At 35.1% G+C, this 72,089-nt stretch overlaps 2 protein-coding genes across 4 annotated transcripts in view; both read right to left on the bottom strand.

The window, feature by feature from the left end:
* Positions 1 to 1,547, bottom strand: part of LOC139876253 (uncharacterized) — a 9,443-nt gene extending 7,896 nt beyond the window's left edge. Inside the window, exons 1-2 of one of the 3 annotated variants that reach the window (XM_071863550.1) lie at positions 1,388 to 1,547; positions 1 to 1,047 (exon numbers count right to left, since the gene is read on the bottom strand). The exon at positions 1 to 1,047 is cut by the window's left edge and continues 1,560 nt beyond it. In XM_071863550.1, the coding sequence (XP_071719651.1) occupies positions 1 to 990 (990 nt within the window). In that variant the 5' untranslated portion in view covers positions 991 to 1,047; positions 1,388 to 1,547. The remainder of the gene's footprint in view (positions 1,048 to 1,387) is intronic. The other 2 variants (XM_071863551.1, XM_071863553.1) reach the window with 2 other exon arrangements.
* Positions 1,548 to 34,849: 33,302 nt separating this feature from the next.
* Positions 34,850 to 36,933, bottom strand: LOC139876948 (uncharacterized). The gene is made up of 2 exons (XM_071864347.1): positions 36,158 to 36,933; positions 34,850 to 34,984 (listed from the first exon to the last, which is right to left on the bottom strand). The coding sequence occupies exons 1-2, from the start codon at positions 36,385 to 36,387 to the stop codon at positions 34,927 to 34,929; spliced, it is 288 nt and encodes a 95-aa protein (XP_071720448.1). The 5' UTR covers positions 36,388 to 36,933; the 3' UTR covers positions 34,850 to 34,926.
* Positions 36,934 to 72,089: the final 35,156 nt, after the last annotated feature.

Raw genomic sequence — 72,089 nt, 5'->3', positions numbered from 1 at the left:
ACCGCCGCCACCACCTTCCCTGTGTCTGTGCTTATCATATTCAACACGACCAGAGATAGCTACCTCTGAAACAACTCGCTGATCTTTAAAACTTCCAGACTCCTTTTGACCACCGCCGCCACCACCTTCCCTGTGTCTGTGCTTATCAGATTCAACACGACCAGAGACAGCTACCTCCGAAACAACTCGCTGATCTTTAAAACTTCCAGACTCCTTTTCACCACCGCCGCCACCACCTTCCTTGTGCCTTTGCTTATCAGATTCAACACGAGCAGAGACAGCTACCTCTGAAACAACTCGCTGATCTTTAACACATCCAGACTCCTTTATACCACCACCACCTTCCCTGTGTCTATGCTTATCAGATTCAACGCGACCAGAGACAGTTACGTCCGAAACAACTCGCTGATCTTTAACACTTCCAGACTCCTTTATACCACCACCACCACCACCTTCCCTGTGTCTGTGCTTATCAGATTCAAAGCGACCAGAGACAGTTACCACCGAAACAACTCGCTGATCTTTAACACTTCCAGACTCCTTTTTACCACCACCACCTTCCATGTGTCTGTGCTTATCAGAATCAACACGGCCAGAGAAAGTTACCTCTGAAACAACTCGCTGATCTTTAACACTTCCGGACTCCTTTTTACCACCACCGCATTCCCTGTGTCCGTACTTATCAGATTCAACACGACCAGAAGCAACTGCCCCCGAAACAACTCGCTGATCTTTAACACTTTCAGACTCCTTTCTACCACCACCACCTTCCCTGCGTACGTGCTTATCAGATTCAACACAATCAGAAACACCTACCTTCAAAACAACTGGCTGATCAATATTTTCAGTCTCCTTTTTCTTTTTCCTTCGAAGCATTATCTCCTCATAACTAAACGGCCTTGTCCGTGCCGCAGTACCATCGTCATCATAAGTCCGTGAGATTTCAGATTTAACTGAATACTTCTCCATATGCCCTGTAGGCTTCCTCATTATGCTGCAATCAAAGCAGCATATACTACAAAACTTCAGTAAATCCTATCCCTGCAACTAAAATGGTATCATCAATCAAAACAGATACCATAAATTGTAACCAAATTGATCATACATCATATTAAATTTATAAAATGAACGAAAAACTTAACAAATCAGATTTATACACACCGATTCACATCTTCAAAATATATAACCTAGAAACTATGTCAATCGCTAAACCATGTATCTAGTGATTTATGTGCATATATACATACATACACAGCTATATATTATGAATTAAAGAAGTAAAAGTATCGTTGTATATACACATATAATAATAATATATGATAATCACATATCACAGATACTATTATACTATATAATATGAAATGATTGAAGAAAATGGAGAGGCTACCTGTAGACGTGGACAGCTAAGTTACGGAGGAGCTCCGCCGTGTACGTCGTTCCGGCTTCCGCAGATAGAGGTTGTACGGTTGCGTTAGGGTTTTAATTTACGTCGTTTTGATTGAAAAAAGGGCTTATCCCTGTGCTGGTCTGTGTTGGCCGCAATCGCTAGGTTCCTCTTTTCTCATATATTACAATTCAGGTCCTTGTAATTTATCAGGTTGCTAACTTATGTTTTATAGAACTTGGTAGTAGTAGTTTAAACTCAAAGGCACTAGTGTGAGGTATGTGAAGTGCTTTCTAGATGCAATCTGGTCTTTCGCTCACTATTCGAATGTCTAGACCAGTAAAAATAAAATGTAGGAGATGTGGTATTGTCCATTTCCTTACAACTAGTAGCTATGATATCGTTCATTTTTTATTTTTTTTAAAGTTAAGGACTTAAAGTGTAGATAATCATTTATTGAAAGTCGTTTATATACTCAAAGGTAGAAAAAACTACTTTCAGAAGAACGTCATGTTTTATGATTTAACATTTATAAATATGACATGGGTAAGACAACTCCCAACGCCAATGCATTATTATCGATATATAGGAGCGTCTTTAGCCTCTCTATATAAACCACTGTTGCAAAACACCCCGTCTCGAGCCGTCTCGACGCCCGTCTCGACGGTTTGGTGACTAGTCCGTCCCGTCTCATAGAAAACCGTCTAATATGACAGTCAACGATCAAAATTCTGGTTAAAGTTGAAAAAAATCGAGTCAAAGTCGGTCAACATTCAGAAAAGGGAGAAAATCGATAAAATCGGTAAAATATATCGTATTTTAGTTTGAATTTTTTGTATTAAATTAACGATTATAGCAATTATCGGTATAAATTAATTAATTAAAGTTTTTAGCTTTAAAATATGTATACATATAAGCATTTTTATACTTATATATTTAAAAGTCAACTTTGGTCAACGTCCGTCTCGACCCCCGTCTCGACCCCGTCTCGACCCCCGTCTCGACCCCGTCTCGACCCCGTCTCGACCCCCGTCTCGACCCCGTCTCGAACGTCTCGACCTTTTTAGGACCCGACCGTCTCGACCCCGTCTCACGTATTTTGCAACCTTGAATTATAAACATTAACAATAGCACCGAGCTTCTATGAAGCGTCTTTGTGGTGGTAAAGTCTAGGAAAGACGGTTGGAGACTAAGAGAGTGAGTCCGAGCTACTTTCATACATGATGTTGGGTACATAATAAAGTTACTCATGGTAAATATGGACTCAACATTTTCGTAAGCTATACATTTCGTTGTAGGGATTAAATTTTCTTTTGAATTAGACTAGACTAGTAAGCTTTATATTCCTTGATAGTAAACATTGGCAGTGAATTGTTACTTTTATGGTACATTTGGGTTTATATGAGTTCGTCTATCAAACATTGGCACTCGATTGTTACTCTTAGGGATTGTATGAGATTATAAATTTTAATTACAATTGTTGTTGTTATTATTATTATTATTATTATTATTATTATTATTATTATTATTATTATTATTATTGTTTACTATAATTTATAATTATAATGAGCTATTATAGATTTGCCCACAACGGTGCTTGAATAACTCAGCTGACAATTTTTTACGCTCACCCACAGTACGCGAATGGAGCGTCAGTCACAAACAAAACGGAGAAAGGGGCATTGGATTTTTATACACAATCATAGTTTGACTCGTAAATATATCTATATCATTAACTAACTTTTTTTACGCATAACTTTTAATCATATTTTACTACATCACTCGAAATATTTTCGCAAAAATTTGACATACAAATTTAATATTAACCATTATTGTTGAAGTATGATACAAATTCAAAGCGAGCGGAAGCATTTTTAAAACTTTACAAAATCATACTCTTCCACGGATCATTGTACAAAACTTTAGCAAACAAAAAAAAATTAACGAAATTAAACAAGAGAAGATTAGAATACAACCTTTGTAGCCTTTTGAAGATCGAATCTGAAAAACCCAAAAAAGAGTTCCTCTAAACGGTAGACACTCAAAGTTCCAACCTTGTTTCAATCTATACCTTCTACTTAACGGATCTTTTCTTTTTCCTTATTTCCACCAAAACCGAACCCAATTATAGATCTCAAGTATTTTGGTTACTTGAAAAAGAGAAAGAGAAATATCATTTTGTATGTGTGTTTTTGTATCTCAAGTTTCTATATCTATTCAATACCAAGATTTGGTATTATATAGAATTAAAATTGATACAGTAATACATATAATATAAATATAAAGATTTGGAAAGATTTTGAAAGATTTGCAAAATCAAATCTTTATATAAAATAAGATTTACAAATCAAATCAAATCTTATTTATATCAAATCAAATCATATATATTGTATAAAATATGATTATAGTACAAATCTTTATATAAAATAAGATTTACAAATCAAATCAAATCTTATTTATATCAAATCAAATCTTATATATTATATAAAATATGATTTGCAAAATCTAATCAAATCTCTACATATTTAGATTTGTAAGTATATGTACACACATAAAAAAAAACTTACTTAATTTATTAAACCATTAACTAATGATTAATAAATTAATTTCCGATTAGAAGGTATATCAAACAATTTACGATTGGCCTTTGTGTGTGACCGAATAGGATAAATGGACTTTTATTATTTAATTTCATGGGCATATCTTCGGAATATATGTACCACGGTCAAACCACGGTCGAACCATAGCCAACCCGAGAACATATTTTCAACAGACTCCCACTTGCACTGACATTAATAATATTAGCTAGTCTTAAAGACACGCCATGTGTAACAACTAGTCTGCTATGTTACACTCCTATATTTTGATTTATATCAATCATCCTTTTGTTCTAGATATCTTTATGAACGTGTGACATGGTTAAGTGTCAATCATCATCGTTCAAGATTATATTTCCCGATAGAGATTTGTGGTGATCAAATAGACTGCTATTGCATCAATTCAGTCATAGCATGGCCATGCATTTAATGCAGCACAAATCAACGAGGGACCCAGAGATATCGCTTCAACTTGCTATGAGAAGAAGGAACAAATTGCTTCAACTGTATAGACATCCACCACATCCCATATTGTACCTGATCTGCACCCTTATGACTGGCATTTACGCACAGCGTTAAATACAGGTCAAAGTAGAATATAGTTTGTGTCAGGATTCCTCATACATATCCACTCTAGGATAAATGATATTGCCATCTTAGAGCTTACTTGTGACTTAAAACCATGAAGTAGCATCTAAGTGTGGTCATTCCAGAACCTTGAATCAACTATCAAGTTCCTCATGAATGTAGTTTCATATAAGCCTATATTACTACACTTCATAGCAGCCTTAATTCAATTTTCTCTTCCTTAGAGAATGACCGACTGTGGAAGTTTATGAAATAATATTCGTTGGAAGTTAAAACATGCAAAATGAAACATGGCAATATACAATGAAATGATCGCATCGTGCGTATAATATAATCTCAATATATTAATCATCAGATCAATTGCAACATATATTATTGCCCAATGTTTAAAGTTTCAAACTTAACATAATAAATACAATCAAACTTTATCATCAATGACACGAATGCCAATAGATATGCTATGAGCATCATGCTTAGTCTGTGGCAAAGGCTTGGTGAAAGGATCAGCCAAGTTCTTAGTCGTGTCTACTCTACTTAATAATATGTCATTTTCTGCTACAAGTTGACGGATGTAATGGTACTTTCTGAGTATATGCCGTGTGCGCTTTTGTGACCTCGGTTCTTGAGCCAAGACAACCGCACTCACATTGTCGCAGAAAATCTCAACAGGATCATGGATTGTAGGAACCACTCCTAGATCCCCGATGAATTTCTTTATCCACATGGCCTCTTTAGCAGCTTCATTTACCGCTATATACTCGGCTTCTGTCGTAGAATCAGCAATAGTACTTTGCTTGCCACTTCTCCATGTGACAGCTCCACCGTTCAACATAAATACAAATCCTGATTGTGAAGAGCAATCATCTCTATCTGATTGGAAACTAGCGTCTGAGTATCCTTTGACGCTCAGCTCGTCATTCCCACCATAGACCAAGAACATCTCTTTGGTCCTCCTAAGATACTTTAGAATGTTCTTGACTGCTATCCAATGAGCTTCACCAGGATTGGCCTGATAACGACTAGTCATGCTTAGTGCATACGACACGTCAGGCCTAGTGCATATCATCGCATACATGATCGATCCTATAGCTGAAGCATATGGAGTACGACTCATGGTAGCTGACTCCAAGTCAGAATTAGGACATTGAGACTTGCTCAATATCATTCCAGGGTTCATAGGAACGCACCCTTTCTTAAAGTTATGCATACCGAATTTCTTCAGTATCTTATCTATATATTCACTTTGGTTTAGCCCAATTAATCTCCTTGACCTATCTCGATAGATCTTTATTCCCAAAATATATGATGCAACTCCTATGTCTTTCATGGAGAAACATTTCCCTAGCCAAGCTTTGACATCTTTCAGTGTCGGGATATCGTTTCCCATGAGTAATATGTCATCGACATATAGTACAAGGAAGACTACAACACTCCCACTAGACCTAACATAGACACATGGCTCATCTTCGCCTCTAATAAAACCAAATTCTTTGATCTTCTCATTAAAGCAAAGATTCCAGGTACGAGAAGCTTGTTTAAGTCCATAAATGGACCTTTGAAGCTTGCACACACTATTAGGATACTTAGGATGTACATAACCCTCAGGTTGTGTCATAAACACATCCTCTGTTAGTTTACCATTAAGGAAAGCTGTTTTTACATCCATTTGACATATCTCATAGTCATAAAATGCAGCTATGGCAAGAAGTATTCTAATGGATTTCAACATAGCTACTGGTGAAAAAGTTTCATCATAGTCTACACCATATTGTTGCGTGTAACCCTTAGCCACCAGTCTGGCTTTGAATGTGTGTACATTTCCATCCATATCGGTCTTCTTCTTTAAGACCCACTTACACCCAATAGTTTTAATACCTGGTATATGATCAATCAAGATCCAGACTTGATTATCATGCATGGATTGGATCTCGTTTTCCATAGCCTCCTTCCATTTGGCAGACTCGGGGCCTGTCATCGCTTCCTGATAGGTAATAGGTTCATCAGAATCTATATTTTCGTCATCACCCTCAAATATGTGTAAACTATATTTCTTTGGTGTTCGACACACTCTATCAGATCTACGTATGGGTGGTGGATGTAGGTCAGTTTCTCTTTCAATTGCAGGCTCGTCGACCTCTTGAGGAGAATCGGTTCCAATATCGGTTTCCATGTCGGTTGATTCTTGAATTTCTTCAAGGTCAATTTTGCTCCCACTGGTTCCTTTCGATATGAGATCCTTTTCAAGGAAGACTCCCCTTCGAGACACAAAGACTTTGTTCTCAGTAGGGTTGTAAAACAAATATCCAAAAGAATCAGTCGGGTAACCAACAAATAAACACTTTTCAGATCTGGGTTCAAGTTTATCTTGAGCTTCACGACGAACGTAAGCCTCACAACCCCAGATTCTTAGATATGAGAGAGACATAGTTTTACCATGCCATATCTCATAAGGTGTTTTGGAAACTTTCTTGGTTGGGATGAGGTTAAGGATCCTTGCGGCAGTTTGTAGGGCGTAACCCCAAAAACTGATTGGAAGCATTGTGCGGCTCATCATGGATCGAACCATATCAAGTAATGTTCGATTCCTCCTTTCAGCCACACCATTATGTTGTGGTGTTCTAGGAGGAGCTAATTGTGAGATTATCCCACAACCCCGTAGATGATCACGAAATTCATCATTAAGATATTCACCACCTCTATCAGATCGGAGAATCTTAATTCTTTTATTCTTTTCTACTTCGTTTTGGTATGCCTTGAACACTCCAAAAGTTTCAGACTTTTGTTTAATTAAATAAACATAGCCATATCTACTGAAGTCATCAGTAAATGTAACGAAGTATCGTTCCTTGTGTCTAGTAGGCGACCTGAACGGACCGCACACATTAGTGTGTACCAACCCCAACAGATCCTTTGCCCGTTCACAGCTTCCTGTGAAAGGTGCCTTTGTCATTTTTCCTGATAAGCAAGATTCGCATTCATCATACGATATTATATCAAATGATTCTAGAATTTCATCTGACTGGAGTTTGGCTATGCGTTTCTTGTTTATGTGGCCTAAACGACAATGCCATAGATACGTTTTATCCAAAACATCTTTGGATGAATCAACATTGTAGATTGAACTATCATTTAGCTTTGCTGTGGTTTCTAAGATGCCTTTACAAGGACTAGCCTTGAAATAAAACATCCCATTTTTGTAAACAAGTATTGATCCATTATCAAAACTAAAATTAAAATCATCATTAAATAAAGCATCAAAAGATATAATGTTTCTTGCCATTTCAGCACTGTAGCAAACATTAGATAAAACAATACATAAACCAGAATCAAAAGAAAGCTTGTATTCTCCAATCATGTCAACAGAGGCAACATTCTTATTCCCCATGATTAGATTAAGCTCCCCGGTCTTCAGCTTCCTACTTCTTGTGAGTCCCTGCACATTTGTACAAATGTGAGTACCACATCCCGTGTCCAATACCCAGGAATTAGAAATAGTAGTATTGTTTAGTTCAATCATGAACAAACCTGAAGGTACGGCGACTCCCTTAGCCCGTAGTTCATTAAGTTCCTTGAAGTACTTAGTACAATTGCGCCTCCAATGTCCTTTATTCCCACAATGAAAGCATATTGCTTCTTCAGGGGACTTGGTTTGCGGGATCTTTGAAGTAGAAGAGTTAGCAATGCCCTTAGGTTTAGGTTTAAAGTTGGACGTGCCAACCTTACCCTTGCCCTTGTTCTTGCCCTTTGCTTTGTTTTTCTTCTTCTTAATCCCACCTTCACGAATGGCTAGAATGGTAGTTGCGGGTTTAGCTTTGGCCATGTTAGCCTCAGCAGTTTTTAACATGCCATGGAGCTCCATGATTGTTTTCTCCATATTATTCATATTATAGTTCATAATGAATCCTTCATATGCACTAGTCAGCGAGTTCAGGATAAAATCCGTTGCAAGCTCCTGACTTATGGAAAAACCAAGGCGCTCCAACCGGTCTATGTACCCTTTCATTTATAGTACATGGACACTAACACTACTTCCCATTGCCATTTTGCAAGATACGAGAGCTTTCACGGTGTCAAACCTTTCTTGCTTTACTTGTTGTTGGAACATGTCCTTGAGTTGGTTAAGCATGTCATATGACCCTAAGCTCTCCATGCCCTTTTGGAGCTCTGGAGACATGGTCGCCAACATCAAGCATGCTACCTCATTAGACTCGGAACGCCGTTTTTCAAACTCGTCCCTAGCCGCTTGAGTAGCTCTCGATCTGGGTTCTGCCGGTAAGGGTTCTTCAATAGCCCTGATCTTTCCTTCCATCATAAGAGCAATTCTTAGGTTGCGAAGCCAGTCCATGTAGTTCAAACCCGTAAGCTTGTCATTTTCGAGGAGCCCTTTAAGGTAGAAATTAGTGATTGATGACGGAGTAGGATTTGTGTTTGTTGCAGATATCTGTCATATTTTTATTTTTAAAGTAAGTTGTATTAGTTAGTTTGATATGTTTAAACCTTGTTAAGATAATTACCCAAGTGTGTTTAATATTCAAACAATTATAATTAACAAGGCTAAGATCCATATTTCATTTATGTTAACGACGGGTTCGCCGCGGATCGCCAACCATAAGCTATTTAGGTAGGTAACTATATTACCAATTTCATCCATTATGAAATTCTTAGGTTCTGCGAGATTTAGTGATAATCAATTATTTCACTTGGCATGTTTAATCCCTTCTACGCTAATCCTTCCTCGTGACGGGTTTGCCGCAAACCACGATTTCAGATTGTAAACCGTCCGTGATAGATACACGTGAAATCCGGCCCAAGACTCTCGGGTATCGCGAAATTCACCTCACCCTTCCCAACACCCAATTAAAGTCCGGCCCAAGACTCTCGGGTATCGCGAACTCTAACAGGTAGAAGGTTCGGATGTGTGTACTACTCATGGATAGCGTAAAGTTTACATTTAAAACGAGTTTTTGTTTTCTTTTAGCAAAAGCAGTTTACACCATTTTAAAACATTTGCTAATTATGTATTGCGTGTTGCGTTTGTTAAACTAATTTTAACCAAACCGTTTTATATGATTATTGTCCCTTTTGTTTTTTTTTTTAAACATTTTCTAGCTAGCATGGCATAGACAAATAATAAAACAATAATAATCATGACATGCAATTATCGGTAGTATGCCTCGAGTCCTATGCGTTTTTTCGGTGAGCCAACACACGAAAAAACATGGTCAACTAGGGACATAACCTTGTGTGAGAATTGGCTCCCACTAAAACCGCCATCTCCATTATATGCTCGGATGGGCCGCCTTGTGAACATCGTCTTCTTGATTTCAATCTTGGTTGCACTATCTTACAAAATAACTATTCTATTTTCTATACTATTACAAATACAATATAAATAGAAAGACGACATGCAAGTCGTTTAATAAATTATTACATTCATCCCGAATAAATAATAAATTAAATCATACAACCAAACATCCACACAAGGGTCTTATTGAGGCAAATACTACCGATTTCATACAACAATCACATACATAACAAATGGAGTGCCAACCGTCCATTTTCATATAACATGTTTCGATAAGGATTGATTTAAACAACACTTAATGGCACTTATAATATTCAATCCTTGTTTACATAACATATGTATGTAAACCCACTTCATATTTTGTAAGTATGGTTTTCATGCCAAAACCATCCAAATAAACATATTAAGTGAATCAAAACATGTTGGAGATTTATTCACCTTACCAAAGCATAAAGTCTAAAATTAATAATTTTAATTTTCTCATTTCATGTAAAACATGAAAAGAATTCATGTACTTTATTTTCCTAAACATTGAATCTTTAATAGTCAACTTGCAAGTTACCATTAAAATTTTCGGATTTTGACAGATTCATACATGTAACTTTAAATGGTCATATCTTATTCATTTCTAATCCGTTTTCGATGAATTTTTTTTCTTTCAAATTTAAGTTCTTTCAGTTAGCTTTCAAATGCAATTGGTCTCATACAATAATATTGAGTTTAAAGCCCCGAAACAGTCCATAAAATACGGACTGTTCAGGCTGAAAAAAATTTCTTAAATGAAAAAAAATGAATTTAACCCATTTTACATTTTGCCAAAATCTAAGATTCAAATTAGTATTTAGGAAACATGAAACATAAATCATGATATTTGTTTTGCATGTTTGTTATGCATGATCATCTCCAAGAATCATGCACAACGCATCCATCAAAACTAAATATCATAAGAAAAGTTTGCTAAAACTTGTACAAGATGGCTCGGATACCACTGTTGAAGTATGATACAAATTCAAAGCGAGCGGAAGCATTTTTAAAACTTTACAAAATCATACTCTTCCACGGATCATTGTACAAAACTTTAGCAAACAAAACAAAATTAACGAAATTAAACAAGAGAAGATTAGAATACAACCTTTGTAGCCTTTTGAAGATCGAATCTGAAAAACCCAAAGAAGAGTTCCTCTAAACGGTAGACACTCAAAGTTCCAACCTTGTTTCAATCTATACCTTCTACTTAACGGATCTTTTCTTTTTCCTTATTTCCACCAAAACCGAACCCAATTATAGATCTCAAGTATTTTGGTTACTTGAAAAAGAGAAAGAGAAATATCATTTTGTATGCGTGTTTTTGTATCTCAAGTTTCTATATCTATTCAATACCAAGATTTGGTATTATATAGAATTAAAATTGATACAATAATACATATAATACAAATATAAAGATTTGGAAAGATTTTGAAAGATTTGCAAAATCAAATCTTTATATAAAATAAGATTTACAAATCAAATCAAATCTTATTTATATCAAATCAAATCATATATATTGTATAAAATATGATTATAGTACAAATCTTTATATAAAATAAGATTTACAAATCAAATCAAATCTTATTTATATCAAATCAAATCTTATATATTATATAAAATATGATTTGGAAAATCTAATCAAATCTCTACATATTTAGATTTGTAAGTATATGTACACACATAAAAAAACTTACTTAATTTATTAAACCATTAACTAATGATTAATAAATTAATTTTCGATTAGAAGGTATATCAAACAATTTACGATTGGCCTTTGTGTGTGACCGAATAGGATAAATGGACTTTTATTATTTAATGTCATGGGCATATCTTCGGAATATATGTACCACGGTCAAACCACGGTCGAACCATAGCCAACCCGAGAACATATTTCCAACAATTATTACCCTCAAAATTTGACATACAATCAAAATTCCATTTTTTCTAAATAAGTACTAAATTTATTTTCACGTTACAGTCACTGTAACTGGTGGTCTAAGTAACCAGAATATAAGAGTATATAACTTTTCTTTTTGCATATTTTTTTGGAAGTTACACTTGTATTGTAGGTGACTTCATTATTTAATACAATTTGTTGTAAATTTAGTAGTTAAATATGGATGGTAATTAGTCAAATATGGATAGTAAAATTTGTACTATATATATGTGCATAATGTAAGTTACAAAAACATACATATACATTAAATACATCACACCTCTTCAACCTCTTTCTCTCATATATCTTCTACAACACATCTCTCTTTTATTGGTTCTTTCAATTTGTATATATTGAACCAGGCCACTAAAGGTAGTTATAAGCCTACTGAAATATAACACGTTATCAGCACGAAGTGCTCCGTATAATCAAGGTTTATCTAAGCAAACACACGGCACTAATCAAGGTAAGAAATTATCTAACTTTTATTAACTTCACTAACATTTATATTTATGTTATTTAAGTTATATATGGTCGGTTATACCGCCTGAATTATATTTCTGTAATCTAACTTTTATTAACTTCACTAACATTTATATTTATGTTATTTAAGTTATATATGGTCGGTTATACCGCCTGAATTATATTTCTGTAATCTAACTTTTATTAACTTCACTAACATTTATATTTATGTTATTTAAGTTATATATGGTCGGTTATACCGCCTGAATTATATTTCTGTAATCTAACTTTTATTAACTTCATTAACATTTATATTTATGTTATTTAAGTTATATATGGTCGGTTATACCGCCTGAATTATATTTCTGTAATCTAACTTTTATTAACTTCACTAACATTTATATTTATGTTATTTAAGTTATATATGGTCGGTTATACCGCCTGAATTATATTTTCTGTAATCTAACTCTTATTAACTTCACTAACATTTATATTTATGTTAATAAGACCTCATGATTGTACGCAACACGTCATTTGACAACACCGTACTTTATGTACGCAACACGTCATTTGACAACACGGTACCATGGGTCGAGATTAATTCCGATAAATACGAATACGATGGGGTCTTTATATGTTATCTAACATTTATGATTACTTATGCAATTAATCATTATTTATTTCATGCATACTAATGTTTATTCTTAAAAGTAAATCTTAAAATTTAAAATAAGAAAAAAATAGTTTGTATTTTTATTAAAAGTAAATCTTAAAAGTTAAAATAAGAAAAAAGTAGTTTGTATTTTTATTAAAAGTAAATCTTAAAAGTTAAAATAAAGTAAATCTTAAAAGTTAAAATAAGAAAAAGTAGTTTGTATTTTTATTAAAAGTAAATCTTAAAAGTTAAAATAAGAAAAAGTAGTTTGTATTTTTATTAAAAGTAAATCTTAAAAGTTAAAATAAGAAAAAAAAATCTTGTCCTTTATATTACTCATACGCGTTTTGATATAGTGACTTTATTCGTTAACGTCAACTAACGACGTTACAACGGTCATATATACATAACGGTTGTTAACGTCAACTGACGACGTTACAACAACTATATTTTTCAAATATAAAATAAACATCTCCGTTTTCACATTTTCACATATCAATCTTCATTTTTCAGATTACTACTCTCAAAAAGTTTTTGTAAAAATGATTCACACAAGGATGATTTTTCCTATTGTATTGGTCATATTAACTATCATCATTGTTGCTAATATACCACCGGGTGAACCTATATTCTATCCTGCCCTTGTGGTTTTATTATTTGTAATCATACCATTATTCTGTTGTTTGCTACTTATGAATTTAAAATGATTCTAATTTCATTTTATTATTTGTCTATGAATAGAAGTTGATTATGATTATGATTTATGTTATTCATCTTTTTGATAATAGAAAATGTCGAATTTGAAAAGGCTTAAATTTGCTCATTTAGAACAAGTGGGAACAACTACTTAACATGGGTTATGAATGTAGAAAAACATCTCGAATCAAACGGTATTTTAGAAACCCTGAATGAAAATAACAATTATTCCGAACAAGAGAAAGCAATAGTAAGTATTTTTCTTAGCAAACATATTGACGAGTCCTTAGAATCTACATATTATATGATCGAAAATCCAAGTGTATTATGGAAAATACTCAAAGATAGATACGATATTAATTATCAAAAAAAAATAATAATAATAATAACGGTGATCCATGAAAGAATAAAATTAAAGATATTAGTAGACGCTCTTATAAGAATTCCGGAGATTCTTATTAATGATCTGGTAACGTGGATCATCAGTCTAGTATTTCTTGAATACATGAACATCTTGTTTAGCTCTACAAATAAGTCCCAAAAGAAAAGAAAACGAGAGTGAATCTGTTGACAAATCTTGATTAAATTAACCCTGAGCTACCTTGAGACTTGAATGGTTTGAATTTTCTAAGATGCCTAGTTTTTTTTATGTATCACTCATAAATAAATGGTTTTAGACCATAACACATATGTTTTATTAAGTGTTATCTTTTATGTACTTCAGATTATAACTTGTTTGCAGGTAATATAATTTAATTATCTTGCTGAAATATAACTCATTATTTGCTTATCTTATTTGAAGTTTTAGTATGAATCCTGCTGAAATACAACATCAATTAAATGGTAAAGACCTATGTATTGCAGATAGTAGTAACATACACACTATGATCAAATCTAAGAAATATTTCATTGATTTAAATCAAATGAAGGAATTATAAATACTATATCAGCTCTTGCAAACTTGATATAAGGAACGAAAAAGGCAAAATTTCATATTACCAAACGGTACGATTTTTTGGTAAACAATGTCTTGTTTTCTCCCAAATCAAAGAGAAATTTGTTAAGTTTCTCTGATATATATCATAATGGATATGATTATCAGTCAATGATAATCGAAAATGAGAAATATCTATGTAGCACCGAAAAGCGCATATGATAAAAAGCGCATATGATGAAACGCGCAGCGCATAGGATTAAAAGCGCATATGATAAAAAGCGCATATGATGAAAAGCGCAGCGCATATGATTAAAAGCGCATATGATAAAAAACGCATATGATGAAAAGCGCAGCGCATATGATGAAAAGCGCAGCGCATATAATTAAAAGCGCATATAATGAAAAGTGCATATGACGAAAAGCGCAGCACATATGATTAAAAGCGCATATGGTGAAAATGATATATGATGAAAAGCACATATGGTGATTAATGAAAATCACATATGGTGATTAATGAAAAGCACATATAGTGATTAATGAAAAGCACATATAGTGATTAACGAAAAACACATATGGTGATTAATGAAAAGCATATATGACGATTAATGAAAAGCACATTGAGAAATAATCACCAATGTTTCTTGAAAGAATTCAAGGGTATATATATGGACCAATTCATCCATCATGTGGACCATTTTTCTAATAGACGCATCTAACGCATGGTCTCATGTTTGTGTGTTATCAAGCCGTAATATGGCATTTGCAAAATTTTCTTGCACAAATTATTAAATTAAGAACACATTATTCTGATTACACCATTAAAAGGATGAGACTTGATAATGCTGGTGAGTTAACATCTCAAGCTTTTAATGATTATTATATGTCTACAAGGATTGTTGTTGAACATCCAGTTGCTCATGTGCATACACAAAATTGGTTTAGCTGAATCAATAGATAAACGCTTACAGCTAATAACTAGACAATTAGAAATGAGTACAAAACTCTCAATATTTATATGGGGACATGTAAATTTACATGATGTGACATTAATTCGCATTAAATCAAGTGCAAGTTATAAATATTCTCCATTACCAACTTAATTTTGGTGGAGACCGAATATTTTTCATCTTAGAACATTTGGTTGTGCAGTGTATTTTTAATTGAACCATCACAACAAATGGTTCCTCAAAGAAGGATTGAAATATATGTTAGATATGAAACATCTTCAATCATAAGATATATTGAACCCATTGAAATGTCCCGTTCTTATTGATTAAAAACGTTCCATATTAATTGATTTCGTTGCGAGGTTTTGACCTCTATATGAGACGTTTTTCAAAGACTGCATTCATTTTTAAAACAAACCATAACCTTTATTTCATAAATAAAGGTTTAAAAAGCTTTACGTAGATTATCAAATAATGATAATCTAAAATATCCTGTTTACACACGACCATTACATAATGGTTTACAATACAAATATGTTACATCGAAATCAGTTTCTTGAATGCAGTTTTTACACAATATCATACAAACATGGACTCCAAATCTTGTCCTTATTTTAGTATGCAACAGCGGAAGCTCTTAATATTCACCTGAGAATAAACATGCTTTAAACGTCAACAAAAATGTTGGTGAGTTATAGGTTTAACCTATATATATCAAATCGTAACAATAGACCACAAGATTTCATATTTCAATACACATCCCATACATAGAGATAAAAATCATTCATATGGTGAACACCTGGTAACCGACAATAACAAGATGCATATATAAGAATATCCCCATCATTCCGGGACACCCTTCGGATATGATATAAATTTCGAAGTACTAAAGCATCCGGTACTTTGGATGGGGTTTGTTAGGCCCAATAGATCTATCTTTAGGATTCGCGTCAATTAGGGTGTCTGTTCCCTAATTCTTAGATTACCAGACTTAATAAAAAGGGGCATATTCGATTTCGATAATTCAACCATAGAATGTAGTTTCACGTACTTGTGTCTATTTTGTAAATCATTTATAAAACCTGCATGTATTCTCATCCCAAAAATATTAGATTTTAAAAGTGGGACTATAACTCACTTTCACAGATTTTTACTTCGTCGGGAAGTAAGACTTGGCCACTGGTTGATTCACGAACCTATAACAATATATACATATATATCAAAGTATGTTCAAAATATATTTACAACACTTTTAATATATTTTGATGTTTTAAGTTTATTAAGTCAGCTGTCCTCGTTAGTAACCTACAACTAGTTGTCCACAGTTAGATGTACAGAAATAAATCGATAAATATTATCTTGAATCAATCTACGACCCAGTGTATACGTATCTCAGTATTGATCACAACTCAAACTATATATATTTTGGAATCAACCTCAACCCTGTATAGCTAACTCCAACATTCACATATAGAGTGTCTATGGTTGTTCCGAAATATATATAGATGTGTCGACATGATAGGTCGAAACATTGTATACGTGTCTATGGTATCTCAAGATTACATAATATACAATACAAGTTGATTAAGTTATGGTTGGAATAGATTTGTTACCAATTTTCACGTAGCTAAAATGAGAAAAATTATCCAATCTTGTTTTACCCATAACTTCTTCATTTTAAATCCGTTTTGAGTGAATCAAATTGCTATGGTTTCATTTTGAACTCTATTTTATGAATCTAAACAGAAAAAGTATAGGTTTATAGTCGGAAAAATAAGTTACAAGTCGTTTTTGTAAAGGTAGTCATTTCAGTCGAAAGAACGACGTCTAGATGACCATTTTAGAAAACATACTTCCACTTTGAGTTTAACCATAATTTTTGGATATAGTTTCATGTTCATAATAAAAATCATTTTCTCAGAATAACAACTTTTAAATCAAAGTTTATCATAGTTTTTAATTAACTAACCCAAAACAGCCCGCGGTGTTACTACGACGGCGTAAATCCGGTTTTACGGTGTTTTTCGTGTTTCCAGGTTTTAAATCATTAAGTTAGCATATCATATAGATATAGAACATGTGTTTAGTTGATTTTAAAAGTCAAGTTAGAAGGATTAACTTTTGTTTGCGAACAAGTTTAGAATTAACTAAACTATGTTCTAGTGATTACAAGTTTAAACCTTCGAATAAGATAGCTTTATATGTATGAATCGAATGATGTTATGAACATCATTACTACCTTAAGTTCCTTGGATAAACCTACTGGAAAAGAGAAAAATGGATCTAGCTTCAACGGATCCTTGGATGGCTCGAAGTTCTTGAAGCAGAATCATGACACGAAAACAAGTTCAAGTAAGATCATCACTTGAAATAAGATTGTTATAGTTATAGAAATTGAACCAAAGTTTGAATATGATTATTACCTTGTATTAGAATGATAACCTACTGTAAGAAACAAAGATTTCTTGAGGTTGGATGATCACCTTACAAGATTGGAAGTGAGCTAGCAAACTTGAAAGTATTCTTGATTTTATGTAAGTAGAACTTGTAGAATATATGAAGAACACTTAGAACTTGAAGATAGAACTTGAGAGAGATCAATTAGATGAAGAAAATTGAAGAATTAAAGTGTTTGTAGGTGTTTTTGGTCGTTGGTTTATGGATTAGATATAAAGGATATGTAATTTTGTTTTCATGTAAATAAGTCATGAATGATTACTCATATTTTTGTAATTTTATGAGATATTTCATGCTAGTTGCCAAATGATGGTTCTCACATGTGTTAGGTGACTCACATGGGCTGCTAAGAGCTGATCATTGGAGTGTATATACCAATAGTACATACATCTAAAAGCTGTGTATTGTACGAGTACGAATACGGGTGCATACGAGTAGAATTGTTGATGAAACTGAACGAGGATGTAATTGTAAGCATTTTTGTTAAGTAGAAGTATTTTGATAAGTGTATTGAAGTCTTTCAAAAGTGTATAAATACATATTAAAACACTACATGTATATACATTTTAACTGAGTCGTTAAGTCATCGTTAGTCGTTACATGTAAGTGTTGTTTTTAAACCTTTAGGTTAACGGTCTTGTTAAATGTTGTTAACCCAATGTTTATAATATCAAATGAGATTTTAAATTATTATATTATCATGATATTATCATGTATGAATATCTCTTAATATGATATATATACATTAAATGTCTTTACAACGATAATCGTTACATATATGTCTCGTTTAAAAATCATTAAGTTAGTAGTCTTGTTTTTACATATGTAGTTCATTGTTAATATAATTAATGATATGTTTACTTATCATAGTATCATGTTAACTATATATATATCCATATATATGTCATCATATAGTTTTTACAAGTTTTAACGTTCGTGAATCACCGGTCAACTTGGGTGGTCAATTGTCTATATGAAACATATTTCAATTAATCAAGTCTTAACAAGTTTGATTGCTTAACATGTTGGAAACATTTAATCATGTAAATATCAATCTCAATTAATATATATAAACATGGAAAAGTTCGGGTCACTACAGTACCTACCCGTTAAATAAATTTCGTCCCGAAATTTTAAGCTGTTGAAGGTGTTGACGAATCTTCTGGAAATAGATGCGGGTATTTCTTCTTCATCTGATCTTCATGCTCCCAGGTGAACTCGGGTCCTCTACGAGCATTCCATCGAACCTTAACAATTGGTATCTTGTTTTGCTTAAGTCTTTTAACCTCACGATCCATTATTTCGACGGGTTCTTCGATGAATTGAAGTTTTTCGTTGATTTGGATTTCATCTAACGGAATAGTGAGATCTTCTTTAGCAAAACATTTCTTTAAATTCGAGACGTGGAAAGTGTTATGTACAGCTGCGAGTTGTTGAGGTAACTCTAGTCGGTAAGCTACTGGTCCGACACGATCAATAATCTTGAATGGTCCAATATACCTTGGATTTAATTTCCCTCGTTTACCAAATCGAACAACGCCTTTCCAAGGTGCAACTTTAAGCATGACCATCTCTCCAATTTCAAATTCTATATCTTTTCTTTTAATGTCAGCGTAGCTCTTTTGTCGACTTTGGGCGGTTTTCAACCGTTGTTGAATTTGGATGATCTTCTCGGTAGTTTCTTGTATAATCTCCGGACCCGTAATCTGTCTATCCCCCACTTCACTCCAACAAATCGGAGACCTGCACTTTCTACCATAAAGTGCTTCAAACGGCGCCATCTCAATGCTTGAATGGTAGCTGTTGTTGTAGGGAAATTCTGCTAATGGTAGATGTCGATCCCAACTTTTTCCAAAATCAATAACACATGCTCGTAGCATGTCTTCAAGCGTTTGTATCGTTCTTTCGCTCTGCCCATCAGTTTGTAGATGATAGGCAGTACTCATGTCTAGACGAGTTCCTAATGCTTGCTGTAATGTCTGCCAAAATCTTGAAATAAATCTGCCATCCCTATCAGAGATAATAGAGATTGGTATTCCATGTCTGGAGACGACTTCCTTCAAATACAGTCGTGCTAACTTCTCCATCTTGTCATCTTCTCTTATTGGCAGGAAGTATGCTGATTTGGTGAGACGATCAACTATTACCCAAATAGTATCAAAACCACTTGCAGTCCTTGGCAATTTAGTGATGAAATCCATGGTAATGTTTTCCCATTTCCATTCTGGGATTTCGGGTTGTTGAAGTAGACCTGATGGTTTTTGATGCTCAGCTTTGACCTTAGAGCAAGTCAAACATTCTCCTACGTATTTAGCAACATCGGCTTTCATACCTGGCCACCAAAAATGTTTCTTGAGATCCTTGTACATCTTCCCCGTTCCAGGATGTATTGAGTATCTGGTTTTATGAGCTTCTCTAAGTACCATTTCTCTCATATCTCCAAATTTTGGTACCCAAATCCTTTCAGCCCTATACCGGGTTCCGTCTTCCCGAATATTAAGATGCTTCTCCGATCCTTTGGGTATTTCATCCTTTAAATTTCCCTCTTTTAAAACTCCTTGTTGCGCCTCCTTTATTTGAGTAGTAAGGTTATTATGAATCATTATATTCATAGATTTTACTCGAATGGGTTCTCTGTCCTTCCTGCTCAAGGCATCGGCTACCACATTTGCCTTCCTCGGGTGGTAACGAATCTCAAAGTCGTAATCATTCAATAATTCAATCCACCTACGCTGCCTCATATTCAGTTGTTTCTGATTAAATATGTGTTGAAGACTTTTGTGGTAGGTATATATAATACTTTTGACCCCATATAAGTAGTGCCTCCAAGTCTTTAATGCAAAAACAACCGCGCCTAATTCCAAATCATGCGTCGTATAATTTTGTTCGTGAATCTTCAATTGTCTAGACGCATAAGCAATCACCTTCGTTCGTTGCATTAATACACAACCGAGACCTTGCTTTGATGCATCACAATAAATCACAAAATCATCATTCCCTTCAGGCAATGACAATATAGGTGCCGTAGTTAGCTTTTTCTTCAATTACTGAAACGCTTTCTCTTGTTCATCATTCCATTCAAATTTCTTCCCTTTATGCGTTAATGCAGTCAAGGGTTTTGCTATTCTGGAAAAGTCTTGGATGAACCTTCTGTAGTAACCAGCTAGTCCTAAAAACTGGCGTATGTGTTTCGGAGTTTTCGGGGTTTCCCACTTTTCAACAGTTTCTATCTTTGCCGGATCCACCTTAATACCTTCTTTGTTCACTATGTGACCGAGGAATTGAACTTCTTCCAACCAAAATGCACACTTTGAAAACTTAGCGTACAATTCTTCCTTCCTCAATACTTCTAACACCTTTCTCAAATGTTCACCGTGTTCTTGGTCATTCTTTGAGTAAATAAGTATGTCATCAATGAAAACAATGACAAACTTGTCAAGGTATGGTCCACACACTCGGTTCATAAGGTCCATGAACACAGCTGGTGCATTAGTTAAACCAAACGGCATGACCATAAACTCGTAATGACCGTAACGTGTTCTGAAAGCAGTCTTTGGAATATCATCTTCTTTCACCCGCATTTGATGATACCCGGAACGTAAGTCAATCTTTGAATAAACAGACGAGCCTTGTAGTTGATCAAATAAGTCGTCGATTCTCGGTAGTGGGTAGCGGTTCTTGATGGTAAGTTTGTTCAACTCTCGGTAGTCGATACACAACCTGAATGTACCATCTTTCTTCTTGACAAACAAAACAGGAGCTCCCCACGGTGATGTGCTTGGTCGAATGAAACCACGCTCTAAAAGTTTTTGTAATTGGCTTTGCAGTTCTTTCATCTCGCTGGGTGCGAGTCTGTAAGGAGCACGAGCTATTGGTGCAGCTCCTGGTACAAGATCTATTTGAAATTCAACGGATCGATGTGGGGGTAATCCCGGTAATTCTTTCGGAAATACATCGGGAAATTCTTTTGCAATGGGAACATTATTGATGCTCTTTTCTTCAGTTTGTACTTTCTCGACGTGTGCTAGAACAGCATAGCAACCTTTTCTTATTAGTTTTTGTGCCTTCAAATTACTAATAAGATGTAGCTTCGTGTTGCCCTTTTCTCCGTACACCATTAAGGGTTTTCCTTTTTCTCGTATAATGCGAATTGCATTTTTGTAACAAACGATCTCTGCTTTCACTTCTTTCAACCAGTCCATACCAATTATCACATCAAAACTCCCTAACTCTACTGGTATCAAGTCAATCTTAAATGTTTCGCTAACCAGTTTAATTTCTTGATTCCGACATATATTATCTGCTGAAATTAATTTACCATTTGCTAATTCGAGTAAAAATTTACTATCCAAAGGCGTCAATGGACAACTTAATTTAGCACAAAAATCTCTACTCATATAGCTTCTATCCGCACCCGAATCAAATAAAACGTAAGCAGATTTATTGTCAATAAGAAACGTACCCGTAACAAGCTCCGGGTCTTCCTGTGCCTCTACCGCATTAATATTGAAAACTCTTCCACGGCCTTGTCCATTCGTGTTCTCCTGGTTCGGGCAATTTCTAATAATGTGGCCTGGTTTTCCACATTTATAACAAACTACATTGGCATAACTTGCTCCGACACTACTTGCTCCGCCATTACTCGTTCCGACACCATTTGTTCCTTTCGTTCTATTAACCCCTGGTCCGTAGACCTCACACTTCGCCGCGCTATGACCATTTCTTTTACACTTGTTGCAAAATTTGGTGCAGAACCCCGAGTGATTCTTTTCACACCTTTGGCATAGCTGCTTCTGATTGTTGTTGTTGTTGCGGTTATTATTGTTGTTGGGATGATTGTTGTAGTTGCTGTTGTTGTTGTTGTTGTTGTTGTTGTTGTTGGGCCGTTTGTTGTAGTTGCGATTGATGTTGCGATTGTTGGGATAATTGTTGCGATTATTGTTGTAATTGCTGTTGTTGTTGTATTGGTGATTCTTATCACCGTTTTCCTCCCACTTTCTTTTGACTTGCTTCACATTGGCCTCTTCAGCAGTCTGTTCTTTAATTCTTTTTTCAATCTGGTTCACTAGTTTGTGAGCCATTCTACATGCCTGTTGTATGGAGGCGGGCTCGTGTGAACTTATATCTTCTTGGATTCTTTCCGGTAATCCTTTCACAAACGCGTCGATCTTCTCTTCCTCATCTTCGAATGCTCCCGGACACAATAGGCACAATTCTGTGAATCGTCTTTCGAACGTGGTAATATCAAATCCTTGGGTTCGTAACCCTCTAAGTTCTGTCTTGAGCTTATTGACCTCGGTTCTGGGACGGTACTTCTCGTTCATCAAGTGCTTGAATGCTGACCACGGTAGTGCGTACGCATCATCTTGTCCCACTTGCTCTAGATAGGTATTCCACCATGTTAACGCAGAACCTGTGAAGGTATGCGTAGCGTACTTCACTTTGTCCTCTTCAGTACACTTACTTATGGCAAACACCGATTCAACCTTCTCGGTCCACCGTTTCAATCCGATCGGTCCTTCGGTTCCATCAAATTCCAAAGGTTTGCAGGCAGTGAATTCTTTGTAGGTGCATCCTACACGATTTCCTGTACTACTAGATCCAAGGTTATTGTTGGTATGTAGCGCAGCCTGTACTGCGGCTATGTTTGAAGCTAGAAAAGTACGGAATTCCTCTTCATTCATATTCACGGTGTGTCGAGTAGTCGGTGCCATTTCCTTCAAAATAGTTAAATGGAACAAGTTAATCATACAGAATATTAAGAGTAGTTAATAGTATTTCGTAGCATAATATGAACTCATTTATAAAAGCTTTTTCTTCATATTAGCGTTTTATAAGTTTAAATTCGGGTAGTACCTACCCGTTAAGTTCATACTTAGTAGCTAATATACAATTCAACTACTACAATTCTATATGAAAAACTGATTGTAATAATATTTCGCGTTCAAACTTTTATACAATATTTTACAAACTTACAATACCGCTTATTTTACATAAAGCATGAAATATAGCACACAATAACTTTGATACAAGATAGTTGTGAAGACAATTCTAGCTAGTACACAAGTCGTTCAGCAAAGGCAATAAAGACACGTAATTCATACGTCCAGAAACAAGTCATGCATTCTGGTTTTACTAGGACTACTTCCCATCCTTGGTCTTGTGCAACATAACCGTTATGGCCGTTGATAAGACAGCGTGTTGTAACGTCATCAAAGGGACGAGGGTTACGTAATGTCCAACAGTCCCGTAATAATCTAAAAACCTCATTTCTTACCCCAATTACCGACTCCGTCACTTGTGGGAACGTTTTGTTTAATAGCTGTAGCCCGATGTTCTTTTTCTCACTTTGGTGAGAAGCGAACATTACTAACCCGTAAGCATAACATGCTTCTTTATGTTGCATGTTAGCCGCTTTTTCTAAATCACGAAGTCCAATATTCGGATATATTGAGTCAAAATAATTTCTTAACCCGTTGCGTAAAATAGCATTTGGGTTCCCCGCAATATATGCGTCAAAGTAAACACATCGTAACTTATGGGTTTCCCAATGTGATATCCCCCATCTTTCAAACGAAAGTCTCTTATAAACCAAGACATTCTTGGAACGTTCTTCGAATGTCTTACAAACTGATCTCGCCTTAAATAGTTGTGCCGAGGAATTCTGACCGACTCTAGACAAGATTTCATCAATCATGTCTCCGGGTAGGTCTCTTAAAATATTGGGTTGTCTATCCATTTTGTGTTTTTAAACTGTAAAATAGACAAGAGTTAGATTCATAAAAAAATACTTATTAATACAAGCAATTTTTACATATATCATAAAGCATAAGCACACTATATTACATATATTACACCACACGAATACAACTATCTTATTCCGACTCGCTCGTTTCTTCTTGTTCGGTTTTGGTTCGTTTTGCCAAGTTTCTAGGGATATATGATGTTCCCCTAATACGAGCCGTCATTGTCCACATTGGTTTAGAAAAACTTGGTGGTTTAGAGGTTCCCGGGTCATTGTTACAACCTAAGGACTTCGGGGGTTGACGATACATATAAAGTTCATCGGGGTTGGAATTAGATTTCTCTATTTTTATGCCCTTTCCCTTATTATTTTCTTTTGCCTTTTTAAATTCAGTTGGGGTAATTTCTATAACATCATCGGAATTCTCGTCGGAATCCGATTCATCGGAGAATTGGTAATCCTCCCAATATTTTGCTTCCTTGGCGGAAACACCATTGACCATAATTAACTTTGGTCGGTTGGTTGAGGATTTTCTTTTACTTAACCGTTTTATTATTTCCCCCACCGGTTCTATTTCTTCATCCGGTTCTGATTCTTCTTCCGGTTCCGATTCTTCTTCCGGTTCCGACTCTTCTTCCGGTTCCTCTTCGGGAACTTGTGAATCAGTCCACAAATCATTCCAATTTACATTTGACTCTTCATTATTATTAGGTGAGTCAATGGGACTTGTTCTAGAGGTAGACATCTATCACATAATATCAAACACGTTAAGAGATTAATATATCACATAATATTCATATGTTAAAAATATATAGTTTCCAACAAAAATGTTAAGCAATCATTTTTAAAGAAAACACGGTCGAAGTCCAGACTCACTAATGCATCCTAACAAACTCGATAAGACACACTAATGCAAATTTTCTGGTTCTCTAAGACCAACGCTCAGATACCAACTGAAATGTCCCGTTCTTATTGATTAAAAACGTTCCATATTAATTGATTTCGTTGCAAGGTTTTGACCTCTATATGAGACGTTTTTCAAAGACTGCATTCATTTTTAAAACAAACCATAACCTTTATTTCATAAATAAAGGTTTAAAAAGCTTTACGTAGATTATCAAATAATGATAATCTAAAATATCCTGTTTACACACGACCATTACATAATGGTTTACAATACAAATATGTTACATCGAAATCAGTTTCTTGAATGCAGTTTTTACACAATATCATACAAACATGGACTCCAAATCTTGTCCTTATTTTAGTATGCAACAGCGGAAGCTCTTAATATTCACCTGAGAATAAACATGCTTTAAACGTCAACAAAAATGTTGGTGAGTTATAGGTTTAACCTATATATATCAAATCGTAACAATAGACCACAAGATTTCATATTTCAATACACATCCCATACATAGAGATAAAAATCATTCATATGGTGTACACCTGGTAACCGACAATAACAAGATGCATATATAAGAATATCCCCATCATTCCGGGACACCCTTCGGATATGATATAAATTTCGAAGTACTAAAGCATCCGGTACTTTGGATGGGGTTTGTTAGGCCCAATAGATCTATCTTTAGGATTCGCGTCAATTAGGGTGTCTGTTCCCTAATTCTTAGATTACCAGACTTAATAAAAAGGGGCATATTCGATTTCGATAATTCAACCATAGAATGTAGTTTCACGTACTTGTGTCTATTTTGTAAATCATTTATAAAACCTGCATGTATTCTCATCCCAAAAATATTAGATTTTAAAAGTGGGACTATAACTCACTTTTACAGATTTTTACTTCGTCGGGAAGTAAGACTTGGCCACTGGTTGATTCACGAACCTATAACAATATATACATATATATCAAAGTATGTTCAAAATATATCTACAACACTTTTAATATATTTTGATGTTTTAAGTTTATTAAGTCAGCTGTCCTCGTTAGTAACCTACAACTAGTTGTCCACAGTTAGATGTACAGAAATAAATCGATAAATATTATCTTGAATCAATCCACGACCCAGTGTATACGTATCTCAGTATTGATCACAACTCAAACTATATATATTTTGGAATCAACCTCAACCCTGTATAGCTAACTCCAACATTCACATATAGAGTGTCTATGGTTGTTCCGAAATATATATAGATGTGTCGACATGATAGGTCGAAACATTGTATACGTGTCTATGGTATCTCAAGATTACATAATATACAATACAAGTTGATTAAGTTATGGTTGGAATAGATTTGTTACCAATTTTCACGTAGCTAAAATGAGAAAAATTATCCAATCTTGTTTTACCCATAACTTCTTCATTTTAAATCCGTTTTGAGTGAATCAAATTGCTATGGTTTCATATTGAACTTTATTTTATGAATCTAAACAGAAAAAGTATAGGTTTATAGTCGGAAAAATAAGTTACAAGTCGTTTTTGTAAAGGTAGTCATTTCAGTCGAAAGAACGACGTCTAGATGACCATTTTAGAAAACATACTTCCACTTTGAGTTTAACCATAATTTTTGGATATAGTTTCATGTTCATAATAAAAATCATTTTCTCAGAATAACAACTTTTAAATCAAAGTTTATCATAGTTTTTAATTAACTAACCCAAAACAGCCCGCGGTGTTACTACGACGGCGTAAATCCGGTTTTACGGTGTTTTTCGTGTTTCCAGGTTTTAAATCATTAAGTTAGCATATCATATAGATATAGAACATGTGTTTAGTTGATTTTAAAAGTCAAGTTAGAAGGATTAACTTTTGTTTGCGAACAAGTTTAGAATTAACTAAACTATGTTCTAGTGATTACAAGTTTAAACCTTCGAATAAGATAGCTTTATATGTATGAATCGAATGATGTTATGAACATCATTACTACCTTAAGTTCCTTGGATAAACCTACTGGAAAAGAGAAAAATGGATCTAGCTTCAACGGATCCTTGGATGGCTCGAAGTTCTTGAAGCAGAATCATGACACGAAAACAAGTTCAAGTAAGATCATCACTTGAAATAAGATTGTTATAGTTATAGAAATTGAACCAAAGTTTGAATATGATTATTACCTTGTATTAGAATGATAACCTACTGTAAGAAACAAAGATTTCTTGAGGTTGGATGATCACCTTACAAGATTGGAAGTGAGCTAGCAAACTTGAAAGTATTCTTGATTTTATGTAACTAGAACTTGTAGAATATATGAAGAACACTTAGAACTTGAAGATAGAACTTGAGAGGGATCAATTAGATGAAGAAAATTGAAGAATGAAAGTGTTTGTAGGTGTTTTTGGTCGTTGGTGTATGGATTAGATATAAAGGATATGTAATTTTGTTTTCATGTAAATAAGTCATGAATGATTACTCATATTTTTGTAATTTTATGAGATATTTCATGCTAGTTGCCAAATGATGGTTCCCACATGTGTTAGGTGACTCACATGGGCTGCTAAGAGCTGATCATTGGAGTGTATATACCAATAGTACATACATCTAAAAGCTGTGTATTGTACGAGTACGAATACGGGTGCATACGAGTAGAATTGTTGATGAAACTGAACGAGGATGTAATTGTAAGCATTTTTGTTAAGTAGAAGTATTTTGATAAGTGTATTGAAGTCTTTCAAAAGTGTATAAATACATATTAAAACACTACATGTATATACATTTTAACTGAGTCGTTAAGTCATCGTTAGTCGTTACATGTAAGTGTTGTTTTTAAACCTTTAGGTTAACGGTCTTGTTAAATGTTGTTAACCCAATGTTTATAATATCAAATGAGATTTTAAATTATTATATTATCATGATATTATCATGTATGAATATCTCTTAATATGATATATATACATTAAATGTCTTTACAACGATAATCGTTACATATATGTCTCGTTTAAAAATCATTAAGTTAGTAGTCTTGTTTTTACATATGTAGTTCATTGTTAATATAATTAATGATATGTTTACTTATCATAGTATCATGTTAACTATATATATATATCCATATATATGTCATCATATAGTTTTTACAAGTTTTAACGTTCGTGAATCACCGGTCAACTTGGGTGGTCAATTGTCTATATGAAACATATTTCAATTAATCAAGTCTTAACAAGTTTGATTGCTTAACATGTTGGAAACATTTAATCATGTAAATATCAATCTCAATTAATATATATAAACATGGAAAAGTTCGGGTCACTACACCCATGACGGGTGATGTTTTTACAGCAAGTTTTGTCAATTATCACTTTAATGAAACATTGTTCCCTATATTAGGGGGAGAAATGAAATATAAATAAAATGATGTTTCATGGTGTGAACATCAATTAAGGAATATTGATCATCGCACAAAAGAATGCGAAAAGGAAGTTCAAATATAATGCATATGCAAGAACTTGCAAATTAATTACTTTATGCATTTAAAGATACAAAAAATAAGTGACTAAATCATATATACCAGCAGTAAATGCTTCAGCTAGAATTGAAATTACAAAAGCTGGCAATAATGTCACTTATGAGTCTTTGCTACGGCAGAAACGTGGGAGACCAATTGGTTCCAAAGATAAAAATGCTCGAAAAAGAAAATCAGCTGATAATGAGGTAAAAGAAAGTGTTCAAGAAGAACCACAAATCAATACTCCTTCTGCAGAGGATATTGATAAATGTAAATACATAAATTGCAATAAATTATGCAATATTATGAAACTGAAATGAAATGAAAAATCTTGATGAGATATTTTCATATAATGTTACAATGACATCATGAATAAAGATGATGATCTGGAACCAAAATCTGTCATTGAATATCAAAATAGACGTGATTGAACTCAACGGAAAGGAGCAATACGAGCTGAATTAGAATCGCTCAATAAAAGAAAAGTTTTTGGATCAATCGTTATCACTTTTAAAGATGTGAAACAATGGGATACAAATGAATTTTTATCCGAAAAGAAATGTGCAAATGAAGTTACAAGGCAAAACTTGACTTGTAACTCAAGATTTCCCACAAAGACCAGAAATGAATTAGGAGAAAAACTTATCCTCCTATAATGAATACAATTACTTATTAGATACTTAATCAACCTGGTAGTTATTTAAATGCATCTCATGGATGTTGTTACTACTTATCTGTATGGATCACTTAATAATGATATATATATGAATATACCTGAAGAGTTAAGGTATCATAAGCATCTAATGCAAAACCTAATGGAATATATTCCATTAAATCACAAAGATTTCTAAATGGGTTTATACAATCGGGACGTATGTGGTATAATCGATTAAATTACTACTTGATAAGAAAAGGGTATACATATAAACTTATTTGCACGTGTGTTTTATAAAAACAATGTTCGAATATGTGATCATAGCTGTTTATATCAATTATCTTAAATAAAGAAATCTATGAAGACATTCAACTTCTAAAGAAAGATTTTAAAATAAAAAAAAATCAAGTATTACGTTGATTTACATATTGAGCATATAACTAATGACTTACTTATACATCAAACAACTTATACCGAAAAGATTTTAAAATATTTTAATATGGACAAGAAAAAAACCATTAAGTACTCATATGGTTGTTAGATCTTAATATTGATACTAATCCATTTCATCCTCTAGAAGATCATGAAGATCTTCTTAGTTCAGAAGTTCCATATTTTAGTGCAATTAGGGCTCTTATGTATCTTACAAATTATACAAGATCTGACATTTCTTTTGCAGTTAATTTGTTGACAAGGTTCAGCTCAGCCCCTACCAAAAGACATTGGAATGGGATCAAACAAATAGTTTGATACCTTCGGGGAACTACTGATTTATAATTATTTTATTCTAACAACTCGAAACAAGATTTGTTTGGTTATACAGATGCAGATTATTTATCTGATCTACATAAAGCTAAATCTCAAACTGGATATGTATTCCTAAATGGAGGCACCACAATATCATGACGTTCTCAAAACAAACACTTGTTGCAACATCATCAAATCATGCCGAAGTGATTGCATTACATGAAGCTACTCGGGAATGATTTTAGTTAAGATCAATGATACAAATCATTATTGATTCTTGTGGACTAGAACGCTATAAAAGCCCAACAACTATCTATGAAGATAATACAACTTACATAGTATAAATGAAATAAGAGTATCAAAAATGACAGAACAAAACATAAATGCTGACGAGGCGCTAAAGCTATAAACGGTCTTAACGGTCATAAGTTTGATGGAAAAGAATGGTATATTGGTAAGGCTCAGAAAAAGACTGAAAGGGAATAGGAATTGAAACAACAGTTTGAGCAAACCATGAAGGAGACTGTAGACAAATCACATGGGTCAAACTTGTACATAAAAGATTTAGATGATACAGTTTCAGATGAAAACCTCAGATTCTTCTCATATACTCAAGATCTCGTAAAAGACAACTAGATTAAAATGAGATACGTTCAATCAACAACTCTGCTGATCTTTATACCAAAGCACTGTCAATCGCTGTTTTCAAAACATACGTTCACAATATTGGCATGAGGCAAGTTCAAAAGATGTGACGACTCAGCGTTGTCTACTTGAGGGGGAGTCAACTCTATGCTGCACTCTTTTTCCCTTAGCTAAAGTTTTATCCCACTGGGTTTTCTTTAGCAAGGTTTTTAACGAGACAGTATTAATTGCTCTTTAAAAAAATTACCATCCAAGGGGGAGTGTTGTAAATTTAGTAGTTAAATATGGATGGTAATTAGTCAAATATGGATAGTAAAATTTGTACTATATATATGTGCATAATGTAAGTTACAAAAACATACATATACATTAAATACATCACACCTCTTCAACCACTTTCTCTCATATATCTTCTACAACACATCTCTCTTTTATTGGTTCTTTCAATTTGTATATATTGAACCAGGCCACTAAAGGTAGTTATAAGCCTACTGAAATATAACACAATTTTATTATTTTGGATTTTTTAGGTGTATGTAGTTGATTTTAATGATTTCAAATTATAAATGTTGTAAGCTTTCAAACAAACTTTTCCTAAAGTAGTTTATAAGGTTGAACTCAATATTAGATATGTAATTAATTAATTTGTTGTGTTTTGTAGGGTAAAGTTCAATTATGCCGATGTTTTAGTATGGCCAAAAATAAACATTCTAGTTAAACTTGACATTGTCTCGAATAAAGGCCAAATTGTCATAAGATATTTTTCAAGTCATGCTTTGGATATCTTTTTGTGGACAAACCGTGATTTATGAGAACCTCCCTTGTTACATTATAGGCCGTCAAACTTAGTTTAAGCGTTTAAACCCTTATAAAAAAGGTTTATGTGTACCTATGTTAGCGAAGTGCATAAGGATAAGGAGTTGGTTTTGAGGTGGTTGTCAGAGCATCATTTTAGGCCAGAGCAATTTACCTTGATTAGTGTATTACTGAGAATATAGATATAGGATAGTGTGTTGGGTCGTTAAGAAAGTGAGGCCACTAAAATCGATTTTTCAAATTGACCGTCGGTTTATTATGCATTCTGGCGGTTGGCGCTTTGACCAGTACCGGATCTTTTGATCAAATGCTAGACTTACAAAAACTTTATAAATGAATTTATACAAAATGACTTGGCATGAATGCCAATCAACTACATTTATTTTTTATTCTCTCACTTGCTTCTCTCTCATTATTTAATTGGTCCACTTAATTTTGTAAACAAAATGTGTAATTTTGACAAAATTTTATCGATAGTCTATGAATTTTGTATTAAACATTGCAAATGACTTTAAACTAATTTTTTGACTCCGTTGACCCCAATCTTTTATTATGTTCCGTGGATGACCTTGAATTTAACAAATGTTAAATTTGTTCCGTTAAGTTGGTCACGCGAGAAGCAGTTGAGTGGTATTTTGGTTAAGTGTACTTTTGTATGGCTCCTAAAAAACTACTTATTCCTTTTGAAACTATACTCAGGTTCTGATTAAACACTGTTAGCAGCATGTGATATTCTTCTCTAGAAAAACACGGACAACAAATTTTAAACTAGAAGATTCTAAATCTAACTAATGATAAAAAAAAATTATGAGATTCGATCAGAGTAGGAATTGATAAACTGAAGGAATTATACGGTATTCCTATTCTTCTCCATTAATGGTCAGTTGATGTAAATTTGTTTTTCAAATTTTTACGTATGTTTTCATTGAATCTAGTATTACATTGAGGTTTTTTTATTCGTTATTCTTGTGCAGATGAAAATCCGTCGATGTTTACACTGAAATTACATCATGTGGTACTATTATCAAACAACCAGGCACACAGTATTTGAATGGTAAGGTTGAGTTATTTGATGATGTTGATAGTTGTTTGTTATATGTGAAAGATGTTAGTGAAACTATAGTAAACTTGGGTTACCATATGAGTAAGATGATATACCACCACTTTCTTATACCTGACTATGATATGAATAATGAATTACATCATTTTGCTAATGAAGAAGATGTTAATATTTTAAGGATTTATGTTGATAAGCACAAGGAAATAAGCATGTTTGTTGAATATGATGAACTTACTGGAGTTAGTCAAGTGAGTTGTTTGGATGAATTACCAACTTAGGTTCATAGTGATAATGATCATGCCGAAAAAGAACATAAAAGTGAAAGAAAAAAGAATGCGTGAAGATGAGGATTACATAGTGGATCAAGAATATAACTTTGAAGATGATGGATTGACATGAGTGACTTTCATTTTGCTATAGATAAGATTGTGAGTAGATGGGTAATGCTACCATGAAAATACCTGAAGTTGACCAAAAAAACAAATTTGCTGTCATTGAGGAGTTGGATTATAATCAGTTTGGTAGTGATTCAGAGTGTGCAGACGCTGATGAAGTAATGAGAAAGAAAAAAATTATAGAACTAAGTCAACAAGAAAGAAGTGAAGCTGATGTTAGTATGATTTTTTTTTTTTTTTATGTTGGGCAAGAGTTTGGTATGTGAGAAGTTAAAGATCTTGTAAGAAAGCATACACTTGAAACAAGGAGGCAACTTGTATCTAGCAAGAATGAAGATGAAAGAGTTAGTTAGAGATGGTTGTGTTGGAGAATTAGATGTGTTCCAGAATGCAAAACCAAATATTTGTGTTACAGAATTAGATATGTTACTCACCAAAATACCCCTCAGCTGCTACTCACGTGACCAACTTAACGGAACAAATTTAACATTTGTTAAATCCAAAGTCATCCATATTAAAAGATCGGGGTCAACTAACTCAAATAATTAGTTTAAGTTTACCGGCAACGTTTAATACAAAGTTCAAGAACAAACGACAAAATTTTGTCTAAGATTGTTGTAATTATAGCATTACTCTTTTTCTCATGCCATGTGTCTACGTTTGAGTGGTGTATCCGAGTAACCGCCAAGACCGCTGGTTGTATTTTTTTTTTACTTCCGGTGGTGATTGAGTCTAGAACAGTAAAAAATCACTGACACAACAACCATTACCTAATTATTTCCGGTGGTTGTTTGTAATTAATTTTATTTTACCTAATCACTCGAAGGTAAAAAGATTACTTTCAGACACAGCTCCGGCAAACTCAATAGTAAATAACTACAAACACGAGTTAATTTTTAAATACAGAAGGTTGAAGGTGGTAGAACGGTTATTCCTACGAAATCAACAAAAAAGAGTATGCATGAACATAGATTTTCATTTTCATACATATTAAAAGCAGAATACAAAAATAAGTAGACACAAATTGAGAGAAAGATGCAACAACCTCCACTGTTGACACTTCATGTGTGACAAATAAGATGATGCAAAAGTTACCAGGAACAGATCATATGAACCTATCTATACTTTGAACAGCAAATTTCAAAATTGAAATTAGTGTAAATCACAAAACTCGCCACAAGATCATACATCTTTGTGCAGTTTAATCCCTGGATTGTTAACCTTTAAGACGGTTTTATGACAACTTACACATTGTACCAACCAATTTTATCTTACCGCCACGTCAGTTCAATTCACCTCTCACATGTTGGGCATGGGACTGTGGCGTGGGCCAGCTAAGGTTTCCGAAACAAAACCCTTTAAACATTTCACAATATGACAATATGGTCAACAAAACATTGACTGAACATAATACTTTTATATATAAGTTGAATGATATATCCAGACATCAAAACTGGTACGGTACGTGTAAAATCTACATTATGTTACATATGCAGGCATCTGATTCTTCGTCTTCAGAATCACTAACATCGCTGCAGCCCCAAACATGATGAAACCAAATAAAGCAAAATTAGCATCAAGAGATAAAGTTGATAAAAACAAGATCAAATCTGAACATTAACAAATTTACAAGATCTATAAACCATTAAATATTATAATATTATAATTTCTTTCAATGAGCATAACAATTCTTGCAAACCAGTAGTGTTGCAGAACTTGGTAGTAGTCGGCAAAAAAGTCTACCGATTACTCGGTCTAATTATTTGGAGTACTTGGTCAAACTTAGGGCTCGTCGGTAAAGTAGGTCAAAATCGGTCAAAGTCAAACTTGGTCAACGTCCGAGTACTCCCCGAGTTTCTGTGTACTCCCTAAAAATTCCAGACCGATTACTCCCCAAGTAGCGATTTTTGCAACCTTGTAAACCTGGACCAAAACTGAAGAAATAAGATGGTTTTTGATCCTCATTCTTTTGAAACTCAACTTTTTTCTAGACACTCACATGATGAGTATTGGCTTATTGAACCGCCTTATTAGTTTAAAGCTTCATCTCTACAGATACATAATAAAACTAAACTTATAATAGGATCTTGACATGTCAAACATAATTTGCCAATTTGGCTTGGCGCAGTGAGTTTTCACACCAAGTGGATCTTGGAGTATAATTGCTTAAATTACAGCATGATTACTGAAACATAAACGAAATCAGATAATCGGTTGATCGAAAATATCCGTACGTGGGATGATGACATATGGAGCCTAAAGTGGCTATATGCTTAATTTTAAGTGCTTATTCTATCTATAATAAGAATAAGAATATAAGCAGTTTTCCAAAGAGTGTCTGGATTTGCTCATCTACCGTAAATTTAAGCATACAAATAAGCATTTTTAACGATTCGCTCATCTATTGTAAAAATAATCAAATAAGCAAGTAAGTGTTTAATATCAATAATATAATAATCAACTTTAAAGGCAATCAATAATCTTATGTTACATGTGGTCATTTGAACATCTGCTAACGTGCTGACGAATAAGTAAATCACATCTAAAGATCATATAATGCATCTAATTACGCAAAAACTAAGCACATCAACATTAACAAGATTGGCATAAAAAGATCTAAATCTGGAATCTAACCAAAAATCAAGAGTGACATATGTTAAAACACAATAAATAGTTAATGAAGTATTAAAATATATTGCATTTACCTTGGTTGATATTCCAAAACTTCAGTAAGTTTATTTCCATTTTTATCATTCCACTGCACTTTTCGATTCTTCTTTGCCGATTTCTTCTTCGATAATCCGCCTTTTTTCGGCAATAATAGTTTCTTAGATTCATCTTCTTCTTCATTTTCAATTACTTTCTCCCCATTCATTACACTTTTTTCTTGATTCCCATTCCCCATTAGCTTCGATTCCACCCCGGAATCATCCATTTACTCATAAACTATATCAAATCAATCAATTCAATCCACAAACAGAACTTAACCAATTCAACTCCAAAAAGTCAAATTCATCATATTGAAATTTTAAACCCAGATGCCCAAATCAATATTTCAACACTAGCTCCTTAAGTATATCAAAAGATAGATTTGATAGTGAACAGTCCTGTTTACCTAAAAAGTCAACGCCTTTTAAACAAGAACCACTGAACTATTTGAGACCAACTATACCAAAAAGCACCAATCTAAAGAAAAATTACCAATTTTCAGTTAAAGTATTAAACTTTAACAGTTTCAATCAAACCCCAGATATAAAAAAATAAGAAATTAGAAAGAAATGGTGGTTTTTTGACAAATAAGAAAAAAGAAGTAAGAAAATCAAGAATTGGGCTTTTTGCAAATTAGGGTTAGAAAGAATTTGCTGAAACCCTAGAAATCAAAGTAAAGGATTTTGGGGTAGAGAGTGTGTATGTAACTATGTGACAGGTACGTTTACTTTGATCTACAATAAAGTTTATAATTGAATGAGCAAATTAAAAAAGAAAAAATTGGTTTGTTTATAATAAGAATAAATATAAATATTAAATATATAAATATAAATATTAATAATTGGTGTATTACAGATTGGGAATATAGAGGTGGGTCCAGATGATCAATAATCAACGGTTGCCATTTGGTCGAGTAAAATAGGGAAAGAAAGGTGGTTAATTTCGTTATCATTGTATGTCCCGCCATGGGGTTGGTTTGGTTATGACTTAGACCATTCCTAATGGTAGGGGGCGTGAGTTGAAGGCGTGAGTTGCTTTTTGATGACTAGGATGTGTGGGTGGTTTGAGTGAAGTAGTGGTGGTGTGAGTTTGTGGTGTGGGTTAGTGGTGTGGGTAAGTGGAAAGCTGATGTGGCATTTTATTTTTAATTTTTCTGTTTTATTTATTGCTTTATTGAATTTATTATTAATATTTTCAAATTTATTTTTTAAAATTGAAAAAATAAACGGATTTAAAAATTCGACCGTTTTTTTTTTATTATTTTCAAAAACGGATACTTTTTCACCTATAAATACACCCACTAACTCAATTCATTTCACACACTTCACTTCTCAACTCAAAATCAAAACACTTCCAATAAGTGAAAATGAAAACAATTCCCCCAATGATTGTTGCATACGATGTTCATTACGGGGGTGATTTCCGTAATCATATGAAGGTCTACTAGTCTGGCAAAAAAAATTCATTCGAAGGAATCGATATCCGTGACGTTGGTTTAGACGATCTGCTAGCCTTTCTGAAGGCAAATGTACCGTGTGAATACACGGATGTGTTGTTTTTTGAAGACGATTATGATGATGAGATGGAGGCAAGCTATCTCCGTACCTATGATCAATGGTACGGGATAAAAGATACCATTGAAGATCGTGGTAACCGCATTACTCTGTATGTGGTTCTTGAAGATGAAGAAACGTTGGGTTGGCGTTACATCGATGAAGCAGTCGAAGAAGAAAAAGATGAACCGGTGGCTCCAGAGTACGACACAGATGGTCGTTTTTTTTATGAACTCTACTGAATTCATCGATGTTTGTGTTTTAAGATCTTATGTTGTATTTCAGTTTAATTTAGTTCTTGTTTAAAAAATGTAACCGTTTGTGTGTTGAATAAAAGTGATGTTTAAAAAATGTAACCGTTTGTGTGTTGATTAAAAGTGATGTTTAAAAATAATATTACATTACTCAATAAGTAAACACGGAGAACATTAATTTAAATTACTGAAATTAAAAATTACATAATTTAAAAATCTTAACCGAAACTAGAAATACATAACAAATTACTCAATAATATTAGCGGTACGAAAGTAAGGTGATTAGTTCCAAACGTGCTCGGTTAAATATGCCTCTAACTGTTTGTGAACTTGCTTATCTCTTATTTCCTTAACCATTGCATCTCGATCCCTCAAATCCCTGTGTAACCGACGTGGTGGGTTCCTTTGTATCATTCTTTCTTCTTTCTTCCCAATAACAAACCCGTTATTTTCTTGAATCATGTTATGTAATACGATACACGCATACATATGTCTTCTTATTTTGTTGAAGTCCATAGATCTCGCCGGAGTTTTTAACATTTGAAATCTACCTTGTAATACTCCAAATGCACGCTCAATATCTTTTCTTGCACTTTCTTGTAAGACCCAAATTATTATTGTACAGCAGTGTAAATATGGTACATAGAGTGTGGGTATTATTGTGTATTGAAACTGAGGTCAGAAACTGTCCAGACCTTCGTGCGCGCCGCGCACACCTAAGGGAGCGCGCCCCGCACTAGCCCTGTGCACAGTTTTCTGCTTTTTAATTAAAAGATAAATGAAGGGTATTGTGGTCTTTTCACATGAGGACGAATTGGGGCTGTAAAGGCCAGTTGTGTGGTGGTTGAAAACACATTCAACACTACACCAACCTTATTTTCAACCCCAAATCAAATTCTAGAGAGAGAAGAGTGTTCTTGAGAGAGAAAGCTTGAATCAAGGAGGAAGAAGTTTGATTCGGGTTAAAGCTCAAGTATTAAAGTTGTTCATCTAGTCTTTTGCTACGTTTTGATTGTGGTGGTATGTTCTAACCTTGATTTCCCTATTTTAATTTGTTAAGGGTTAGGGTTTGGGTTAGTGATGAACACAAAACCCATATTTGGTGACTTTGGGTGTTCTTGGGTAAGATTGAGTCATGAAGACTCAATAGTAACTAACCTAGGGTTTTAAATGGTTAATTGGGATTTATGAGCTTAAATTGGTTAGTTAATTACTAGCACACCTAGATGTTTGGTAAATGGGTGTTATGTGGGTTTGTGGATGACCCGAAATGGGTGTGTTGATCTTAAAGTGGTCCAATGGGTGATAATTGACCTAATTGAAATAGATGGGTATGAAACACCCAAATTATGTATTAGTTAGTGTTGTTAGACCTAAATCACTAGCTTTTAGTGATATGTGGTGGTTTTGACCTTTAGGGTCGGTTTTGATGTAAATGAGGCATTTAATGCATTTAAGTCATTTAATGCACATGTATAAGTTGTTGGCTTTTAGCCCAACTAGTTGGTGTGTTAATCGAGTACTTATTGTATTAGGTACTTTGCTTTGAGGCTTGCGGAAGTTAAAATCGTCACCGAATCGTTAAGGTGAGTGGAATAATTATGCGTGTATGTATATGGCGTATTTATTTGTGAGTGCTATGGTATGAACCACGAGCTGGTAGTACCATAGCATGTATGTGATGTATCATGATGTGAACCACGAGCCGGTAGCATCAAGTGTGAACCACGAGCCGGTAGCACTATAAACAAGTGTGAACCACGAGCCGGTAGCACTATAAACAAGTGTGAACCACGAGTCGGTAGCACTATAAACAAAGTGTGAACCACGAGCTTGTAGCACTATAAAAGAGTGAGACTCAAATGCGTATGGTGTGAACCACAAGCCGGTAGCACCATAGCGTTATGGTTAACCATATTATGTTGTTGAACGTTATACAAGCATGCTATATATATATTATGTTGTGTATATGCTAATGTGATGTTGTGATCATATTATGTTGTTGAACGTTATACAAGCATGCTATATATATTATATATATATATATATATATATATATATATATATATATATATATATATATATATATATATATATATATATATATATATATATATATATATATATATATATATATTGTGTTGTGTATATGCTAATGTGATGTTGTGATAGTGTACGAGTTGTTAGCATTATGAGTAAGACGGCATGCTATTTGAATTATATTCTCGTATGAGGTATTTGGTGGGTGCGAATGCAAATAGATGGGTTATATATGTGTATGTATAATTGTTGCATTCACTAAGCTTTGCTTACCCTCTCGTTGTTTATCTTTTTATAGGCTCCGGCGGAGACAAGGGTAAGGGCATTCGTATGGATTAGAGATCCCGCTTGGTTTGTTGGGGACGCTTTTGGATGTTATAGCTTTTGGAGTTTGACCGAGATTTGGGTAGTTTAACCCCCCAAACACCATGCTCATAGTGTCGTTTGGAATTTAAACTCTTATGGTTGAACTTGTATGTTTTGAACGAAACTCGTAAAACGGCCGATGTGGGCCCCATTTTGTAAAACTCATTTTATGATTGAATCGTATGAGTTTTACATATTAGAACATGTTGTGAAAAGGGTTTCGTCTAAATATGTCGGGAAATGGGAGATCTTTTTACGGAAAATGGAAAAAGTGGACAGCCGACTGCCAGGCCCTGTGCGCGCCGCGCACAGGTGGGGCTGCGCGCCGCTCACCCCATCTGGACAGCCCTGTTCAATTTTTTTTTCCCGCAATTTTGGTTGGTTATCGGGTTGGGTTGTTACAAGTGGTATTAGAGCATGGTCTAAGGGATTTAGGCGACTTGAGATAGGTGCCTAGACTTAGACTTTATTGTGTATGCGCGTTATGCGGGACTTGTAGGAGACGGGTCGGACCGGGGATTGGTTAGTGCCTAGTTTTAGGTGAACTAACTATGCGCTAATTGTTTTGTGTTATGTTTTTGCAATCATCGAGCAAAATAGACGTTGTACTAGCGAGTTAATGCGACGTGCTCGCGTAACAATGATTAGCTACCATTGTTACGGGTTCAAATCGTGTCGAACAAGCGATGTACGACGATTGTTGAGCAAGATGGGGCGGTGAGGTGTTCATGTATATTGTGTCATGTCTTTTCGTTCGTTATTTAATTTACTTCGTTTTATAGAATGAAGATGAGAAATGGACATGATACCAATGAAGGGGGCACGAGCGAGGACGTTGAACTCTAGGCCAAGGTTGAGGCCATCTTTAAAAAGCTAAAAAAGGAATTTCTTAACGATGTCCGAAAGGTTTTCCAAGAATCGGTTGATGGGCAAGTAACCGAAATGATCAATGAGCGAATGAATGCCGCGATCGAGGAGGCATTAGAAGCTAGAAACATTCATCCTCGTGGCGAAGGGGGTGATGGTAACGGTGGGAATGGAAGGCGGGACTTCCATTACAAAAATTTCAAGGATGCTCAACCCCCGATGTTTAATGGGGTACGAGATCCGTTAAAAAGCACATGTTGGATTTCCGATATCGAGGGAGCTTTCCGTACCGAGGAATGTCCTCCCGAGAAGAAGGCGAGGTATGGTTTTAGCATGTTAAGAGAAGAGGCGAAGTTGTGGTGGGATGATAAAATCCAATTATATGGTGAAGAGCAATGCATGAGCTTGACGTGGGAGGAGTTTAAGAAGGAATTCTTCAAAGAATACCGAACTTCTTCCGACCTTGATAAAATCCAGGACGAGTTGCACAATTTGCGACAAGGTTCAATGGACTTGGTTACTCTCAAGTCGGCCTTCTTGGCAAAGACTCGTTTTTGTCCGGAATATGTTGGTGATGATCACAAGTTGATGTTAGATTTTTATCGTACCCTAAGCGATGAGTTAAAGCGTAAGATTATGAAATGTCCCGTTCATATCGATTTATAAACGTTCCATATTAATTGATTTCGTTGCGAGGTTTTGACCTCTATATGAGACGTTTTTCAAATACTGCATTCGATTTTAAAACAAACCATAACCTTTATTTTATCGATAAAGGTTTAAAAATATTACGACGATTATCAAATAATGATAATCTAAAATATAGCGTTTTCACACGATTATTACATAATGGTGTACAATAATATTACACATCAATTTAAGTCTTCGAATGCAGTTTTTAAACAATATTATACAAGCATGCTGACTCCAACTCTTGTCCATAAATTAGCATGCAACAGCGGAAGCTCTTAATAATCACCTGAGAATAAACATGCTTTAAACGTCAACAAAAATGTTGGTGAGTTATAGGTTTAACCTACATATTTATCAAATCGTAATAATAGACCACAAGATTTCATATTTTCATTTCTCATAAACAACATGCAATCTGCATAAAAATCATTCATATGATGAACACCTGGTAACCGACCTTAACAGGATGCATATAGAATATCCCCATCATTCCGGGACTCTCATCGGACATGATAAATCGAAGTACTAAAGCATCCGTAACTCGGATGAGGCTTGTTGGGCCAAATAGATCTATCTTTAGGATTCGCGTCAATTGGTGGCAATTATAATAAACACCAATTCTTAGGCTACCAAGCTAAAAAGGGGCATATTCGGTTCGATAATTCAACATAGAATGTAATTTTGATCACTTGTGTCTATTTTGTAAAACATTTATAAAACTGCATGTATTCTCATCCCAAAAATAATAGATTTTAAAAGTGGGACTATAACTCACTTTCACAGATTTTCACTTCGTCGGAAAATAAGACTTGGTCACGGGTCGATTCACGAATCTATAACAAATATGTACATATATATCAAAGTATGTTCAAAATACATTTACAACATTTTTAATACTTTTTAATGTTTTAAGTTTATTAAGTCAGTTGTCCTCGTTAGTAACCTACAACTAGTTGTTCACAGTTAGATGTATAGAAATAAATCGACATATATTATCTTGAATCAATCCATGACCCAGTGTATACATGTCTCAGGCTAGATCACAACTCAAAGTATATATATTTTTGGAATCAACCTCAACCCTGTATAGCTAACTCAAACATTACTCCATATAGAGTGTCTATGGTTGTTCCAAATAATATATATACATGGGTCGATATGATATGTCAAAACATTTGCATACGTGTCTATGGTATCCCAAGATTACATAATATATTAAAATACATGTATAATACAATATAAGTTAGCTAGGATATGATTTGTATAGATTTGTTACAAATTTCACGTAGCTACTCAAGCAAAATTATCCAATCTTGTTTTACCCATAACTTCTTCGTTTTAAATCCGTTTTGAGTGAATCAAGTTGCTATGGTTTCATATTGAACTTAAGTTTATGAATCTAAACAGAAAAGTATAAGTTTATAGTCGTAAATACAGGTTACAAGTAATTTTTGTAAAGGTAGTCATTCCAGTCGAAAGAACGACGTCTAGATGACCATTTTGGAAAACATACTTCCACTTTGAGTTTAACCATGATTTTTGAATATAGTTTCATGTTCATAAGAAAAATCATTTTCCCAGAAGAAAAACTTTTAAATCAAATTTTATCATAGTTTTTAATTAACTAACCCAAAACAGCCCGCGGTGCGTATGTCCGGTTTTACGGTGTTCTTCGTGTTTTTAGGTTTTAAATCATTAATTTAGCATATCATATAGATATAGAACATGTGTTTAGTTGATTTTAAAAGTCAAGTTATAAGGATTAACTTTGTTTGCGAACAAGTTTAGAATTAACTAAACTATGTTCTAGTGATTACGTTTTCAAATCTTCGAATAAGATAGTTATTTATATATGAATTGAATGATGTTACGAACATCATTACTACCTCAAGTATAGTAGGTAAACCTACTGGAAATGAAAAAAATAATCTTGAGCGTGAATGGATCTTTGATGGCTTGGAAGTTCTTGAAGCAGAATCATGACACGAAAACAATTTCAGGTAAGATTATTACTGAACTAGCAATACCCCTAGTTTAGTTTGGTGATAATCATTAAGTTAGTATATCATATCGTGGTTGGGGTAATTTGAATGATATATACTGATTGAAAGTAACTAAAGAATCTTTATTTTCTATGTTGTGGGTCACTCAAGTTGTATTAAGTAAGCTCGTGGCTTACACAATGATTAAAGGCATATTGTTTTTTTTTTTTTTTTGAAAAAAATCTTGATGAAAGACAGCATGCTTTATTTACGTTTAATATGCTCTGATGAGCTGTATAGTGATGAGATGTTTTAGGCATAAAACACTTGTATGCATTTAATTATAAGAATATAGGATAAAGATAATGATAAAAACTTTTGCTTAAAGTTAAAATATGACATTCAATCATGTTTGTTAACTGATGCACTTTAATATTCATATTATCATGTTATTTGCTTTTAGATTAATGATATTATAATATTAAACATGTTTATATTATATAATAAGTTGTAATAGATCATGTTAACCTACTGTCATGGGTGTGACCTCAATTTTATAAAATATTATGTTATAATGTTTGCATATGTGTACTTGTGATTACATGATATGCGTAGAACTATATCATGTTTATCTTGAATCAATGATTAATTCATATGCTAGATATTTTGGCCTAACATGGTTGTATAAGATTAATGTGGTGTTGGAATGTTGTTATTATATTTGATCTATACTGTTTAACTTATTCCCAATTAACTTTATCTTGGATAAATAATTATGTGAAATTTTGAAGGTTACAATGTTATGTGGAATTTGATTTGCTATACTGCTTTTAATTCATATTTACTAATTCTGTTCCGGTCTCTTTTTCAGAATGTCTCAATCGGATGCTACCCCAAATAATGGTGGAACTGTTGCACTGCTACCTAATGCTATTGTTTCTCATGCTGAGAAACCTGAAAAGTTCACTGGTGTGGACTTTAAACGTTGGCAGAAAAAGATGCATTTTTATCTGACCACGTTGAACCTTGCGAGGGTCTTAACTGAAACTGCTCCCCAACTTGTTGAAGGGGATGCTCAAACTGTGAGCGCGGTTGAGGCGTGGAAACATTCGGATTATCTGTGCCACAATTATGTCTTGAATGGTTTGGACAATTCTCTCTATAACGTGTATTGCACAACAGAGACTGCCAAAGAATTATGGGAGTCTTTGGAGAAAAAGTACAAGACTGAGGATGCTGGTACCAAGAAATGGGTAGTGGCTAAATTCTTGGATTTTAAAATGATTGACTCAAAGACTGTTATGAGTCAAGTCCAAGAATTGCAGGTCATTATTCATGACATACATGCTGAAAAAATGGTAATCAGTGAGAGTTTCCAAGTTGCAGCAATAATTGAAAAATTACCACCAAGCTGGCTTGATTTCAAGAATTACTTGAAACATAAGCGAAAGGAGATGACTGTTGAAGACCTTGTGGTCCGTCTTCGCATTGAGGAAGACAACAAAGTTGCTCTTAAAAAGAGCATTACCCCTAGTTCAGCAAAGGTTAATATTGTTGAACATGGTCACTTCTCAAAAAGTAGCAACAGTAAAGGAAAGACTGAGAAAAGTAACAAAGGGAAATGGTTCAAGCTTGGGCCTAAAGGTGGCGTTTCCAAGAAGAGGGGTCTCTCTGGAAAATGCTTTAATTGTAACTAGCCGGGTCATCGTGCTGATGAGTGCAAGAAGCCAAAGAAAGAGACTACCCAGTAAGCTATCATGGTTGATGATGCTGACAACCTGATTGCTATGGTTTTTGACCTCACTATTATAATTTTTGAGGTTAATCTGGTTGGTTCTAATACCAGAGAGTGGTGGGTTAATACTGGGGCCACCCGTCATGTGTGTGCTGATAGGAGCCTCTTTAACACTTTAAAAGAGGTTACTAGTGGAGATAAGCTGTTTATGGGAAACTTTGCTACAGCTGATATCAAGGGTGAAGGAAATGTGATCCTGAAGATGACCTCTGGAAAGAAACTTACTTTGACTAACGTGTTGTATGTTCTTGAGATTCGTAAGAATCTTGTGTCTGGGTGGTTATTGAATAAGTTTGGCTTTAGACTAGTGTTTGAGTCTGATAAGGTCTTGTTGACCAAAAATGGTGTTTATGTTGGTAAGAGTTATGCCCTTAATGGCATGTTTAAGCTAAATGCAATGGTTATTAACACTGAAGCTAATAAAACAAGTATTAGTTCTGTTTATTTGCTTGAGTCTTCTAATATGTGGTGGCATGGTAGACTAGGTCATGTTAATTTTAATTCCATTCGTCGCTTAATTAAATTAAATTGCATACCAACTTTACACATTGACTCAAACTATAAATGTAAAACATGTGTTGAAGCCAAATTAACAAGATCATCCTTCAAATCAGTTGAACGAATAACCGAACCCCTTGATATGATTCACACTGATGTGTGTGATTTGAAATCCATTCCAACAAGGAATGGTAACAAGTACTTCATTATGTTTATCAATGATAGCACGAAGTACTGTTATGTTTACTTATTGAAAAGTAAAGATGAAGCAATTGAGAAATTTATTGCTTATAAAAATGAAGTTGAGAATCAACTTGAACGGAAAATCAAGGTTGTCCGCAGTGATAGAGGTGGTGAATATGTTGCACCTTTTGCTGAATTTTGTGCGCAAAATGGCATTAGACATGAATTTACTACACCTTACTCACCCCAATCAAATGGCACTGCTGAAAGAAAAAATAGAACCTTAAAAGAAATGGTGAATGCCATGTTGGTGAGTTCGAGTGTAAGCCAGTCAATGTGGGGGGATGCCAACCTATCGGCAAACTATCTTTTAAATAAGATACCCCAAAAGAAAAGGGATGAAACCCCCTACGAGTTATGGTGGAAAAGAAAACCATCCTATGAGTACCTCAAAGTGTGGGGGTGCCTAGCGAAGGTAGCTGTTCCACTACCTAAGGCACCAAAAGATAGGGTCAAAGACTGTTGACTGCATATTTATTGGATATGCTGAACACAGTACAGCCTATCGGTTCCTTGTGCATGAATCCAAGATTTCGGATATACACAAAGGTTCAATCATGGAATCAAGAAATGCTTCGTTCTTTGAAAATATATTTCCGTGCATTGCAAATGAACATGGAAGTTCGTCTAGAATAGACGATGAAGGTGTTGAAGTTGAGACACCTCATGAACGAGTTCAAGAGGAACTAGTAGAATCTGAGGAAGGAGAGCTTGAGCTGAGACGAAGCAAAAGAGCAAGGACAGAAAAATCGTTCGGTCCTGATTTTCACACTTACATGGTTGAAAATGAACCTACAACTTACCGTGAAGCGGTGTCTTCCTCTGAAGGACCTCAATGGAAGGAGGCCATTAAAAGTGAAATAGATTCTATTTTACAAAACCATACTTGGGAGCTAGTGGATCTTCCTCCGAGATGCAAGCCACTAGGTTATCGATGGATCTTCAAGAAGAAGTTAAAGCCAGATGGTACCATTGATAAGTATAAGGCAAGGTTGGTGATCAAAGGTTATAGACAACGAGAAGGTCTAGATTACTTTGATACATATTCGCCCGTAACGCGAATAACCTCAATCAGGTTGGTACTTGCCATTGCCGCCATTAGAAACTTGGAAGTACATCAAATGGATGTGAAAACCGCTTTCCTAAATGGAAATCTAGAAGAAGATATTTACATGGAACAACCTGAAGGGTTTCTAGCGCATGGACAAGAAAGGAAAGTGTGTAAACTTGTTAAATCTTTATATGGATTAAAACAAGCTCCTAAACAATGGCACCAGAAGTTTGATAATGTCATGCTTGATTCAGGATTTAAGATCAATGAATGTGACAAGTGTGTGTATGTGAAAGACACACCAAGTGGATATGTTATCCTTTGTCTATATGTAGATGATATGCTCATTGTTGGTAGTAATGAGAAGATAATTAAATCTACAAAAGACATGTTGAAATCGAAGTTTGACATGAAAGACATGGGTTTAGCGGATGTGATATTGGGAGTAAAAATCACACGGACCGAAAGTGGACTTATTCTAAGTCAAACCCATTATGTGGATAAAGTTCTTGAGAAGTTCAATGCTAATGACTCTAATATAGCTAGAACTCCCATTGACCCAAGTTAACATCTAGCTAAGAACAGGGGAGACCCTATTAACCTGTTAGAGTACTCAAGAATTATTGGCAGCCTAATGTATCTAATGAGTTGTACTCGACCAGACTTATCATATGTTTTAAGCAAGCCAAGTAGATACACGAGTAATCCAGGAACATCTCACTGGAAATGTATAACTAAGTTACTTCGGTACTTAAGATATACTCGAGAGTACGGGCTGCATTATAACAGATATCCTGCACTGGTTGAAGGTCACTGTGATGCAAACTGGATATCTGATACAAATGATTCCAGAGCAATAAGTGGGTACGTATTCACACTTGGAGGTGCTGCTATATCGTGGAAATTATCTAAACAAACGGTTATTGCTAGATCCACGATGGAATCAGAATTCATCGCTTTAGACAAAGCTGGTGAAGAGTCAGAATGGCTACATCAATTCGTTGAAGATATACCAAGATGGCCTAAACCGGTGTCGGCCATAAGTATACATTTTGATAGCTAATCGGCGATTGGTAGAGCTCATAACACAATGTATAATGGTAAGAATAGACATATACGACGTAGACATTGAAATGTCCCGTTCTTATTGATTAAAAACGTTCCATATTAATTGATTTCGTTGCGAGGTTTTGACCTCTATATGAGACGTTTTTCAAAGACTGCATTCATTTTAAAACAAACCATAACCTTTATTTCATCAATAAAGGTTTAAAAAGCTTTACGTAGATTATCAAATAATGATAATCTAAAATATCCTGTTTACACACGACCATTACATAATGGTTTACAATACAAATATGTTACAACAAAATAAGTTTCTTGAATGCAGTTTTTACACAATATCATACAAGCATGGACTCCAAATCTCGTCCTTATTTAAGTATGCGACAGCGGAAGCTCTTAATAATCACCTGAGAATAAACATGCTTAAAACGTCAACAAAAATGTTGGTGAGTTATAGGTTTAACCTATATATATCAAATCATAATAATAGACCACAAGATTTCATATTTCAATACACATCCCATACATAGAGATAAAAATCATTCATATGGTGAACACCTGGTAACCGACATTAACAAGATGCATATATAAGAATATCCCCATCATTCCGGGACACCCTTCGGATATGATATAAATTTCGAAGTACTAAAGCATCCGGTACTTTGGATGGGGTTTGTTAGGCCCAATAGATCTATCTTTAGGATTCGCGTCAATTAGGGTGTCTGTTCCCTAATTCTTAGATTACCAGACTTAATAAAAAGGGGCATATTCGATTTCGATAATTCAACCATAGAATGTAGTTTCACGTACTTGTGTCTATTTTATAAAACCTGCATGTATTCTCATCCCAAAAATATTAGATTTTAAAAGTGGGACTATAACTCACTTTCACAGATTTTTACTTCGTCGGGAAGTAAGACTTGGCCACTGGTTGATTCACGAACCTATAACAATATATACATATATATCAAAGTATGTTCAAAATATATTTACAACACTTTTAATATATTTTGATGTTTTAAGTTTATTAAGTCAGCTGTCCTCGTTAGTAACCTACAACTAGTTGTCCACAGTTAGATGTACAGAAATAAATCGATAAATATTATCTTGAATCAATCCACGACCCAGTGTATACGTATCTCAGTATTGATCACAACTCAAACTATATATATTTTGGAATCAACCTCAACCCTGTATAGCTAACTCCAACATTCACATATAGAGTGTCTATGGTTGTTCCGAAATATATATAGATGTGTCGACATGATAGGTCAAAACATTGTATACGTGTCTATGGTATCTCAAGATTACATAATATACAATACAAGTTGATTAAGTTATGGTAGGAATAGATTTGTTACCAATTTTCACGTAGCTAAAATGAGAAAAATTATCCAATCTTGTTTTACCCATAACTTCTTCATTTTAAATCCGTTTTGAGTGAATCAAATTGCTATGGTTTCATATTGAACTCTATTTTATGAATCTAAACAGAAAAAGTATAGGTTTATAGTCGAAAAAATAAGTTACAAGTCGTTTTTGTAAAGGTAGTCATTTCAGTCGAAAGAACGACGTCTAGATGACCATTTTAGAAAACATACTTCCACTTTGAGTTTAACCATAATTTTTGGATATAGTTTCATGTTCATAATAAAACTCATTTTCTCAGAATAAAAACTTTTAAATCAAAGTTTATCATAGTTTTTAATTAACTAACCCAAAACAGCCCGCGGTGTTACTACGACGGCGTAAATCCGGTTTTACGGTGTTTTTCGTGTTTCCAGGTTTTAAATCATTAAGTTAGCATATCATATAGATATAGAACATGTGTTTAGTTGATTTTAAAAGTCAAGTTAGAAGGATTAACTTTTGTTTGCGAACAAGTTTAGAATTAACTAAACTATGTTCTAGTGATTACAAGTTTAAAACTTCGAATAAGATAGCTTTATATGTATGAATCGAATGATGTTATGAACATCATTACTACATTAAGTTCCTTGGATAAACCTACTGTAAAAGAGAAAAATGGATCTAGCTTCAACGGATCCTTGGATGGCTCGAAGTTCTTGAAGCAGAATCATGACACGAAAACAAGTTCAAGTAAGATCATCACTTGAAATAAGATTGTTATAGTTATAGAAATTGAACCAAAGTTTGAATATGATTATTACCTTGTATTAGAATGATAACCTACTGTAAGAAACAAAGATTTCTTGAGGTTGGATGATCACCTTACAAGATTGGAAGTGAGCTAGCAAACTTGAAAGTATTCTTGATTTTATGTAACTAGAACTTGTAGAATATATGAAGAACACTTAGAACTTGAAGATAGAACTTGAGAGAGATCAATTAGATGAAGAAAATTGAAGAATTAAAGTGTTTGTAGGTGTTTTTGGTCGTTGGTGTATGGATTAGATATAAAGGATATGTAATTTTGTTTTCATGTAAATAAGTCATGAATGATTACTCATATTTTTGTAATTTTATGAGATATTTCAAGCTAGTTGCCAAATGATGGTTCCCATATTTGTTAGGTGACTCACATGGGCTGCTAAGAGCTGATCATTGGAGTGTATATACCAATAGTACATACATCTAAAAGCTGTGTATTGTACGAGTACGAATACGGGTGCATACGAGTAGAATTGTTGATGAAACTGAACGAGGATGTAATTGTAAGCATTTTTGTTAAGTAGAAGTATTTTGATAAGTGTATTGAAGTCTTTCAAAACTGTATAAATACATATTAAAACACTACATGTATATACATTTTAACTGAGTCGTTAAGTCATCGTTAGTCGTTACGTGTAAGTGTTGTTTTTAAACCTTTAGGTTAACGATCTTGTTAAATGTTGTTAACCCAATGTTTATAATATCAAATGAGATTTTAAATTATTATATTATCATGTATGAATATCTCTTAATATGATATATATACATTAAATGTCTTTACAACGATAATCGTTACATATATGTCTCGTTTAAAAATCATTAAGTTAGTAGTCTTGTTTTTACATATGTAGTTCATTGTTAATATACTTAATGATATGTTTACTTATCATAGTATCATGTTAACTATATATATATCCATATATATATCATCATATAGTTTTTACAAGTTTTAACGTTCGTGAATCACCGGTCAACTTGGGTGGTCAATTGTCTATATGAAACATATTTCAATTAATCAAGTCTTAACAAGTTTGATTGCTTAACATGTTGGAAACATTTAATCATGTAAATATCAATCTCAATTAATATATATAAACATGGAAAAGTTCGGGTCACTACAGACATAATACAGTACGGAAACTAATCTCTACAAGAATTATCACTATTGACTATGTGAAGTCAAAGGATAATATTGCGGATCCGCTGAAAAAAGGCTTAAGTAGAGAGTTAGTGTATAGGTCGTGCGTGGGAATGGGACTGAAGCTCCTGAAAGGCTAAGTTTATATGAAGGAAAACCTAACTCAGTTGACTGGAGATCCCAAGATCTGAGTTCAATAGGACAACCTACTTGTATGAACTGGCGAAGTCACTGTGGGGGAGTTAATTACTAAACTAGCAACCCCTACATCTTTTAAGGGAGTTTACTAATTATGAGTAGACTTCCTAGTTCATTCCTAAAAGTGACATGTGAGAGGATAAGCCTTCAGCTTTTAATGATTCAACTGAAATAACCATGTGTGGTTAATCAGTAGCCATGGATCACCTATGTGAGAGAGAAGTGGGGTCGCTTCGAAGGGTATTGTTGGGGCACAATACTTGATAAGCTCTCGCAGAACCAGGCTAATGTTCATGACCATAACGAACACAACTATGAGGACTTGAGATTGTCAGGGAGAGTCTTGTGTGAAGCGTATTGTCGCCTACACAAACGGCAGACGAGTTCAAAAACATCGCCGTCTACTCAGAGCCAGTAGACTAAGTGTATTTTCACAAGCGAAAGTTCAAAGGGTAACACCTACTTATCGTATGCAAGATTCAACCGTTGAAATTTAATCGGAAGATAGTTGTTACTAAGAAGCGATCTCCATTCATGTGGGGGATTGTTGGAAAATTTGGTTGGAAAGTGTGTTCCACCAATTTTTTGGACACAAATTAATATATAATAAAGTGATATATATTAACAACTATTTAGTGGGTTTTTGTAACCTCTAATGAGAGCTTTAAAACGAACTAAAGCATGTCCAAAACGGGTTAATGGTGAATGAGATATCGCGTCTCAAAGTTGTTAGTTTAAGTGCAAAGTAAGAAATTAAAAGATTTATCAACCAAGGATTTGTAAATATCTTTATGTGATTTTGTAAATCTTTTTCAAATCCTAAAATATTTGATTTATCAATCAAGGATTTTGTAAATATTTTTTATGTGATTTTATAAATCTTTTTCAAATCCTAAAAGATTTGATTTATCAATCAAAGATTTTGTAAATATATTTTGTGTGATCTCGTAAATCTTTTCTTACCTTTTGAGATCTTGTTTGCACTATAAATACCAAAAATTGGTATTGAGAAAATAAGCATCAACTAACACATAAACAAAAATCATAACCCTCTTACATTGATTTTTCAGCTTCTTCTTTTACAACTTCGGTCACCCCGCTTTCGGCCTCTTTTTCAGGCAAGTGCTCTCGTCCGGCAGTACACGCTGCTTCGAACCGGTGTACCCTGGGAACAGATGTCGAATTTGTTTAAGGGAATTGTGTCAAACACAAGCCCGGTTCAACCCTTCTATTCGGTTTGATCGTTTTACGCTTATGTTTATCCTTAAATATTGTTGTAGATTGTTCAATAGTGCTCTGCCTAGAGCTCTTCCAATCAACTGTCTTGCCCATCATGACAAAGAAACAACGTGACTGGATCGAGAATCATCTTGATTAGTTTGGAAACTAGAATCAGTATAAAACTTAATACTTAACTCTTCTTCCAAACCACCGTAAACCAAGAAAATATCATTAGTACTTTGCAAATACTAAAGAATATTCTTAACAACAATCCAATATACTTCACCTGGATTATATTGACAATGACTCATCAAACTCAAAACTAATGAAACATCGAGTATAGTACATATCATGGCATACATAATGGATCATATAGCCGAAGCATATGTGATACATTTCATTTATCTCATCTCATCTGCTGTGATAGGACTTTTGAGACTTTCTCAAGGTTATGCTGTAGTGACCCGAACTTTTTCATGTTTATATATATTTATTGAGATTGATATTTACATGATTAAATGTTTCCAACATGTTAAGCAATCAAACTTGTTAAGACTTGATTAATTGAAATATGTTTCATATAGACAATTGACCACCCAAGTTGACCGGTGATTCACGAACGTTAAAACTTGTAAAAACTATATGATGACATATATATGGATATATATATAGTTAACATGATACTATGATAAGTAAACATATCATTAAGTATATTAACAATGAACTACATATGTAAAAACAAGACTACTAACTTAATGATTTTTAAACGAGACATATATGTAACGATTATCGTTGTAAAGACATTTAATGTATATATATCATATTAAGAGATATTCATACATGATAATATCATGATAATATAATAATTTAAAATCTCATTTGATATTATAAACATTGGGTTAACAACATTTAACAAGATCGTTAACCTAAAGGTTTCAAAACAACACTTACATGTAACGACTAACGATGACTTAACGACTCAGTTAAAATGTATATACATGTAGTATTTTAATATATATTTATACACTTTTGAAAGACTTCAATACACTTATCAAAATACTTCTACTTAACAAAAATGCTTACAATTACATCCTCGTTCAGTTTCATCAACAATTCTACTCGTATGCACCCGTATTCGTACTCGTACAATACACAGCTTTTAGATGTATGTACTATTGGTATATACACTCCAATGATCAGCTCTTAGCAGCCCATGTGAGTCACCTAACACATGTGGGAACCATCATTTGGCAACTAGCATGAAATATCTCATAAAATTACAAAAATATGAGTAATCATTCATGACTTATTTACATGAAAACAAAATTACATATCCTTTATATCTAATCCATACACCAACGACCAAAAACACCTACAAACACTTTCATTCTTCAATTTTCTTCATCTAATTGATCTCTCTCAAGTTCTATCTTCAAGTTCTAAGTGTTCTTCGTATATTCTACAAGTTCTAGTTACATAAAATCAAGAATACTTTCAAGTTTGCTAGCTCACTTCCAATCTTGTAAGGTGATCATCCAACCTCAATAAATCTTTGTTTTTTACAGTAGGTTATCATTCTAATACAAGGTAATAATCATATTCAAACTTTGGTTCAATTTCTATAACTATAACAATCTTATTTCAAGTGATGATCTTACTTGAACTTGTTTTCGTGTCATGATTCTGCTTCAAGAACTTTGAGCCATCCAAGGATCCGTTGAAGCTAGATCCATTTTTCTCTTTTCCAGTAGGTTTATTCAAGGAACTTAAGTAGTAATGATGTTCATAACATCATTCGATTCATACATATAAAGCTATCTTATTCGAAGGTTTAAACTTGTAATCACTAGAACATAGTTTAGTTAATTCTAAACTTGTTCGCAAACAAAAGTTAATCCTTCTAACTTGACTTTTAAAATCAACTAAACACATGTTCTATATCTATATGATATGCTAACTTAATGATTTAAAACCTGGAAACACGAAAAACACCGTAAAACCGGATTTACGCCGTCGTAGTAACACCGCGGGCTGTTTTGGGTTAGTTAATTAAAAACTATGATAAACTATGATTTAAAAGTTGTTATTCTGAGAAAATGATTTTTATTATGAACATGAAACTATATCCAAAAATTATGGTTAAACTCAAAGTGGAAGTACGTTTTCTAAAATGGTCATCTAGACGTCGTTCTTTCGACTGAAATGACTACCTTTACAAAAATGACTTGTAACTTATTTTTCTGACTATAAACCTATACTTTTTCTGTTTAGATTCATAAAATAGAGTTCAATATGAAACCATAGCAATTTGATTCACTCAAAACGGATTTAAAATGAAGAAATTATGGGTAAAACAAGATTGGATAATTTTTCTCATTTTAGCTACGTGAAAATTGGTAACAAATCTATTCCAACCATAACTTAATCAACTTGTATTGTATATTATGTAATCTTGAGATACCATAGACACGTATACAATGTTTCGACCTATCATGTCGACACATCTATATATATTTCGGAACAACCATAGACACTCTATATGTGAATGTTGGAGTTAGCTATACAGGGTTGAGGTTGATTCCAAAATATATATAGTTTGAGTTGTGATCAATACTGAGATACGTATACACTGGGTCGTGGATTGATTCAAGATAATATTTATCGATTTATTTCTGTACATCTAACTGTGGACAACTAGTTGTAGGTTACTAACGAGGACAGCTGACTTAATAAACTTAAAACATCAAAATATATTAAAAGTGTTGTAAATATATTTTGAACATACTTTGATATATATGTATATATTGTTATAGGTTCGTGAATCAACCAGTGGCCAAGTCTTACTTCCCGACGAAGTAAAAATCTGTGAAAGTGAGTTATAGTCCCACTTTTAAAATCTAATATTTTTGGGATGAGAATACATGCAGGTTTTATAATTGATTTACAAAATAGACATAAGTACGTGAAACTACATTCTATGGTTGAATTATCGAAATCGAATATGCCCCTTTTTATTAAGTCTGGTAATCTAAGAATTAGGGAACAGACACCCTAATTGACGCGAATCCTAAAGATAGATCTATTAGGCCTATCAAACCCCATCCAAAGTACCGGATGCTTTAGTACTTCGAAATTTATATCATATCCGAAGGGTGTCCCGGAATGATGGGGATATTCTTATATATGCATCTTGTTAATGTCGGTTACCAGGTGTTCACCATATGAATGATTTTTATCTCTATGTATGGGATGTGTATTGAAATATGAAATCTTGTGGTCTATTATTATGATTTGATATATATAGGTTAAACCTATAACTCACCAACATTTTTGTTGACGTTTTAAGCATGTTTATTCTCAGGTGATTATTAAGAGCTTCCACTGTCGCATACTTAAATAAGGACGAGATTTGGAGTCCATGCTTGTATGATATTGTGTAAAAACTGCATTCAAGAAACTTATTTTGTTGTAACATATTTGTATTGTAAACCATTATGTAATGGTCGTGTGTAAACAGGATATTTTAGATTATCATTATTTGATAATCTACGTAAAGCTTTTTAAACCTTTATTGATGAAATAAAGGTAATGGTTTGTTTTAAAATGAATGCAGTCTTTGAAAAACGTCTCATATAGAGGTCAAAACCTCGCAACGAAATCAATTAATATGGAACGTTTTTAATCAATAAGAACGGGACATTTCAGTTGGTATCCGAGCGTTGGTCTTAGAGAACCAGAATTTTGCATTAGTGTGTCTTATCGAGTTTGTTAGGATGCATTAGTGAGTCTGGACTTCGACTGTGTTTACTTGAAAAATGATTGCTTAACAAATTTTGTTGGAAACTATATATTTTTAACATGTGAATATTATGTGATATATTAATCTCTTAACGCGTTTGATATTATGTGATAGATGTCTACCTCTAGAACAAGTCCCATTGACTCACCTAATAATAATGAAGAGTCAAATGTAAATTGGAATGATTCGTGGACTGATTCACAAGTTCCCGAAGAGGAACCGGAAGAAGAGTCAGAACCAGAAGAAGAATCGGAACCGGAAGAAGAATCGGAACCGAATGAGGAAATAGAACCGGTGGGGGAAATAATAAAACGGTTAAGTAAAAGAAAATCCTCAACCAACTGACCAAGGTTAATTATGGTCAATGGTGTTTCCGCCAAGGAAGCAAAATATTGGGAGGATTACCAATTCTCCGATGAATCGGATTCCGACGAGAATTCCGATGATGTTATAGAAATTACCCCAACCGAATTTAAAAAGGCAAAAGAAAATAATAAGGGAAGGGGCACAAAAATAGAGAAATCTAATTCCAACCCCGATGAACTTTATATGTATCGTCAACCCCCGAAGCCCTTAAGTTGTAACAATGACCCGGGAACCTCTAAACCACCAGGTTTTTCTAAACCAATGTGGAAAACGACGGCTCGTATTAGGGGAACATCATATATCCCTAGAAACTTGGCAAAGCGAACCAAAACCAAAGAAGAAGAAACGAGCAAGTCGGAATAAGATAGTTGTATTCGTGTGGTGTAATATATGTAATATAGTGTGCTTATGCCCTATGATATATGTAAAAATTGCTTGTATTAATAAGTAATTTTTTTTATGAATCTAACTCTTGTCTATTTTACAGTTTAAAAATACAAAATGGATAGACAACCCAATATTTTAAGAGACCTACCCGGAGACATGATTGATGAAATCTTGTCTAGAGTCGGTCAGAATTCCTCGGCACAACTATTTAAGGTGAAATCAGTTTGTAAGACATTCGAAGAACGTTCCAAGAATGCCTTGGTTTATAAGAGACTTTCGTTTGAAAGATGGGGGATATCACATTGGGAAACCCATAAGTTACGATGTGTTTACTTTGACGCATATATTGCGGGGAACCCAAATGCTATTTTACGCAACGGGTTAAGAAATTATTTTGACTCAATGTATCCGAATATAGGACTTCATGATTTAGAAAAAGCGGCTAACATGCAACATAAAGAAGCATGCTATGCTTACGGGTTAGTAATGTTCGCTTCTCACCAAAGTGAGAAAAAGAACATCGGGCTACAACTATTAAACAAAACATTCTCACAAGTGACGGAGTCGGTAATTGGGGTAAGAAATGAGGTTTTTAGATTGTTACGGGACTGTTGGACATTACGTAACCCTCGTCCCTTTGACGACGTTACAACACGCTGTCTTATCAACGGCCATAACGGTTATGTTCCACAAGACCAAGGATGGGAAGTAGTCCTAGTAAAACCAGAATGCATGACTTGTTTCTGGACGTATGAATTACGTGTCTTTATTGCCTTTGCTGAACGACTTGTGTACTAGCTAGAATTATCTTCACAACTATATCTTGTATCAAAGTTATTGTGTGCTATATTTCATGCTTATGTAAAATAAGCGGTATTGTAAGTTTGTAAAATATTGTATAAAAGTTTGAACGCGAAATATTATTATAATCAGTTTTTCATATAGAATTGTAGTAGTTGAATTGTATATTAGCTATTAAGTATGAACTTAACGGGTAGGTACTACCCGAATTTAAACTTATAAAACGCTAATATGAACAAAAAGCTTTTATAAATGAGTTCATATTATGCTACGAAATACTATTAACTACTCTTAATATTCTGTATGATTAACTTGTTCCATTTGACTATTTTGAAGGAAATGGCACCGACTACTCGACACACCGTGAATATGAATGAAGAGGAATTTCGTACTTTTCTAGCTTCAAACATAGCCACAGTACAGGCTGCGCTACATACCAACAATAACCTTGGATCTAGCAGTACAGGAAATCGTGTAGGATGCACCTACAAAGAATTCACTGCCTGCAAATCTTTGGAATTTAATGGAACCGAAGGACCGATCGGATTGAAACGGTGGACTGAGAAGGTCGAATCGGTGTTTGCCATAAGTAAGTGTACCGAAGAGGACAAAGTGAAGTACGCTACGCATACCTTCACAGGTTCTGCGTTAACATGGTGGAATACCTATCTAGAGCAAGTGGACCCGAGTGTTAAAGTCCGTTGGAACGCCAAAAGGGGACCCGAGTTTACTTGGGAAAGACAAGATCAAATGCAAAGGAAGTATCCTCATCTATTCATGAATTCGGAAACGCAAGATCTCGAGAAAGAAACAACGACTACTACGCCTACTTAAATTTCGGGACGAAATTTCTTTTAAGGAGTAGGTAATGTAACATCCCGCCTTTTTCCATTTACTTTTCCGTTATACTAATATAAAGTCCGTTATATGTTTATAACATCTCCCATTGATACGCGTTTTAAATTATCTCGTTTAGGTAATTCACGCACCCGAACGAAAGTTGAGGGACTAAACTTGACAAGGGATCAAACCCTTGACTAGGTCAAAATGTAGCGACCCCGACAAATCGTCAAGTGACGGCGTCGGCTACGTGGGTCCCATTACCTGATTATAAGTCTTTAAGATAACGTTTGACCAAAATATGTCGCCTTCATTTCAAAATAAAGATTGTTTCAAAGTTTACAAGAATTGTTCAACCAAAAGTTAAGTTACAACGTTATAAGTACGATTGAAATCTAGGCGACACGGTTTAAAGTAAAGTCAAAAGACGCTCCATGAAAAGCATGTATACTCGACATCCAAAGCAAGTATCAAATAATGAGCGGAAGCATGTATCACATATCGTGCAAGACCTGAGAAAAACATAGAAATCTGTCAACGAAAAACGTTGGTGAAATCATAGGTTTAGTAAGTAAATTGTATTGAACCACAAGGTTCTTTAAGAATTGCTCAACCAGAATCATTCACATTCCAAAATAGTATTTGTATCACGAGCACCCAATTATCAAGGCTTAACCGAATCTTCCCTCTGAATTTTGAATTTAGTGTTAGAACTTACACTATACATTGTTGAAATTATATTTCATTCACTAACGGTAGCGAACCGTCTGAATGAGGGTTTGTTAAACCCGTATGGCCACACAACATAATTACACGCTTACACTTACACCCTGCAAGTGGAACTAATGATAATTGGATTGAGGACTTTTGTTCAAACTCGTATGCATCTTTGTATTCGTATTTGTTCACAATGTAAAAGCATGAAAAGTAAATAAGTATGAAATGTATGTGTTTCTCAGCCCACGATGTAAAGAATAAAAGTGATTGAAAAAGTGGGACTATGATCTCACCTTGAGTGCAAGAGTTAATAAAGTACTTCGACAAGTAAACGCGTGCAAAGACAAAGCTAGTCTTGACCTAAACATATAGGTTATATCAATAACGGTAAACACAAAACGGTCAAAGATGTTCAATTAGTCCTATGGCTCAATACGACTCGATTAATATAGCATGTGAAGCAAATTGTCAAGTTTCATGCAAGATACAAGTATAAAAGCATGTTAGGAAGATTGCATAATTAATTGGTTAAGTTTGACAAAAAGTCAAACTTGGTCGGGTCAAAGTCAACGAAAAAGTCAACATGTTCGGGTCGGGTCCCGGACTATTTTTCTATGCTAATTATTCATATACAAGTATATTAGAACAAGTTTCATGTGAATCGGAGGTCGGTAGCTAGTCAAACATTTCACGTGAAATGGGACAAAGTGGTCAGAATCTGACCAGGCCAATCCGCGCGCCGCGCGGGGATGGGGCGCGCCGCGCCACCATCTGGGCAGAGAATTCTGGTCAGTTTTTCAAAGTATGCACGAACCAAAACCTTTTCCAACCCAACTCTTGACCCGCAAACACTTATAATGCCTATCATATATCGTTGGGAAGGTATTTTGACGAGGAATACAACTAAGCACTTATGGTCCAACAATAACATCATTTACAATAGCCGAAATCTCGTCAATTGATCAAGAAAGGTTTATTTTCAAAGTTTCAAGTTCGTAAAACGTATTTTATGATTCGGGAATCCAATTTACACATACGATATGCCGTTTCGAAGGTAATTAAGCATACATTGCATCTAAACACTTACTAACAACATTAACAAGCATTCAACGCATCAAAAGTTCATTTCAAAGTCTAACAAACCCTAACCAAAATTCACAAAAATCAATAATCGGGTTTTTGAAGTTTTCTTAATCAACCTACGCATCAAAACGAAGCTAGTGATACTAGTAACACAATTAAAACATGAACTTTAACAATCAAACAACATTTAATCTTCCAAAATGCAAGATTAAGCAAACCCATTTCAAATGTTCAAACTAGTTACTCAAAACAACAAATCGAGCAAGTAAATCATATATTCATGCTAGACACGAGCCATAGACACTAACTAACACCATTTCAAATCAAAAACACGAATTTAGAGAAATCTAGAGTTTTAGAAATGTTACCCAAACGAGATGAAGTTGGTATCAAATTGTAGAGGATGAAGAGAGGATTCCAAATATGTAATTTGTTTTGTTGTAAGCCTCCTAGATCGAATTTAGATGATGAATGATTGAATTGGGTGTTTGTGTGTGTGTTCTTGCTAGAGAGAAAGAGAGAGAGATGGAGGTGATTGAATGGTGGTGATTGGGGTGGACTAGTTGACCTAGTCAACTAGTTTGCCCCGTGTCAATTTTAGTCCCTCGAGTTTAGAAGCGGGTGCGGAAAATACCTAAACGGAATATTTTAAAACGCGTATTAAAATCCGATAACGAGAATATTTAGAATGTTAGCTAACAGAGGTTACGAATCTAGATACGAGGAATATTATCTAAAAAGAAAAAGACGGCGTTAAAAAAATAATTTAACGGAAAAATGCGGGATGTTACATTATCCACACCTCAAAAGAAATTTCGTCCCGAAATTTAGTTGGAAGTAGTAGTCGATATCTCTTACTCGAGACTTAGAGTAGTAACTCTACGAATGAGTGAAGGTGCTTTCTTGGACATTCCACGAATCCGGATAGTCGGGGTGTTACGTTGTATTGAGGTTCGATTTCACGATCCATGATTTCAACCAGTTTTCCCATGAAGAGAAGTTTGTCATCAATAGTTGGTGCATCTAAAAGGATTGCACATTCCTGTTCCGCATGACACGTTTCTAAGTTTGTTACACGAAATGTAGGATAAATGGAAACTTAATTGAGTCGGAAGTTCTAAACGGTAGGAAGCGGTTCTAATACGCCCCAAGGTTTCAAAAGGTTCAATATTGCGGTTATAACCTTCCTCGATTTCCCAAAATGGATTACACCTTTCCAAGGTGCGGGTTCTCAATATTACGCGATTACACACTGGGATTTGTGAGGTTTTCATCTAAGTTTGGTATAACTCTTCTGGCGACCATGGGTTGTCTCTAGCCCGCCTCGGACTCGAACGATCTCAATTGTTGTTTCTTGATGGAGTTCAGATTTGGCGATTTGCTTGCCGCATGCTTTGGTTAAATGAACAGGGGTATGACATTTGCGGTCATATAGGGTTTCGGAAGTGCTGCGTTAATATACGAGTGATAGCTGTCGTAGTAAGGGGAACTACTAAAGGTGACAATACCAGTCTGTAACATGTCTTTCCAAGATTGAATCGTACGTTTGCTCGGTTCGTCGGTTGTGGGAGATACGCGGTACATATGTCTAAGCGGGTTCCCAAGGTCTCTTGCAACGCTAGAGGTGAAACGAGTATTTCAATACAGGATAAATGACGAAGATACACCGTGTTGGAATAGAATTTCTTAAGATATGTTTGAACAAGTCAGTTAGGGTTCGAAAAATGTTCGTTAGGACTATTCACCCTCGTGGCGAATACTAATGTAATATGAGGAGTTTCTCTATCCATGGAGAAATGTTACAAGGAGTTTCCTTAACGGAAATGCGAGCGATGAGGATAGGAGTGAAATGAGGACTTTGAATAGGATGAGCTTACATCTCGAGGTTGCCATAACGTGCCTCTAGTTGTAAAAAAAAAATGAAACCTGAAAGAGAAACGAGATAGTACACGTAATTGTATAGTTCGGGGTTGAATAATGGTTGGACGATTATCAGCAACGCAAGGGCGTTAAGTCAAAGAAGAGTGAAGTATCGTTGGATTGTGTGCTATCTTAAATTCCAGTAATATCAGACGGTGACGGTGAAATAACAGAGGTATGTAGTGTGGTACGTGATGACGAGAAGATTGATCGGATCCACAATTTAGTATTCGAATTCCTCGTGTAAAATAACGAATTTTAGTTATGTTGATTTTTGAGTCGAGAGAGTATGCCTTTCGGCGTCCAAGTAGAAATATTTCCATATTTGAGTCCCACCTGGTGCTATACGAATTAAGCTAGTAAGGTTGGTGTGAATAATCACGTTCAAGATTCGGGCACGTAGAGGTTTAGATTTCTACCTTAATGAGTTATCGAGGGTAAAGAACGAGCATCACGAGAAAAAGTCGAAAATGAATCTGCGGTAAGTCTGAGTCATGAGAGTTTCCTGATTACATGTGGCTTGATTTGGAGATTGATTGTAATGCCTCGACCATTAACATCATGGTCTAGAAAATTGGACTTCGTTCAACAGAAATTCTCACTCGGAGAATTTGGTATAAAGTTGCTCTTTTCTCAAAAGTTCGAGCGTAAGATGGTGATGTTGTTCGTTTTCCTTCTTTACTTAAATAAGTTAAGACGTCATCTATAAATACGATAACAGATTTGTCTAGATAAGTTTGCATACGTGGTTTAGGAGGTTTATGGATACGGACGAGCCTTGGATAAATCGAATGGTACTAAGAGAGATTTACAACTAACGTTGCGAGTTCGGAAAAGACTCAGGAGACATCGTCTCCCTTAACCCCCAATTGATGATAACCGGAACGGAGGTCGATTTGGAAACTACGGGATTCGTGCAAATAATCATGAGGTAATGGATACGAGGGAGAGGGTATCGGTTTCCAACCGAAAATTACTCAGTTCACAACAATCTATACAAGATGATGGGGAAACAATTTTTTTATTTTTTTTTTTATTTTTTTAAACGAATAGGTTTCGAGCTCCCTAGTTCTATAGGTGTCAAGTCAAAAGTCTTAACGTATATCCTCCAATAAAATTTATAGGCACACAATATTTTCCGTTGGTCACTTAAATCGTCTAAGTAATATCTAGGGAAAAAAAAAGTGGAATGTAAAGAGCACGAGTCAAAGACTTGGTTAATAAACATCTTGTGGTAATCGAATCGAATAAGTATGAAATATACTGTTTGTTGTGAAGAAACGTACCCGTGACTAGTCCATCGTCGTCTCGGGCATCCTAGGTGTCGATGTTGAAAGTTCAACGGCGTGCGTTGGGGTTGATTTTCTTGTTTGGGCACGCACTCCTAAAATGACCCGGTTGGCCACATTCAAAACAAACACCCATCTTGGGTGCATTGTGCTCCTTTTGGGCGACGGGAGCGGTATTCCTACAATCGTGGGCTACATGGCCACTTTTTTTGACACTTCAAGCAAAATGGTTTGCCACATTCACCTAAATGATGTTTGTAGCACTCGTTACAATACGGTAGGTGTCCGGTATAACCTTTCTTGCCGTTGGGGATGAAGGGCTTCTTGGCGGGGTTGTTGTAATTGCTTGATTGGGGGGCTTCCCATTTTCTTTTGTTGTCACCCGACTTATCCTCGGCTTTACGTGCCGGCACTTCAATCTCGTCCACTGTTTCAATCAATTGGCGGGCCATATTCAAAGCCTCTTGGTGGTTAGCGGGTTTGGATGACATTACTCCTTGTTTGATGCTCTTGGGGAGACCATCCATGTAAAGTTCAACCCTTAAAGATTCGGGGTTCACAAGATTTGGGCACATCAAAGCAAGTTCGGAGAATCGTTGATTATAGGCCTTAAGGTCGTTCCCGACCGCTTTCAGAGCTCTTAGTTCTTGTTCGAGCCTTCGGGTTTCTTCGCGAGGAAAATATTCGGTGATCATCTTTCCTCTTAAGTCGGCCCAAGAGAGAGCGTGGGCTTCGTGGATACCCACCGATTGTACATACGAATTCCACCATGTGAGAGCGATACCGGCGAAGGTGTGAGTGGAATATCTAACCTTGTCTTGGTCTCGACAACCGCTTATGCTAAAGACGGCTTCCGTTTGCTCAAACCATCGGGTGAGCACAACCGGTCCCCCGGTTCCATCGAAAGTGTGAGGTTTGCACCCTATGAAATTCTTATAGGAGCATCCTTCGTTGGAATTTCTGGCTCCATTGTTGTTGTTATGATGATTGTTGTTATTGTTGTTGTTGGAGGAGTGACCGGCCATGGCCGCATCCACGGCAGTGGCTATCATACGTTGGAGTGCTTGTTCGGGAGTTTCGGGAGGAGCGCGTCGACGAGCCATTGTTCCTTCATGACACGAGAATATCGTTGGTTAGTATTTTCAACAATACTAACCGGAGTATGGATTAAGGATAGAGAGAAAATTTTCCTTGACTCGCCCTAAATTCTTTATGTCATAATGTCGGAACGTCCATGTGAATCACCGTAATATAATCCCGGAAATTATATTACCCTGATTCTCATGTGCATTTAACATTACTTCATAAAGTCAAGGTGGCGCATCAACAAAATTTATCAACGTAAGATCAAGATCGAATACGAGTTAGATATGATAGAAGAGTTCGAGTATAAATGCACAAATAGTCAAGTAATTCCTACTTCAGTCTATATGCCGGTTGTAGTCTAGATTCACCTATGTACCTTATGACTCGGGGTGGACACAAATGAACTCTAAATCCCTACAACCAAGGCTCTGATACCACTTGTAGCGACCCCGACAAATCGTCAAGTGACGGCGTCGGCTACGTGGGTCCCATTACCTGATTATAAGTCTTTAAGATAACGTTTGACCAAAATATGTCGCCTTCATTTCAAAATAAAGATTGTTTCAAAGTTTACAAGAATTGTTCAACCAAAAGTTAAGTTACAACGTTATAAGTACGATTGAAATCTAGGCGACACGGTTTAAAGTAAAGTCAAAAGACGCTCCATGAAAAGCATGTATACTCGACATCCAAAGCAAGTATCAAATAATGAGCGGAAGCATGTATCACATATCGTGCAAGACCTGAGAAAAACATAGAAATCTGTCAACAAAAAACGTTGGTGAAATCATAGGTTTAGTAAGTAAATTGTATTGAACCACAAGGTTCTTTAAGAATTGCTCAACCAGAATCATTCACATTCCAAAATAGTATTTGTATCACGAGCACCCAATTATCAAGGCTTAACCGAATCTTCCCTCTGAATTTTGAATTTAGTGTTAGAACTTACACTATACATTGTTGAAATTATATTTCATTCACTAACGGTAGCGAACCGTCTGAATGAGGGTTTGTTAAACTCGTATGGCCACACAACATAATTACACACTTACACTTACACCCTGCAAGTGGAACTAATGATAATTGGATTGAGGACTTTTGTTCAAACTCGTATGCATCTTTGTATTCGTATTTGTTCACAATGTAAAAGCATGAAAAGTAAATAAGTATGAAATGTATGTGTTTCTCAGCCCACGATGTAAAGAATAAAAGTGATTGAAAAAGTGGGACTATGATCTCACCTTGAGTGCAAGAGTTAATAAAGTACTTCGACAAGTAAACGCGTGCAAAGACAAAGCTAGTCTTGACCTAAACATATAGGTTATATCAATAACGGTAAACACAAAACGGTCAAAGATGTTCAATTAGTCCTATGGCTCAATACGACTCGATTAATATAGCATGTGAAGCAAATTGTCAAGTTTCATGCAAGATACAAGTATAAAAGCATGTTAGGAAGATTGCATAATTAATTGGTTAAGTTTGACAAAAAGTCAAACTTGGTCGGGTCAAAGTCAACGAAAAAGTCAACATGTTCGGGTCGGGTCCCGGACTATTTTTCTATGCTAATTATTCATATACAAGTATATTAGAACAAGTTTCATGTGAATCGGAGGTCGGTAGCTAGTCAAACATTTCACGTGAAATGGGACAAAGTGGTCAGAATCTGACCAGGCCAATCCGCGCGCCGCGCGGGGATGGGGCGCGCCGCGCCACCATCTGGGCAGAGAATTCTGGTCAGTTTTTCAAAGTATGCACGAACCAAAACCTTTTCCAACCCAACTCTTGACCCGCAAACACTTATAATGCCTATCATATATCGTTGGGAAGGTATTTTGACGAGGAATACAACTAAGCACTTATGGTCCAACAATAACATCATTTACAATAGCCGAAATCTCGTCAATTGATCAAGAAAGGTTTATTTTCAAAGTTTCAAGTTCGTAAAACGTATTTTATGATTCGGGAATCCAATTTACACATACGATATGCCGTTTCGAAGGTAATTAAGCATACATTGCATCTAAACACTTACTAACAACATTAACAAGCATTCAACGCATCAAAAGTTCATTTCAAAGTCTAACAAACCCTAACCAAAATTCACAAAAATCAATAATCGGGTTTTTGAAGTTTTCTTAATCAACCTACGCATCAAAACGAAGCTAGTGATACTAGTAACACAATTAAAACATGAACTTTAACAATCAAACAACATTTAATCTTCCAAAATGCAAGATTAAGCAAACCCATTTCAAATGTTCAAACTAGTTACTCAAAACAACAAAACGAGCAAGTAAATCATATATTCATGCTAGACACGAGCCATAGACACTAACTAACACCATTTCAAATCAAAAACACGAATTTAGAGAAATCTAGAGTTTTAGAAATGTTACCCAAACGAGATGAAGTTGGTATCAAATTGTAGAGGATGAAGAGAGGATTCCAAATATGTAATTTGTTTTGTTGTAATCCTCCTAGATCGAATTTAGATGATGAATGATTGAATTGGGTGTTTGTGTGTGTGTTCTTGCTAGAGAGAAAGAGAGAGAGATGGAGGTGATTGAATGGTGGTGATTGGGGTGGACTAGTTGACCTAGTCAACTAGTTTGCCCCGTGTCAATTTTAGTCCCTCGAGTTTAGAAGCGGGTGCGGAAAATACCTAAACGGAATATTTTAAAACGCGTATTAAAATCCGATAACGAGAATATTTAGAATGTTAGCTAACGGAGGTTACGAATCTAGATACGAGGAATATTATCTAAAAAGAAAAAGACGGCGTTAAAAAAATAATTTAACGGAAAAATGCGGGATGTTACACAAAAGGTCAAACCCCTTTCACTCATTCATTATCATCTCCATCTCTCTCTCTTTCTCTCTAGCAAGAACACACACACCATTTCCAAATTCATTCAATCATCATCTAAATCCGATCTAGGAGGCTTACAAAAAAATAAATTACATATTCGTAATCCTCTCTTCATCCTCTTCATTTTGGTACCAACTTCATCTCGTTTGGGTCAAGACTAGCACTATCCTTCGCACACGTTATTTTGTGAAGTACTTTTCGTACGTGCACTCAAGGTGAGATCATAGTCCCACTTTTACTCTTTTGCACTTATATTTGGGATGAGAAAAACATAAACGTTTCTTTTTACTAAGTGAACACAAGTACAGGAAAACAAACATTCTACATACGAGTTTGAACAAAAATCCTCAATTCGATTATCATTAGTTACACTTGCCGGGTGTAAGCGAGAACTTATGTTATATGGCCATATGGGTTTGACAAACCCTCATTCAAACGGTTCGCTACCGTTTACGAATGAAATGTATTTTCGAGAAACAGTGTATGTTCTAACATTATTGTGATGGGGTTCTATGGAAGGAATGTTAAGCATTGATAATTGGGTGCTCGTGAAACAAACTTTTGGAATGTATTACTATTATTTCATGGTTGTAAATCTTGTGGTTCACTTGTACTTACTTACTTAAACCTATGATTTCACCAACGTTTTCGTTGACAGATTTCTATGTTTTTCTCAGGTCCTTGAACGATACATGATACATGCTTCCGCTCATTATTTTGATACTTGCTTTGGATGTCGAGTATATATGCATACATGGAGCGTCTTTTGGCTACTTTTAAATTGTGTCGCATAAGTTTCATTTGTACTTAAAACTTTGTATCGTAACTTGTGGTGGAACTATTCTTGTAAACTTTGAACAATCTTTACTATTGAAATGAATGCGACATATCTTTTGGTCAAACGTTGTTTTAAAGACTTATGACCACGTAACGGGACCTAAGTAGACGGCGCCATCAATGACGATTTTGTCGGGTCGCTACAGATGGTATCAGAGCGTTGGTTGTAGGGATTTAGAGTTCATTGGTGTCAACCTCGAGTCATAGGGTACATTGGTGAGTCTAGACTACAACCGGCATATAGACTTGAAGTAGGAATTACTTGACTACTTGTGCATTTATACTCGAACGCTTCTACTCATATCTACTCTGAGTTCATCTTAATCTCACGTTGTTTAATTTGATTGACACGCCATCTTGACTTTATAGAATGATGTCGAATGCACATATGAATCAGGGTAATATAATTTCCGGGATTATATTACGGTGACTCATATGAACGTTCTGACATTATGGCATAAAGAATTTAAGGCGAGTCGAGGAAAAACTTCTCTTTATCTTTATTCTATATCACGGTTAGTATTATTGAGAATACTAATCAATGATATTCTTGTGTCTTGAAGGAACAATGGCTCCTCGTCGTGTACGCCGCAATGAAACTCCCGAACAAGCTCTCGAACTGATGATAGCCACCGCCATAGATGCGGCCATGGCCGGTCACTCATCCAACAACAATAATAATAACAACCACAACAACAACAACAACAACAACAACAATGGAGCCAGAAACTCAAACGAGGGATGCTCCTATAAAGCTTTCATGGGGTGCAAACCTCACACTTTTGATGGAACCGGGGGACCGGTCGTGCTCACCCGATGGTTTGAGCAAACGGAAGCCGTCTTTAGCATAAGCGGTTGTCGGGACCAAGACAAGGTCAAATACTCCACTCACACCTTCGCCGGTGTCGCTCTTACATGGTGGAATACTTATGTACAATCGGTGGGTACCGATGAAGCTCACGACCTCTCTTGGGCCGACTTGAGGGAAAAGATGATTGTCGAATACTTCCCTCGTGAAGAAACCCGAAGGCTCGAACAAGAGCTAAGAACTTTAAAGGTGATCGGAAATGATCTCAAGGCTTATAATCAACGATTTTCCGAACTAGCCTTGATGTGCCCAAATCTTGTGAACCCCGAAGCTTTAAGGGTTGAACTTTACATGGATGGTCTTCCAAAGAGTATCAAACACGGAGTAATGTCATCCAAACCCACTAATCATCAAGAAGCTTTAAACATGGCCCGCAAATTGATAGAAACGGTTGACAAAATCGTAGTTCCGGCACCTAAGGCCGAGGATAAATCGGGCGGCAACAAAAGAAAATGGGAACCCTCCCAATCAAACAACAACAACTTTGCTAAGAAGCCTTACACCTCCGACGGCAAGAAGGGTTATGCCGGGAACCTACCTCTTTGCAACAAATGCAACAAACATCACTTTGGCGAATGTAGTAAGTTAATTTGCCACCGGTGCCAAGGAGTTGGTCATAAGGCCAACGATTGTAAAAGTGCCACTCCCGTCGCTCGAAAGTGGCCCAATGCACCAAAGACGGGCACTTGTTATGAATGTGGCCAAACGGGCCATTATAGAAATGCATGCCCGAAGAGGAAAGATAACCCCAACACGCGCGGCCGAGCTTTCAACATCAACACCGAGGAAGCCCGAGATGACACTGAACTAGTCACGGGTACGTTTCTTCTCAACAATTCTTATGTCTCTTGCTTATTCGATTCGGGTGCCGATAAATGTTTTGTATCCAAGAATTTGACTCATTCTTTTAGCACTCCACCTCTTCCATTAGATACCACTTATACCATTGAAGTGGCTAACGGGAAACTATTAAGTGCCGACACATATTACCGGGGGTGTACGATAAACATTTTGGGTAAAGAATTTGAAATTGACTTGATACCCATAGAACTAGGAAGCTTTGATGTAATAATCGGTATGAATTGGTTAGTCAAAATGAATTCTCACATCCTTTGTGATCTTAACGTAATCCGAATTCCTATCGAGAATGGTGAACCTTTGATCGTCTATGGCGATAAGAGTTGCACCAGACTCAACCTCGTTTCGTGTATTAAAGTTAGAAAACTACTCCGTAAGGGTTGTTTTGCGATCCTTGCTCACGTTAAGAAAGTCGAGTCCGATGAGAAGCACATCGGTGATGTGCCAATTGTTAATGACTATTCCGATGTATTTCCCGATGAATTGCCGGGTCTTCCACCTCATCGACCGGTTGAATTCCAAATCGATCTTATTCCAGGAGCTGCACCCGTAGCACGTGTACCATATAGACTCGCTCCATCCGAAATGCAAGAATTGCAAAGTCAAATCCAAGAACTACTTGATCGTGGTTTTATCCAACCTAGCCATTCACCATGGGGCGCTCCGATTTTGTTTGTTAAAAAGAAAGACGGATCCCTACGAATGTGCATTGATTATCGTGAACTAAATAAATTGACGGTTAAGAACCGATATCCTCTTCCTCGCATCGATGACCTCTTTGATCAACTACAAGGGTCTTGTGTATATTCGAAAATCGATCTCCGCTCGGGTTATCATCAATTAAGGGTTAAGGGGGAAGATGTCTCCAAAACCGCTTTCCGAACTCGTTATGGTAGTTATGAATTTCTTGTAATGCCATTTGGTCTCACTAACGCACCGGCGGTGTTCATGGATCTTATGAACCGCGTGTGCAAACCGTATCTTGATAAATTCGTTATTGTGTTCATCGATGACATATTGATCTATTCTAAAAATGAAAAAGAACACGAACAACATCTCCGACTTGTGC

Source organism: Rutidosis leptorrhynchoides, chromosome 11 (genome assembly GCF_046630445.1).
Source record: "Rutidosis leptorrhynchoides isolate AG116_Rl617_1_P2 chromosome 11, CSIRO_AGI_Rlap_v1, whole genome shotgun sequence".
Taxonomy (NCBI): Eukaryota; Viridiplantae; Streptophyta; class Magnoliopsida; order Asterales; family Asteraceae; genus Rutidosis; species Rutidosis leptorrhynchoides.
Note: the sequence above shows the minus strand (reverse complement) of the source record. Positions and strands in the feature narration are given on the sequence as shown.

Bases quoted from the DNA above. Each gene is read 5' to 3' on its own strand.
- LOC139876948 (XM_071864347.1), bottom strand. From the start codon at position 36,387: ATGGATGATTCCGGGGTGGAATCGAAGCTAATGGGGAATGGGAATCAA. The intron at 34,985-36,157 runs GTAAATGCAATA...TTGGGGCTGCAG, and splicing joins GTTTTGGAATATCAACCAAG to CGATGTTAGTGATTCTGAAG.